At 42.1% G+C, this 63,260-nt stretch overlaps 2 protein-coding genes across 3 annotated transcripts; one reads left to right on the forward strand and one right to left on the reverse strand.

Annotated features, from left to right (window-relative positions):
* Positions 1 to 8,537: 8,537 nt before the first annotated feature.
* Positions 8,538 to 17,146, forward strand: LOC125917931 (glutamate-rich protein 6B-like). Its single transcript, XM_049623998.1, has 7 exons — positions 8,538 to 8,727; positions 9,357 to 9,482; positions 10,400 to 10,509; positions 11,568 to 11,653; positions 11,819 to 11,971; positions 13,917 to 14,142; positions 16,407 to 17,146. Exons 1-7 carry the CDS (start codon positions 8,538 to 8,540, stop codon positions 16,620 to 16,622), a joined length of 1,107 nt encoding a protein of 368 aa, XP_049479955.1. The 3' UTR covers positions 16,623 to 17,146.
* A 5,919-nt stretch (positions 17,147 to 23,065) lies between these two features.
* On the reverse strand, positions 23,066 to 54,655 carry LOC125917930 (conserved oligomeric Golgi complex subunit 3). Of its 2 annotated transcripts, XM_049623996.1 has the most exons (10): positions 52,901 to 54,655; positions 47,288 to 47,412; positions 45,453 to 45,542; positions 41,879 to 41,999; positions 38,725 to 38,813; positions 38,481 to 38,615; positions 33,406 to 33,481; positions 29,206 to 29,333; positions 27,796 to 27,894; positions 23,066 to 23,306 (listed from the first exon to the last, which is right to left on the reverse strand). In XM_049623996.1, exons 2-10 carry the CDS (start codon positions 47,348 to 47,350, stop codon positions 23,277 to 23,279), a joined length of 831 nt encoding a protein of 276 aa, XP_049479953.1. In that variant the 5' UTR covers positions 47,351 to 47,412; positions 52,901 to 54,655; the 3' UTR covers positions 23,066 to 23,276. The 2 variants fall into 2 exon arrangements, with proteins under 2 accessions (XP_049479953.1, XP_049479954.1); XM_049623997.1 differs by lacking the exon at positions 52,901 to 54,655 and having other exon boundaries at positions 47,288 to 47,648.
* Positions 54,656 to 63,260: the final 8,605 nt, after the last annotated feature.

Consider the following 63,260-nt stretch of genomic DNA (forward strand, 5'->3'; position numbering starts at 1 on the left):
AAAAAAAAAAACTCATTCCTTGCCCACCTACAGTGACTAACCGCAGTGAGCTAAACAGTATTGCCAAAAGGAGCCCAGAGCCACTACACAAAGCCCCACCCCCTGTGCCCTGCAGGTGCATCTTCACTAGGGCAAGGCCACCTGAGAATCAGTGCAACAGGCTCCTCCCCCAGAAGACCAGCACAAACCACTCACCTGCACCAAGTCCACTGACCATAGAGTGCCACAAAGCTTCAGCTCTAGGGGAAATAGGATCTAACTTCCTTTTTATTTTTTAATTTTTCAATGTTTAATTATTTAATTTTTTATTATATATATATCTTGGATCTAGCTTCTTTTAACAAGCAGACCAAAACACAGCTAGAATCTAGATTTTTTTTTTTTTTCTGGACAAAATGACAAGACGAAGGAATTCACCCCAGAAGAAAGAACAGGAAGTAGAAACCAGCCAGGGGTTTAATCGATACAGAGATAAGTAAGATGTCTGAATTAGAATTTAAAACAACAATTATAAGGATACTAGCTGGGCTTGAAAAAAAAAAAAAAAGCATAGAAGACACTAGAGAATCCCTTACTGCAGAGGTAAAAGAACTAAAATCTATCTAGTCAGGCCAAAATTAAAAATGCTATACCCAAGGTACAAGGTACAAACCTGAATAGATGCCATAACAGTGAGGATCAACAAAGCAGAGGAATTAATCAGTGAAACAGAAGATAAAATTATAGAATATAATGAAGCTGAAAAGAAGAGGGAAAGAGAGGTATTGGATCATGAAGGTAGACTTAGGGAACTTGGCAACTTCTTAAAATGTAATAACATTTGTATCATAGGAGTCTCAGAAGATGAAGAAAGAGAAAAGGAGGCAGAAGGTTTATATGAGCAAATTACAGCTGAAAACTTCTATAATCTGGGTTTATATGAGTAAATTATAGCTGAAAACTTCTGTAATCTGGGAAGAACACAGACATCAAAATCCAAGAAACATAGAGAACTCCCATTAAATTCAACAAAAACTAGGGGCGCCTGTGTGGCTCAGTCGGTTGAGCGACTGACTTCGGCTCAGGTCATGATTTCACAGTTCGTGAGTTCGAGCCCCGCATCAGGCTCTGTGCTGACAGCACGGAACCTGGAGCCTGCTTTGGATTCTGTGCCTCCCTCTCTCTCTGCCCCTAACCCACTCACATTCTGTCTCTGTCTCTCTCAAAAATAAATAAACATTAAAAAATAAATTCAACAAAAACCAGCTATCACCTAGACATATCATAGTCAAATTCACAAATTACACAGACAGGGAAAGAATCCTGAAAGCAGCAAGAGAAAAATTCTTAGCCTAAAAGTGAAGACAGATCAGATTCACAGCAGATCTGTCCACAGAAAGTTGGCAGGCCAGAAGGGAATGGCAACAAGCTGAATGGGAAAAATATGTAGCCAAGAATACATTATCCAGCAAAGCTGGAGAGAGAGAGAGAGTTTCCCAGACAAACAAAAACTAAAGAAGTTTGTGACCACTAAACCAGCCCTGCAAGAAATATTAAAGGGACTCTCTAAGTGGGGGGAAAAAGACCAAAGCAACAAAGACTACAAAGGAACAGAGAACATCACCAGAAATACTAACTTTACAGGTAACACAATGGCACTAAACTCATATCTTTCAATAATCACTCTGAATGTAAATGTACTAAATGCTCCAATTAAAAGACAAAGAGTATCAGAATGGATTTTTTTAAAATCTATATGCTGCCTATAAGGACTCATTTTAGACCTAAAGACACTTGCAGATTGAAAGTGAGTGGATGGAGAACCATCTATCATGCTAATGGACGTCAAAAGAAAGCTGGAGTAGCCATACTTATATCAGACAAACTAGATTTTAAAATAAAGACTGTAATAAGACATGAAGACGGGTATTATATCATAATTAGGGGGCCTATCCATCAAGAAGATCTAACAATTGTAAATACTTATACAGCCAATTTAGGAGCATCCAAATATATAAATCAATTAATGACAAACATAAAGAAACTCATTGATAATAATATATTAACAGTAAGGGACCCTTAACACAGTTACAACAATGGACAGATCATGTAAGCAGAAAATTAACAAGGAAACAATGGCTTTGCATGATACACTGGAGTGGATGGACTTAACAGATATATTCAGAACATTTCATCCTGAAGCAGAAGAATACACATTCTTCTCAAGTGCACATGGAACTTTCTCCAGAATAGATCATTTGCCGGGTCACAAATCAGCCCTCAACATGTACAAAAAGATTGCAATCATACCAGGCATATTTTTAGACCACAACACTATGAAACTTGAAGTCAACCACAAGAAAAAATTTAGGAAGACCACAAACACATGGAGGTTAAAGAACATCCTACTACTAAAGAGGGAATAAGTTAACCAGTAAATTAAAGAAGAAATCCAAAAAGTACATGTAAGCAAATGAAAATGAAAACCAACATTCAAAACCTTTGGGATGCAGCAAAGCAGTCCTAACAGGAAAGTATATTGCAATACAGGCCTACATCAAGAAGCAAGAGAAGTCTCAAATACACCATGTAACCTTACATCTAAATGATCTAGAAAAGGAAGAATAAATAAAGCCTAAAGCCGGCAGAAGAAGGAAAATAATAAAGATTAGAGCAGAAATAAATAATATAGAAACAAACAAACAAACAAACAAAAAACAGTAGAACTGATCAATGAAACTAAGAGCTGGTTCTCTGAAAGAATTAATAAAATTGATAAACCAGACTTCTCAAAAAGAAAAGAGAAAGGACCCAAATAGGTAAAATCACAAGTGAAAGAGGAGGATCACAATCAACACCACAAAAGTACAAACAATAAGAGAATATATGAAAAATTATATGCCAACAAACTGGGCAATCTGGAAGAAATGGACAAATTTCTATTAACATACTAACCACCAAAAATGAAACAGGAAGAAATAGAAAACTTGAGCAGACCCATAACCAGCAAAGAAATTGAATCAATAATCAAAAATTTCCAACAAACCAAAGTCCAGGGCCAAATGGCTTCCCAGGGGAATTCTACCAGATATTTAAAGAAGAGTTATTACCTATTCCTCTCAAATTGTTCCAAAAAATAGAAATGGAAGGAAAACTTCCAAACTCCTTCTATGGAGCCAGCATTACCTTGATTCCAAAGCCATACAAAGGGCCCACTAGAAGGAATTGCAGACCAATATCCCTGATGAATATGGATGCAAAAATTCTCCACAACATACGAACAAATCGAATTCAACAGTACCTTAAAAGAATTATTCACCACAATCAAGTGGGATTTATTCCTGGGCTACAGGATGGTTCAGTATTTGCAAATCAACCAATGTGATGCACCCCATTAATAAAAGAAAGGATAAGAATCATATGGTCCTTTCAATAAATGCAGAAAAAGCATTTGATAGAATATAGCATCCATTCTTGATAAAAAGTAGGTATAGATGGAACATACCTCAACATCAGCATAAAGGTCATATAGAAAGGACCTGCAGTTAATATCATCCTCAATGAGGAAAAACAGAGCTTTTCCTCTACGGTCAGGAACAAGACAGGGACGTCCGCTGTCACCATTACTATTTAACATTGTCCTGGAAGCCTTAGCCTCAGCAATCAGACAACAAAAATAAGTAAAAGGCATCCATATGGGCAAGGAAGAAGTCAAGCTTTCACTATCTGCAGATGACATGATACTCTATATAGAAAACCCAAAAGACTCCACCAAAAAAATTGCAAATATACACGAATTCAGCAAAGTCATAAGATATAAAATCAACGTACAGAAATCTGTTGCATTTCTGTACACCAATAATGAAGCAGCAGATAAAGAAATCAAGGAATTGATCCCATTTAGAATTACACCAAAACCCATAAGATACCTAAAACAATAGAACACTTATTAAAGAACTTGAAGAGGACACAAAGCAGTGGGAAAACATTCCATGCTCATGATTGGAAGAACAAACATTATTAAAATGTCTATACTACTCAAAGCCATCTACACATTTAATGCAATCTCTGTCAAAATACCACCAGCATTTTTTACAGAGCTGGAACAAACAATCCTAAAAATGTGTAATGGAACCACAAAAGACCCCGAATAGCCAAAGCAATCCTGAAAAAAAGAAGCAAAGCTGGAGGCATCACAATTCTGGACTTCAAGCTGTATTACAAGGCTGTAGTCATCAAGACAGTATGGTACTGGCACAAAAACAGATACATAGATCAGTGGAACAGAAGACCCAGAAGTGAGCCCACAACTATATGGTCAACTAATCTTCAACAAAGCAGGAAAGAATATCCAATGGAAAAAAGACAGTCTTTCAATAAATAATGCTGGAAAAACTGAACAGCTACGTGGAGAAGAATGAAACTGGACCGCTTTCTTACACTATACACAAAAATAAATTCAAAATGGAAAGACCTAAATGTGAGATAGGAAACCATCAAAATCCTAGAGGAGAACACAGACAGCAACCTCTGACATCGGCCATGGCCACTTCTTACTCAACACATCACTGGAGGCAAGGAAAACAAAAGCAAAAATCAACTATTCATCAAGTTAAAAAGCTTCAGCATAGTGAAGGAAACAACCAACAGAACTAACAGACAGTCTACAGAATGAGAGAAGATATTTTCAGATGACATATCTGACAAAAGGTTAGTATCCAAAATCCATAAATTGTTGAGTATGAGTTTTCATACTCAACACCCAAAAAAACCAAATAATCCAGTGAAAAAATGGGCAGAAGACATAAGTAGACACTTTTCCAAAGAAGACATACAGATGAGTAACAGGCACGTGAAAAGATGCTCAACATCACTCATCACCAGGGAAATACAAATCAAAACCATGAGATACCACCTCTCACCTGTCAGAATGACTAAAATTAACAACACAGAAAACAACAGATGTTGGCAAGGTTGTGGAGAAAGAGGAACCCGCTGACACTGTTGCTGGGATTGCAAACTGGTGCGTCCACTCTGGAAAACAGTATGGAGATTCCTCAAAAAGCTAAAAATAGAACTACCCTACGACCCAGCAATTGCACTACTAGGTATTTACTCAAAGGATATAAAAATACTGATTCGAAGGTATACACGCACCCCGATGTTTATAGCAGCACTATCGACAATAGCCAAACTGTGGAAAGAGCCCAAATGTCCATCGGCTGATGAATGGATAGAGATGTAGTATACATCTACGATGGAATATTACTCAGCCATCAAAAAGAATGAAATCTCGTCATTTGCAATGACGTAAACGGAGCTACAGTGTATTATGCTGAGCAAAATAAGTCAGCTGGAGAATGACAGACACCATCTGATTTCACTCATATGTGGAATTTAAGAAAAAGACGAACATATGAGAGGCAGATTTAAAAAAGAGAGTGAGAGGGAAACAAACCATAAGAGACTCTTAAAGATGGAGAACAAACTGAAGGTTGATGGAGGGAGGGGGGTGGGGGATGGGCTATATGGGTGATGGGTATTATGGAGGGCACTTGTTATGATGAGCCCTGGGTGTTGTAGGTAAGTGATGAATCACTGAATTCTAGTCCTGAAACCAATATTGCACTGTATGTTCACTAACTGGATTTAAATGAAAATTTGAAAAGAAAACGAAAGATAAGATTATACCTCATCAGACCATGTTTTCTGCAAAGATGTTCTAAAATAAAATCATTACTCTGCCAAACAAACACAAAAAGCACAAAACAAAAAGCCATCCCATGAGGACTGGGTAAGTAAACTGTGGTACATCCGTACAATGGAATATTTACTCGGTGCTAAAAAGAGATGAGCTACCAAGCCATAAAAAGACGTGGAGGAAATTGAAATTCATGTTACTAGGTCAAGGAGACTTACCTGAAAAGATATGGAGTATTCTAACTATATGACATTTTAGAAAAGACAAAACTAGAGAAACAGTATAAAGATCGGTAGTTGCCAGAAGTTTAAAAGGGGGGATGAATCGATGGAGCACAGAGGATTTTTAGGGCAGTAAAAACGACACAGTGTGATGGATACACGCCGTGATACCTTTTCCAAACCCAAAGAATGTACAACAGCAAGAGTGGACCCTAACGTACCTATGGACTCTGGGCGGTAGTGATGTGCCGATGCAGGTTTATTGACGATAACGGACAGTGCGTGCCGGGTGTAGGTAGTGGGGGAGGCTGAGCATGTGTTAGGGACAAAAGACATATGGGAATCTCTGTACTTTCTGCTCAGCTTTGCTGTGCCCTGCTCTAAAAAATAAAGCCTATTAAAAAAAAAAAAACACCTACACAGTACAGTTATAAAAATGTGTATCATAGTATATGGATACCGCACACAAGTGAAAACATCTCAAAATAGTGGAGTCCCTCAGAGTGAGCTAGCGATCAGGTCTGAAGCTCAAAAAAAGAGGCGCTGAAGGGGGCATTAGGAAGATGTGATAGACTGTATGCCTTCTGAACATATAAAGTGAGAATCTACTATGCCCAGGTCCTCTTCTAGGTGCTGGAGATAGAAGGGTGAACAAAACAAAGGTCCTGTGCCCACGGAACTTCTGTCCCAGTTGAGGAGACAGCCAATGCACAACAATCCTGGTCAGTGCTATGTCAGGTATTGTTGGGAACCACGGATGAAGTAGCCTCAGGGGCTCATGAGTTGTTGGCCTGAGCGGAGAGTTGTTCTGATAAGTATAGCGGAGAGTTGTTCTGATAAGTATAAGGCAGCTGGGGAAGTGCCCTTTGAGTCTAGGCACGCATGAAATGAGGGGCGGAGCAAAGAGTTGCAAAGGCCCTGAGGCCTTTCCTCAAGGACAGCTGTGAGCAAGTGAGGAGGATGGGAAATGGGCTCAGATGCCCTGTTCAGGTAGAGCCTGGTGAGTCAGAGTAAGACTCGAGATTTTGAGCCCCCAAGGCTGGCTCTGGGGGCTCTGGGCTCCTTTCTGGTGGGTCTCCGCCATCGTGGAGTCCTTTGTATCCTGTTGCGTGGACAGGAGTGAAGTCAAGGTCTAGGCTTACATTCTACTCACCAAACAAGTCACATGACCCCACCTAGATGCCAGAGAACTGGGAAACGCATTTCTGCCGTGTGTCCAAAGGAAAATGAAAGCAGTTTGCACTAAGAGGATAAGAAGCCGAACATCTTAAAATGATGAGGGTTGCTTCACCTTGTGGCAAAAGTAGGAGAGAACTGGAAACCGATACTGTCAACCAAGGTATGACTCTTTCAGCCTCCATGGAAGGAATGGAAAGTTCAGTCTCCCTTCATCTCTTGGGCCTGTGTGAAGAAGGAAGTCAGTGGAGCAGCCAGAACTCTTGTGGACGGAGAAATCGAAGGAAAGCCGGGCGGCTCTCCAGGTTGTACCAAGCAGTGAATGGTAAGGATGTTGGAAGCCCTCAGAAGGTTCCAGCTTCCTCACTTCCAATAGATCAGTGAAACCTTCCTTGGCTTCTTACTCCAGCTGGGCTGGCGAACCCCATGTTTCCCACAATCCCTGTCCTGTCCTGCCTCAGAGTTTTACTCCTGCAGCGTCTGTCTAAATATCCTTGCAGCCAAGGGGAAGTTTCCCACTAAGTGATCTAAGCAGAGGTCCCTTCCTAATCCACCCCACGACACGGGGCTGCCCAAAAGGCCCATGAGGAGTGGAACATTTGGCTGTTTTTTGTTTTTTTCAAATGAGCAATAAATTCCAGGTAGCTTGCTGAGTCAGGTAGCACTGCTTGGAAGTGTGTGCTCGTGTTCAGGCAGGGGCCAGCCCGGCCAGCCCAGGAGCCAGCAGCTCCACAGCAGGCAGGGAGCGCTCAGGGACAGACGGCCACAGGGACAGCTCAGGGATGGACGGCCACGGGGAGACAGCTCAGGGAGAGATGGCCACAGGGATAGCTCAAGGATGGACCAGGGAGATAGCTCAGGGACAGATGCCATAGAGGGACAGCTCAGGGACGGACAGCTGCAGGGAGACAGCTCAGAGACAGATGGTTACAGGGAGAGCTCAGGGACAGACGGCCACAGAGAGAGAGCTCAGGGACAGACAGCCGCTGTCTCACAGCACAGGGCCCTGCCCGTGAGGCAGTTTCCTCTCTAGTAGAACTGAAGGGAGGGCCTGAGATGTAGTCCCTTCTCTCCTAACTTTTACCTCCTACTCTCATACCCTGTCCCCAGGCAAATGGTGATGAGATTTAGGCTTTTAGATAAGCCACTTATTATATAATTCCCAGTGAGAGAAAATGTGACAATTTCTCCTCTGTGTCAGAGACTTTGCTTTGCCCGTGGGGTCTTCATCACTAGGAAAATGTCATTACATGACAATTGGATTTGACAGGCAGAAAGCCTCTCAAGAAAGTCTGGCTTTCAGGGGGTGTTTGAAACTAAGACCTAAACTACAAATATCCTCTCCCATGAGCAATGTCTAGAAGCTTCTTACAGGCCATCAGGAACAAACCAACCCCGGATGTCTTTACAAAGCACCTGTTTTAGGTTAGAAAAGAAAAGAACAGTGATTTGCAGACTAAATGTGGAAAGTGGCTGGGAGCTTACTGGTTGGAGGCAAGCAAGGGGCAGATTCCTGGACTCTGGCTCTCCTCTCACGGGACGAGTCATTTAGCCTCATCTTCAAGGGAGATCATGACGGTGAGTCATTTAGCCTCATCTTCAAGGGAGATCATGACGGTGCCTATCTTGCAGAGTCCTCGCACTGTGGAGGTAAAGTGTTTAGCACAGTGCTGGGTGTGGGGTTGGAGTCGGTTTGCAGATCTTTGTCACCTCACAGACTGGTTTTCACTCGGATGCCCTCAGGAGCCCTCCACCCCAGCTCCTCAGGCAACTGTATTGTTTTCTTTCATCGCCTTAGATGTGGGCATTCTGCTGTAAGCTTTCTTGAACAAACGGGCCTTCATCGTTAAAGATAATAGTTGGTGGGGCGCCTGGGTGGCTTTGTCAGTTGAGCATCCAACTCTTGGTTTCGGCTCAGGTCATGATCTCATGGTTCACAAGTTCGAGCCCCTCGTCGGGCTCTGCGCTGACAGTGCGGAGCCTGCTTGGGATTCTGTGTCTCCTCTCTCTGCCCGTCCTCAGTGTGCCCATGCTTGCATATTCTCTCCCTCCCTCCCTCTCTCTCTGTCTCTCAAAAATATATAAATAATCATGTAAAAAACAATAATGCTAATTGGAGAACCACCAATCTGAGTTCCAATTAGAGTGGGGTGGGACATTTGACCCCAAAAGCCTTCCGGCTGCAAACATCTGGGAAATGTAGATGAAATGTACAAAGCGTCAGAAACACAGAGCAGAGTGTGTAAGAAAGTCAGAGAAATAATCAACACCACAAATAGAGAAACTGAACGCCAGAAGGGTACGACGAGAGCGCAAGTGTGGGAAGCGGGAGGCAGGGGGTCGCCGGGTGCTGGGGAGGGGAGAGCGAGAGGTGGGAGAACGGCGCATCCTGATAATCCAGGAGCGTGGGTTGTAATGCCCAGATGGGAACACAAGACCAGGACATGGGTCCTTCTCAAAGAAATAGCTACATGTGAAATAGCTATGGTAATTGATGACACAACTGGGCCACTAAACAAGTCCCAGCAAACACTATCCTCTCCCATGAGCTGATACCACACAGACTATGCTCTCTTACCCCCGTGAATTTTAATAATAAATAAGTAAATATTTAATAATATGTAGTAATAATAAACAACATCTCCAAAAGCACCCCGTGCATTTGCAAATTTGAAGACATACTTGCAAATAACATAGGTGTCAAAGAAGAGATCATACTGGAAATTTGAACATGTTTAGAGTGAAACTCACGGTTAACATCTACATGCATGTGAAACAGCTAAAACAGTATTTTGCAAGAAGTGCTATAGCTTTAAAGGCGTGTATTAAGGAGGAGGAGGAAAACCAACAAGCTCAATATTCAATTCAAGGAATTAGAAAAATAAAATAGAGTAATATGGAAAACCGACAGGAGCGTATAAATGATCCTAGTAAGACTGAAAACTGATACAATGGAAAACAAAGTGATAGTAGAGGAAGCAAACCAAGAGCTGGTTCTCTGGAAAGACTAGTAAAATAGGCAAATCTTCGAGCAAGGTTTATCCAGGAAAAAAAGAGAGAGAGAAGAGAGTCGCAATAAAAAGAATGAAGACAAGGTCATAACTATAGAGGCAATAGAGGGGTTTTTTTTTTTAACACTACATGACAACAATTTTAGGACAATAAATTTGAAAATTTACCTAAAATGAACAACGTCCCGGGAAAATATAATTCACTAAAACTGACTCAAGAAGACATAAAACACCCAAGTGATGCCAATGTTATGAGTTGAACTGTATTCCCCTGAAAAGCTCTATCTAAGTCCTAACGCCTGGTGCCTCAGAATGGAACCTTACTTGGAAAATCGGTCTTTATGGAGGTAGTGAAGACGAGGTCATGCTGAAGCGGGCCCCTAATCCAGGACGTCTGCTGTTCTTTCAAGAAGGTGGCCACGTTGGGGCGCCTGGGTGGCGCAGTCGGTTAAGCGTCCGGCTTCAGCCAGGTCACGATCTCGCGGTCCGTGAGTTCGAGCCCCGCGTCGGGCTCTGGGCTGACGGCTCGGAGCCTGGAGCCTGTTTCCGATTCTGTGTCTCCCTCTCTCTCTGCCCCTCCCCCGTTCATGCTCTGTCTCTCTCTGTCCCAAAAATAAATAAAAAAAAAAAAAAAAAAAAGAAGGTGGCCACGTGAAGACACAGACACATGGCGGACATTATGGGACGCTGGAGGTGGACATTGCAGCCACGTGTAGACAAGGCAAGGAGCGACAGGGATCCCAGGTCATCACCAAACCCCAGGAGAGAGGCATGGAAGAAATTCTTCCTCGGAGCCTCCAGAAAGAACCTGCTGATACCCGGATTTCAGACTTCTGGCCTCCACAACCGTGAAAGAATGAATCTCTGGGGTTTTAAAGTACCCAGTTTGTGTTCCTTTGTTACGACAGCCTTTGGAAACAAATACAACCAATAACCACTGGAGTCATTGACATAATAGTTTAAAATCCGTGTGGGGGCGCCTGGGTGGCTCAGTCGGTTGAACGGCCGACTTCGGCTCCAGTCATGATCTCGCGGTCCGTGAGTTCGAGCCCCGCGTCGGGCTCTGTGCTGACGGCTCAGAGCCTGGAGCCTGCTTCAGATTCTGTGTCTCCCTCTCTCTGCCCCTCCCCCGTTCATGCTCTGTCTCTCTCTCTCTCTCTCTGTCAAAAATAAATAAACATTAAAAATAAGTGAAAAATAAAATAAAAATAAAATCTGTGTGTGTGCCTGTGAGTACACACACATACACACACACACACAGTGATCCATTTCAGCCTCATCACATAGACACGTAAACTGAGGCCCCGAGAGATTTCCTATTCAGAACCCCCAGCAAGATGGTGGTAGCAATGGCTGGGGTAGTGATGGGTGGGCATCCAGAGAGTAAATAGACCCCCAGCACTCTAGTGACAACACTAGACTCTGAATTGGGACAGTCAGCCCCGGTGCGCTTTTCATAAGCTCATTTTCTCTTCCCAGGTGCCTCAAGGTGATGGAAAATTAATTCTCTATCCCAGTGGGATTGTCTTCCAAATTCTCTTTCCTGATGAATCAGGCCAAATACAGTATCCACCGAAACCCAGGGACACTCATACTGACACATGTGACACCTAAGAAGTTTGTGGTTTGGGGCTGGGGCATGGGTTTTCCTGAGCCCTGCGTCCTCTGCAGGGCTCTCTGCCTTTCCTGGGGGGTCCCAAGAGGGTGCTTGTGCCTTAACTGTCTTCCAGCTATCCATCAGGAAAGCTGGCTATGCTCATCCTCAGTACAAAACAGAGAAAGTTCATATATATCATTCTAGAAGACAGTGAACAAGGTTGTGTCCGGGCCCTTATCAACAACTCTGGCCATGCCACCTTCTACGATGAAAACAAAGCAATCTGGTAAGTTTGGGTTAAGAGAGCCACACATCCCTCTCCAAGGAGAAGCAGTGTGGTTAAGGTTTGATTCCCAGGCTGCACAGCTGTCCTCCCGCACTGGGTAAGTCTCTCTCTCTCATTCGCTTGTGAATTTGTTTCTCCGACTTGCACATGTTGCAAAGGGGACGATGGGTATCGTGAGGGCAGCAAGGCAGGTCCCTGACCTCAGGGAAGGCACTCTGTCCTTCGTGCCATTGCTTCCTCGTGCGTGAAACAGCAACCACAGACTCACAGTGACCCGTTCCACGGGCTGTATCTCCTCCATGCTTCTTGAGAGTCAAACCTGGTGACAATTGCCTTAGAAAGACCCAGTGCCCCTCTGTTCCAGGTGGCTCAGAGAGGAGGGCGTGGTGAGTGCTTTGGAGTCTCATGTATTATACACAAAACCAAACTTCTAAATATCTCAGTGCAACTGAACTTAAGTTTCCAATGTTTTTTAATTGTTTTTTTTACATTTTATTTATTTTTGGGAGAGAGAGACAGAGACAGAGCACAAGCGGGGGAGGAGCAGAGAGAGAGAGGGAGACACAGAATCCCAAGCAGGCTCCAGGCTCCGAGCTGTCAGCACAGAGCCCGACGCGGGGCTCGAACTCATGAGCTGTGAGATCATGACCTGAGCCGAAGTCAGACGCTTAACCGACTGAGCCACCCAGGTGCCCCATTAAGTTCCCATTTCTGGCAATAGTGGGAAACTTCATCCCACCAAATCAAGGTAATCCAGCCACTTCAAAATCTTTCTCTACCTTTTTCGGGTAAGTACTCAGCGTTTTCAGGATTTCCCACTTCCCTTCCCTACTAAGTGGTCATGGAGTGGGAAATGCCTACCGTCTTGCATCAACTTTATACTGCTTTTCTTCTTGGTAGTCAAAACCAGACTTTTGTTTTTACTTCCAAAAATTTGTTTCACTCTCCCAGCCTTGGTTTTTAAGAATATTTTCTTACATATTCTTTAAGTTTTTTTTTTTTTTTAATTTCTGTGTGTTTGGGGGTTTTCTCCTTTCTTTTTTTTTCTTTTTCTCTTTGAGTTTTTTTTTTTTTAATTTTTTAAGTGTGTTTATTTATTTTGAGATAGAGAGGGAGGGGCAGAGAGAGAGGGAGAGACAGAATCCCCAACAGGTTCCACACCATTCATTAGTGCAGAGCCTAGATCTCATGAACTGTGAGATCATGACCTGAGCTGAGATCAAGAGTTGGACACTGAACCCACTGAGCCACCCAGATGCCTCATTTCCTAGTTGACAACTTTGTTCTCAGAGGTATCTGCCTTGCCCTGGGGGCCTTTTGTGCAGAAATCAATGCCTCAAAGGTAGAAGAAGTTACTGGATGCTAAGTAGCGGGGGCAAGAAACTCAGCCAATTCTCTCAGATCATTACCTGGTGACATTCATTAGGGCCTCTTGTCCCCAGTGACACTCGCTTTCAAGGCCAGAAGAGACCTTAGGGAAATCTAGGAACTACTTTTATTTTCTTGATGAAGAAACTTAGGCTCAGAGAATATACGTGGCTTGTTCAGGGACATACATAAAATTATGGGCAAAAAAAGTTTTAGGACATTTGACTTAGCCTCACATAAAGCATTTTTAAAAATTCGCCAATAAGGCAGGCAAGAGATAACCACATCTTCTCCGGGTCCAAAACCCAAAGGGAAGGATGATGTGCACACTGGGGAAGGGCTGACCCCCACCTTCTAGATTCACATTCTGTCCGTCTGGGGTGGGGCCTGAAGATCTGCATTCCTTAAAAGCTTCCCAGGTGATTGTGCGGGGCGGTGGGTGTGGGAGCCTCCAGGCCAGGAGGGAGGAGAAAGGGAAGGAGGCAGGGGAGGGGGGCAGGCCTGCATTCGCCACAGGAGAGGCTCTGCCCCAGCACAAGGGCCCAGCACCATGGTTACCTGATCCCTTCTGGTCTAGGTTGAGCCTGAGCCAAAACCTGGGCTACTACTTCCCCAAAGGCAAATACCAGAAGGCCTGGAACTGGTGGAATCTGAACCTGCACGTCCACGCGCCGCCCGTCCAGTCCATCTCCTTGAAAATCAACCAGTACATCAAAGTACAAATAAGGAGCCAGGACAAGATCACCTTCTGCTTCAACCACCAACAGAAGCACATCCGCTTAAACCTGGGCACCAAGTACAAGGTAAGGTCTCACCTCCCTCTGCCAGGCTGCTGCCCGCCGGTCCAGGCCACCGGCCTCTCTCTGGGCCACGTTCGGCATCTCTGCAACCGACGGAGAACCGACACGGCCACCTTCGCTGACCTGATGCTTGACCACAACAGAAGCAATCAGTCACTTCCGAGCCCTTGAGACTTGGAGCCGAGGAGCCGGACAGCCTCAAAGAGCTCAGACGAGAAAGCAAAGGTGTCAACATTCAGTAGTTCCCCTGACACGACAGCCCCGTCAGTAGGCAGGGACAGACACAAGGGGGAAACCTACGTTCCCAGTCCTGCCGTGGGTATCCTCATCTCTCCTCCCCAGACCACTCATCTTGAAACAAATGAGCACCGGGGAGTTGAGGGTGTGCCACCCAAGTCGGGCAAGAAAGTAGCCAAGATGGATTCGTGTCCTCGGGCTGCCATAGCAAATTACCACAAATCGGGTGGCTTACAACAGGAACTCACCCTCACAGCCCTGGGGACTAGAGGTCTGAAATCCAGGTATCATCAGGGCCACGCTCCCTCCGTAGGCTCTTGGGGAGAGTCCCTCCTTGCCTCTCCCAACTTCTGGTGGCCCCAGCATTCGCTGGCTTGCTACGGCATCGGTTCAACCCTCCACCCTCACAGAGCCTTCTTCTCTGGGTCCGTCTGTGTGTCCAGTCTCCCTCTCCTTTCTTTTGTAAGGACACCCGACGCTGGACTTAGGGCCCACACTAAGTCCTGGATGGCCTCATACTGAGATCCTTAATGACAGCTGCAAAAACCCTGTTTTCAAACACAGTTACCGGTCAGTCTGGGGAGGGGCCTGGAGATCTGCATTCCTTAAAAGCTTGCCAGGTGATGGTGCGGGGCGATGGGTGTAGGAGCCCCAGGTGCTGGGGATTAGGACTCAGACATAGCTTTCTGGGACCACAGTTCAACCCACTACAAATGGTGAGTGTGCACCCTGCGGTTCTGACTGTAAGAGGGCAAGAAGGTGGGTTCTCGAGACCCTTTCCCAGGCCCAGAGTGCAGGAGAGGAATAGGGTGTCCTTGTCCCCCGCCCCCACTGGGACCCACACAAGACCCTGCTCTTGCTCTGACTTCCCCTTCACCATGCACAGAAGGCTCTGTTTCCAGACCCACCAGAGAGGCGTTCGAGGTCTCTGAAAGTAGGACTGCCTGTCTGGGGAGAAAGACAGACACACATGTTTTCCGGGAGGTGAGCAGACAGAGCAGTAGGTTGATGGACAAAGCAACCGAACAGCAGACTGGGGCAAAATGAGGCCGAATGAAATCACTGGAAGGGAGCGGAGGGAATGTGGTGGGTTCGGCTCGCCCAGGACCGAGGTGTTTTCCAACTGGGAAAGGTGGACAGCCAGAAGTGGGCAGCTGGTCACCTGGCCTGGCGAGGCCTGCCATTGGGCATGCTGAATAGTCATGTCCCAACGTCCTTACCTACCCCAGATGTCCCAGAGCGGCCGACCCAGTCCCCAGCCACCCACTCAGCCCCCACCGCACGGTGCTGATGAGCTAAGGGAGCAGCTGGGTTGGCAGGGGTGGGAGGACCCGGGCCGCTGGCCTTCGGACAGTTTTACTGAGGGAGGAGGGCCACAAAAGGAAGCCAGTGCCCAGGAGGAGGGTCAGGTAAAGGCCGGTGTAGGCAGAGTCCAGGAGGCCTGGCAGCCCCAGGGGCTCTGCCAGTGGAGGGTGGGCCCCAAATGAAGCAACGCAGCACACACGTGACTCGTCAGCAGGTCTATCTGTGCCAGGCAGCTGGGGTGTCCTAGGAGGAACACGCCAGCCCGTCCACTTCCTGTGAGGCACCAGGCAGGCCTCCTACACTTCCCGTGCCCATTATTGTCTGCAAAACGGACACCACATCGTTGTAAGGCTTAAATAAGACCCTTCATGCGACATCTCCCTCCCTGCCCCACCTCGGTAGGAATCCACGGGGAGAAGCCAGACACCCCCAGGAAGGCACAGCCTTTGTAAGGCAGGCCACTTGAGGGCCCAGGAGCCGGCAACCCTTTGGTTTGGGGTCAGGCTTCGGTGTGTCCTCAGCCCACATCTCTGCGGCCAGGTGGCCACAGGCCCAGGCCAATGAGAGACGTACTGCTGGGGGCAAGGCCGGGAGCAGAGGCGTGCCCCTCGGCGAAGTTTCCAGAGAAGGCTTGGTCTTGGCCAACAGGGGGCCTGATCCTGAGGTGGAAATCACGACGCCTGGGCAGCATTTATGCTCACCCAGCCTTTTCTGAATTCCCACAGTCCATAACCCCGGAGGTGCTGAGTGAAATGAGGCAGAAAGCAATCCTGGAGGTAGAATGTGGTTCAGCGGCCCGGAAGATGCAGATCCTCCTGGGAAAAATGAGTAGGCTCCTGAATTTCCTGACCATCCCTGATTTGGAAAACTTCATAGCGGCTGCCAGTTCCTTGGCAGTAGGCAACATGAAACGGAAGGAGAAATCGTACCTCCCAGACTAGGACAGCCACCAGCTGGTGACCGGCCACCCACCCACCCCACCCCACCCCCCGCCCCCCACCAGCATCCGCTGAGCATCTCAGAAAGGTGGAGTCATCAGGAACACCAAGGAAAACCCCAAAGCCCTCTTCATGTCTTCTGAGGGTTGGTTTGTCATTTGGGACTTATCACAGCGCCTCAGTTTGGAAAACCATTTTTCAAGGGGCTAAGAGACTCTGTAGCCGGGCACAGAAAAGACTCGGCCCTGAGCCGATAGCACGAGAAGCGCGTTGTTTCAGTAGGCAATACATGTCAACACCCGTCCCGCTCGCTTCCACTGGTCACTTCCACGTGGAAGCCTACTTGGGTTGACTCAGGACACAGACGGTCTCAAAGCCAGCCTCTCCCAGCTGGCTGGATCAGGAGGCCACTCTTGGTGCAGTCCTGTGTGGTAAGGAAGGGCGGGGCTGTGTCTTGATATCTCTGCGGGGGGAGGGGCAGTTTCTAGAAAAGGGGGACTTAGGGGCCGGACAGCCCCCTACTGTGTGCCTTTCATACATCCCTGGGGTACCCCAGCTCCCCAGGATGGCCTCCACTGCAGCTTAAACCGAGACCGGATAGGAAACCCCTTCCTCCCAGCCAGCCTGGCAAGGGGCCAATGAGCCATCCCCCTGCTGCCACAGTGACACCAGAGCCCCACCTTCGCAGCCCCACTTCCCTGCTGATCTCACCCTGCCTGCCACCAACCTTCACCGAAGTCCTCATCACCCCGAACCATGACAACTGGAAGAGAGGGCTAGCAGTGGGGGCCGTGCACGGTCACTCCCACCATCCGCCATAACTTGTCGGCAAATGGTATCATCAGCTAAAACAACAGTCGCCTGGTGGCAAGGTCACGAGCCACAAATGACACCAGCACCATAGTAGCCGCCCGTGCAAGCCCGCGTCAGCGTTTGACGTGCCCTGTTGGTTTTGCACCCATGCTCAGGGCACACAGAAGCCCTTTTTCCAGCAGGCACTAGAGACCTAAGTTGGTCTGGGCAGCCGCCAAGTTCCCCCAGGCTCGTGGTGGCTGTGTCTCAGAGCCGGCCCCCATGTCCCCCACCCCCCCATCCTCCACGGGACTGGAGGCAGGCCGCCAGGGCATTGAAGGCATCCGTGCCCTGGGATCTGCCGGCCCCAGCTAGCTATGGGATCCCGGGCAAGGTCGCGGGCCCCCCTGTGACTCAGTTTCCTCATCTGTAATAGGAGGACGACCACAGAGCTCACCTCCCAGTTACACACCAGGGATGACAGGCGTCAGTGTTGGCAAAGCACCCCGCTCCGTGCTGCTCCGTGTGGGGACTCCCCATCAGCGGCCGGGCCCTCGCCCGGATCTTTATCCTTTCGCAAACCTGACAGCACTCTTCCACTAATGCAGAGCTTGGAAACAGGTGGCCTCGCAGAGGCGTTTCGTCTGGTCAGCCCCATTTTAACGTATCCCGTTGCCAACAGTTCAAAGACCAGAGATTTCACACGGAAGTATGGATTTCCGGCCCCTCCGTGCCAGTGTTACCCAAGAGTGGACACAACGGCACGGCCATCAGGGACTACCTTCCTCAGGGAACGCGAATCACCTCCCAGACCAGGAGGGAAACGAGGCGACCCGCCAGCCGACCGGCCACGCGGCAGAGCCAGATCCCCCCCCCCCCCACCATGTGCGCCAGCGCTGTCCTCGCAGAGGCCACGCGCCGGGTGCCTTCCACCTCCGACACTTACTGTCGCAGGCCTCTGGCGGCTGGAGGTCCCGGATGAAGGGCTTCCCTCCGAAGGCAGGAGGCGAGGTTGTGTTCTGGCTCCGCCCAGCTTCTAGTGGGTCCTCCTGGGCTTCTAGTGGGTCCTCGGCGCGGCTAGAGCACCTGGCGGGTGTGTGTGTGTGTGTGTGTGTGTGTGTGTCTGTCCCCTTTTTATACGAGCACCTGGGCTTCTAGTGGGTGTGTGTGTGTGTGTGTGTGTGATTCCCCTTTTTTATACGAGCAACTGGCGGGTGTGTGTGTGTGTGTGTGTGATTCACCCTTTTTTTTAATTTTATTTTATTTTTTTTTAACATTTATTTATTTTTGAGACAGAGAGAGACAGAGCATGAAAGGGGAAGGGTCAGAGAGAGAGGGAGACACAGAATCTGAAACAGGATCCAGGCTCTGAGCAGTCAGCACAGAGCCCGACGCGGGGCTCGAACTCACATACTGCGAGATCGTGACCTGAGCCGAAGTCGGACGCTTAACCGACTGAGCCACCCAGGGGCCCCTGATTCCCCTTTTTTATACGAGCACCTGAAGGGTGTGTGTGTGTGTGTGTGTGTGTGTGTGTGTGTGTATGATTCCCCTTTTTTATACGGACACCAGTCACACTGGATGAGCGGCCTGATCTACTCGGGTATGGCCTCATCTTGACTAACCACGTCTACAACAACCCTATTTCCAAATAAGGTCCCGTTTCCAGTCCTACTGGGGGGGGTAGGACTTCAACACAGGAATGTAGGGGGAGGGGGACACAATTCAACCGGCGACACACTCTCTGCCTCCCCCGCCCCGGACTCCTCCCAGACCCTCACCTTCCAGAGAGGGCAAATTCTGACTTACTATCATTTTATCTTCAGTGACTTGCGGGGGGAAAGGTACTTCCCTGGGAAATGAAAATGAACTGAGTTGGTCCGTTTATGCACACCAACCCGCTCGGTTACACACAAGGGTCTCCTCACGAATACCGTAAGGGGTGCGCGCACGCCCCAAGGCAAATGGAGCCTCGTGCGCTGCCCACAAAATTACAAATTCAGTAACTAATGAGGTCGTGCAACAGACACACACTGAGCACCCGCCACGTGCTCAGGGTCCAAAGAGAAAAGAACAGGTTGTCTGCCCCCAGGGGGATTACCTCGCAGGCAGCAGAGCAGCAAGCAAGAGCAAAACAGCGTGACCGTTCCTTTGTGGGGGAGCACAGCAAAGCAGAGTCCCCTGGGTGAGGGGGACGGGGTCACAGAATGAAGGGGGGGTGGTGGTGGGGGCACACGCTGGGGGTCCACGGGAGAGCTGACGGCCTGTACAGGGACCTGGGGAGAGTGGGCATCTGGGGCAGACCCGAATAGAGCACGTGGAGACATGGTGGGGCAGTATCTTTCCTTGGCTGTCCAACCTCCAGCCTCTACCGAAGGAAACCCCCGCTTGTGAGTGGCTCTGGGGGGCAGCCGCGCCCTGCCTCCCACTACAGAAGCTTTGTGAACAGGGTTGCATCAGTCAGGGTCCAGGCGGAACACAAGCCGCACCTGATCTGACCGATCTGAAGGGAGAAAACGTAGTTTAAAGGATTAACCAGCTGACGCTAAACGAGAACCCAAAGAGAACCCAGAAAAGCAGGAAGAGCAGATGCAAGGCCCGGGTTCCCACCCCCTCCCCGCCTCCGCTCCCCTCTCTGCAGAGGAGCCCAGCAGCGAACCAAGAACCTGGAAGGGCCCCCACCAGCACCAAGGGGGAGGCCGGCCGCCCCCGTTGGCTGGTGGGGAATTTCACCGCAGTGCCGGGAGCTGCACGCTTCCTACTTGGAGACCAAGAAAGCTCATGAAATCTCCCTAGAGAGCGAGTGCCGCCAGCCTCCCAAGCACTGCCACTGCCTCAGCTGCGTGTGGACGGAAAATAACACACCAGAAACAGGAGGCCCCTTCCCCTGGGAAGCCTAACCCTGCACCCGCTGGCAAAGGAGGAATGTTCTCAGGGTCCAGCTCCCGAGTCTAAAAGAGGGGCCAAAAAAAGGTGGATGTGGAGCTGAGAGGCAATAAATCGGTAGGAACTGGGACAGAGAGAGACTGTCGTCCCGAGCTTGCCCAAGAGGAAGCGGCAGTGACGACGCCCAGTCCAGGACCCTACCACTGCCATGGGCTGGACCAGCTCCTTCGGTTTTGAAAAAAACATGTAGATCTGTGATGTTTCCGGTTCCTGTCCCTCTGGCCTTCTAGCCTCTGGTCTGTCCGAGTCCCCCATCTCCTTCCAACAGAGCCCTTTCCTGCCCGAGTGAGACAGCGGCGTCTTCTGTGCGTGCCCTCAAGGAGCGGGCAGATCTGGAGGAAGGGTAGGGAGGAGGCGAGGCCAGCCGGACAGAGGCGCAGAAGACAGACAAGGCCATCAGAAGACAGACAAGCTAATGGAGCCACCACCAGGAACAGGCGCTCCAGGGAGGGAGCAGTAGAGTCCCTCTCTTCCGAGAAGCAACATTCTCTCACCAAATACCTCTCTGAAAACTAAGGTTGACTATTCTTTCTTGTAACCTGATAAACAGCAGAGGGGAATCTACAGATACGGGGTTGTTAAGCCAGGGGCAAAATACAGACTTTTTACTGCTACTTCAATAACACTAAATTTCAACACGACTACTTGTGCTGATGATGGTATTCAGGAAATGGGCAGTTTTGCAAACAAAAAAATTATCTTTCAACTGATGAAACATGTTAAGATGCTTCAAAAATGTCTTTCCACAATAATTATCTTACTAAAAGATCGACACAGTATAAGTAAACTGAGGAAATCTGAAGAGATTGGCGGAGTGTACCAATGTCAATATTCTGCTTGTGATAATGCGTTCTACCTTCACAAGATGTTCCCGTTGGGAGAAACTTCTCCCACTACTATTTCTCATAACTGCATGTGAATCACAAGCTACCTCACTAAAAACTTCGATCGAAAAATATTTTTAAAAAGAATCCATACACATTACAGACATGTAAGGAAAAGTAGGAAGCGAAAATCTTTATTTTTAAAAAAATTCACATTTATTAAAAACAGCGATTTCTAGCCAAATAATATAAAGCATTTTAAATTAATTATTTGAAAGTATGTACACTCTTTGTATAAGTAAACACTTGAAACTGTACAGATTTAAACAAATATTCATTTAGCAAACAAGTTGGATCACTACCACCTACTTAGCACTTTGTAAGATGTTCGAGTGTTTCAGGAATAAAAGATTCAAAACACAAGAATGAGTGCCATCAAATATTTTTATCCTTAAGTAGAACACAACTTGTTCTGTACATCAGATTAAATCAGTCACAGTAATGTACAATAATCATGCCCTCATTTCTTTGGAAAGGTTATTAAAAAATCAAATGTACATATAATACAGAAAACGGGGTATTTTACAGTTTATTTCATTAGACATGTATTTAAAATAGTAAGTGGAAGTAAATATAATCTTCCTGCATCATTCATTTCATGTCAAAGAATGAATATGGACCCTCTTCACCTCCTTCCTTCCCAAAATAGACTGCTAAGCTCTATCAAGCCACATTCGTCACCAATTTAAACAGAGGTGAAAAACAAGTGACCTGTTTAAAATGACAGACATCGGGATATGCAACCTATCCACACACTGCGAGTATGCTTGAAGGGGATGAGAAATGCCCTACGGCCCTACAGAATGAGGTCTGCTGGCTACATTCCAGAACCCTCATCAGTGTTCTACTCCTAGATAGTGTCTGAATAACTCCCAACTCCTCCTGAACCAAAAAGCAGCCTATCCAATCAGGAAACAGTTTTCAGTAGGAAAACTCAGAGATGTGCATAATTTATGTGATGATCCCCGACAGAGTACGGGAGATGTCAAGGGGTGGGCCACCTTCATCCTCCTGGTCTCGGTCAGTAGAACGTTTCCTGCTGTAGCAGGGCTAGGGGACCACCGGCCTGGGGCCCAGCACAGCCAATGAACGGATGCACGGGACACGGAGGTGTTCACTTTTCCAAGAGCTACTAAAACCGAAGGCAGTGCACAGAAAGCTGGTGACCCTGACCTTCGTGCACGAGACGCACTATTCATCAGGTTTCCTTCTCTCCCCGACGTGCCGGATTTAAGCCACCTTAATTGGTACTTCCCACTCGCAAACACAGACTATTGCACCGTGAAGATTCTCATTAAAGATACGGCACATCTCTATTGTCGGGAGGCGCCAGGCCCTGCTTTTGAACGTTTCTGCACCTAAGCAGTTCAAGGAGTACCAACACTGGGACCTTACACGGAGTCCTTGCATCTTGAAACTACCTCACATCAAACACACAGAAAAGATAACACCCCGAATTCCCCGGAAAGCAGAGTGTGTTCTCAGATGCATCCAATCTACCTCAAACTAAACTTCAAAGTGATAGGAGAAACATTACATTAAATAGAGTGTAGAAATGAGATTTCTGGAAGTAAAAAAAATAGCCTCTGTGGAATGTTCAGTGGCTCAAAGTGTTGCAGTGTTTCAGGCTTTAACAAACCTTACTCTTAGAAGCTTTCTAATTAACTGTATTTCTGTAAAGTTCTTCTTCGCGCCCCTTACTGTAACCGATTTTCATTGCACGTTGTTTGCTAAGAACCATTTCACTGCGTGCCCACCACACCTACCCCGAAAAACTCCCGTTTCTCGTGACCATTTAAAGAAGGCAGTTCTCACACGCCTAGATTAATCTTTGGCATTGTGATGTTTTTAAAAGGGAAACACCAGTCTTTCCAACACTCTGCTTATTTTTCATTCTGTAGTCAGCACTGAGCAGCGCACCTGCGTGGTTCTCGGGGACATTCCCACAGACAGTTCCTCAGTGTCCTGCAGGCTGCCAGACTTCCCAGCCCGCTCCAACAGGACAGACAGCGGCACGCACGGCCCGCCGGGCTGGTTATTTAGAAACGGACAGTAGAAGGTTCAGCTGAAAAGCAAAGTGAAAGGCTATGTTAGCTCTGCTGTAGAACATCACACTCAAAAACGTTGCTCAGATCCTCAAATCAGAATGAAAGGAAAAACAAACAAACAAGAATGAGAGAAAAAGCCTCAGATTTTTAAGAAGCCAAACGAACATGGCTGGACCCACAATGCCATTGTGATTTCTAAAGCAGCCGCGGGGCAGCGGGCTTTGTGGCAGCCTGTGAAGGGTCACCGAATCAAACTTATTTAGAATCCAATGAAAATGACAAGAAAAAAAACCCCTACATCCTAACCCTGACAAGGGATAGAAATAAATCTAATCAGTTTCACCTTTTTCTGTGCAGAGTGTATTGTGGGAAGCGCTGTGTATAAGCTGAATTTTGTGAGTGACTATTTTGAATGCATAAGAACAGGCCTGAGGAGTGAATTTCAGCTCACACGCGAACTCTGCCTGACCCCTGGAGCACCCTGCCCACCCAGTAAAGGAGGGCGTGACACGGAGCGGCCCCCAAGGACAACCAGAGAAACCGACACACCGTGGGGTGGGGCAGGGGGACTGCAGTCTGCACACGGACAATCTGTCAGCCGGGCGAGAAGACTTGCGGTTAAATGAACTCGGCAAGGAACCCTTCCACACAGGACAAACTGTTTCAGTAATCAAAATAATTGTCCCTTAATCTCTTCTATAAACTTGCACTTCCGGTGAGAGGGATGCAAAATAACCTCTGTGTTTTTCCTGCCAAAAATACAAAACCTCAATCTAATCATGACGGAACAGACGACACCAAATAAAGGGATATTAACTGGCCTGTCATGGTCAACAAAGCCAAAAAGGGGCACTTGGGTGGCTCAGTCGGTTAAGCATCTGACTGGCTCAGGTCATGATCTCATGGTTCATGAGTTCGAGCCCCACTTTGGGTGAGCTCCCCTTCTCTCTTCTCTCTGCCCTTGCTCACTTGCACCCTCTCTCACACACAAAAAAATAAATACACACACACGCACACACACACAAAGCCCAAAAGGCTGAAGAGCTGCTCCAGGTTAAAAGAAACTAAAGAGAAGTGGCACCTGAAAGCAACATCTGGGCTGGACCCCAGACCAGGAGAGATGTATCTATAAAGGACATTACTGGGACAACTGAAGAAATCTGATTATGGACTATCGATTAGATAATAGTATCAATGTTGTATTTCCTATTTTGATCACTGCGTGGGGGTAGGGTCAAAGAATTCCTTGTTCTTGGGAAATACACAACCATTTCCAAGTAAAGGAGCACAGTGTCTCCCAACTTCCTCTCAAATTGCTTAAAAGAGGGGTGGAGTGGGAGGGGAAGGGAGAAAACTAAAGATAAAGCAAATGGAGGAAAATGTAAACAACTGGGTAAAGTTCCTTATTACCAATATTACCATGAGGAATATTACCTTATTCCTTTAAGTTTGAAATTACAACAAAAAAAAAGTTACCCCCCAAAATCTGTGTGCTATATATTGGATCTTAAGAAAACGGGGCACAAACATTCCATTTACAGGGAATTTTTTTTTTTTTTAAGTAACCTCTACACCCAACATGGGGCTTGAACTCATGACTCCGAAAACCAAGAGTCAGTCGTACACTCTAGCAACTGAGCCGGCGAGGTGCCCCCCAACGGGCGACGGTAAGCCAGAGGGTTCCCTCCAGCAACAATCCAAGACTCTGGTTCCTACCTTGTGCGTAACTCAGCCAAGCTACTTAACCTTTCAGGACCACGGCTTCTTCATCAATAAAATGGGGCAAATACAGGGGAGTCAAGTGAAGATCAAATAAGATAATATATATCAAATGCTTAGAATAGTGCTTGCCAGCAGTCAGTAATATCAGCTATTATTATTATTATTTATTATTATTATTATCTAGAAAAGGTTAATGGTTCTGAAAGAGGATCCAGGCACAGAATGATGGGTCTCTCTCTATCAGTGTTTTTCAAACCGTAGGTGGCGACCTACTGGTATCTCATGAAACCAATGTAGCAGTTCATCAAGAGAACACTGAACAAAGGCAGAGCAAAGCAACTGAGTTGTCCCTAAGAGTGATTATCTACCACAGAACTTTTAAGTTACAAACATACACATACACTAACGTGTGCATCCTGCCTGCAGGAGTCTAGTGGGAGCGCAGAGTCTGCATGTTTTTGGCAAGCCCCACCTGGCTACCCCACACCCACATTCACGCCGCTGGACACAACTGGAGGAAAACCAGTCAACCATGCTGAATGGTCTCTCTTGGATCCTTAACCACGGAACTCAAATGAGCCTGCCTCCTCCCTTTTAATGATGACCCTGCTTCCCGTTTCACTCACAAACATGAAGCCATCAGATGAGAGCTTCTATGAGGTCCTATCCTGTCCACCACCTCCCACGTGTGCCCAAACACTCAGTTGTCTTTCCTTTCACGACCGAACACCCCATACCTATGAACTAACAAAGGCTCCACCCTCCAAGTTCCGTCCCCCACTTCGCCACTCAAGGGCATTTTTTCCAGCATCATTTTCTCCCTCTCTCTGGATCCTCATGAATATACAAACATGCATTTTCCCCCATCTTTAAAAGAAAAAAAAAAAAAGGAAAGATAATCCAGTAACAAATAATAATATTTATTTATAAGGTAAAGGAAGGAAAAGCTGGAGGGGACTGAAAGGAAAGCAGGATGTCTCCAATTCTACCTTATTCTAGAATTCTGACTTGGGAACCATGTAAGTAGTTTATATAATAAAAAAACAAAATTAAATCAAAGTGGTGGAAAAAACCTAACTATATATATATCAAATTAGTATGTATAATCACACAGCACATAATTACTTCAAACGACTTATAAAAGAAGTATTTTAACTAAAATCCTGGAACCATAGACTCAGCTTTTTAAAATATGACCCATCTATCCATATAAAGGAATACATAAAACCATAAAAAGAATAAAGTTCTGATACATGCTAAAACATGGAAGACTCTTAAAAACATTCTGGTAAGAGAAAGAAGCCAGTCCTAACAGGGAACATGCTGTATGATTCCATTTAATGAAATACACAGAATGGGCAAATCCATAGAGACAAAAAGTAAATTATAGAAGGTGGAGGAACAGGGAATCTGCTAATGGGTATGAGGTTTCTTTTGGGAGGGCATGAAAATGTTCTGGAATTAAATAGTGGTGATGGTTGTACAACTTAGTGAATATACTAAAAGCCAATGAACTGTCCACTTTAAAAGGGTGCATTTTATGGCATAGGAGTTCTATCTCAATTTTTAAAAGACCCCATTTCTCCTCCAGCTACAACTTTTCTCTCCCAACGTGTTAAAACCCCCTGAAAGACTCACCCACACTCACTGCCTGCAGTCCTTCCCCCAACTCTCCACCCACTCTGATTAGGTTCCCCCAGCTTCTAGTCCTCACACATATAAAACCTGTAAGCTATACCAAACTTAAAACCAGAAATCAAATACCCTCCTTAGTACCAGCCTACTCTAATACATAACACATGCTCAACAAAAACTAGCTGGCTAAACTGAATACATGAATAATAGTAAACACAGACTGAGCTCTATATTCAGTTCTTTAAACTTAGAAGTGTTTCATTCTCTCTCCCTAACATCGAATCCTTAAAATAACTTTTTTTCATTTGAAATGTGGGCCTCATTTCATGCATACTTCAAATAAAATTATTTAAAAACTTAAATAGCATTATTTGAATTTTCACAAACAGTTCATTCATGTTAAACACAGCAACTTGCAATATCAGAAAGAATTAAAAAGCAAAATTATAAAGCCATCACCAAAAAACTGAGACAGCAACTCAAAGTTTGAATTCCTGCTCATCAGAATAAAACAATGTACAATTTTTACTTTTTTGAGACAGAGAGCAAGCATGCACGGGAGGGGGGGGGGAGAGAGGGGGAGAGAGAGGGAGAGAGAGAGAGAGAGAGAGAGAGAGAGAGAGAGAGAGAGAGGGAGAATCTTAAGCAGGCTTCATACCCAGCATGGAGCCCGTCGTGGGGCTCAGTCTCCTATCCATGAGATCATGACCTGAGCCAAAATCAAGAGTCGGACACTTAACTGACTGAGCCACCCCAGGTACCCCAGTAATGTATAATTTTTTTAATTAAAATTAAAAACATAGTTACTCAAAGACATTATCTATTCAAGTAAAACAACCAAGAAGGAATAAAAGTAACAAGGATCAAAAAAAAAATTTTTTTTTTTGAAAAGGGGCACCTGGGTGGCTCAGTTGGTTGAGCATCCGACTTCGGCTCAGGTCATGATCTCACAGTTCATGAGTTCGAGCCCCGCGTCGGGCTCTGTGCTGACAGCTCAGAGCCTGGAGCTTGCTTCCGATCCTGTGTCTCCCTCTCTCCCCCACTCCGCCTGCCTCTCCCCCACTCTCACTTTGTCTCACTCTGTCTCTCAAAAATAAATAAATGTAAAAAAAAAAAAAAAGTAACAAGGATCTTCTGATGATGGATTACCTGTTCCATAGAAGGACAAGCAATGATCTGGGTATCTTCAGGGCTAAAATCTTCCTTCAGCAAAACATGGAATTTCTGGAAAACTTGCTGAATATTATTCTTAGAAAGAAGAAGAGGCAATCATATTAAATGAGTCACCGGAAACATGTGGTTGTCTTGAACACGAAGCACCAAGAATGTTAAATCTTTTTAAGTTTTCATTTAAATTCTAGTTAACATACAGTGTGATATTAGTTTCAAGTGTTCTATATAGTGAGTCAACACTTCCATAAACACATACTGCTCATCATGACAACTGTACTCGTTAATCACCATCACCTATTTCACCCGCCTGCCTCCTCTCTGCTGACTATCAGTTTGTTCTCTACAGTTATGTGTCTGTTCCTTGGTCTGCCTCTCTCTAAGAATGCTAAATCTTTTTTTTTTTTTTAATATTTATTTATTTTGAGAGAGACAGAGCATGCAAGCAGGGGAGGGACAGGGATAGAGGGAGAGAATCCCAAGCAGGCCCTGCACTGTCAGTGCAGAGCCCGATGTGGGGCTCAAACTCACAAACTGTGAGATCATGATTTGAGCTGAAATCAACAGTCATACACTTAACCCACTGAGCCACCCAGGCAACCCTCCAAGAATGCTAAATCTTAATGATATTAGCCAAACAGTGGAGGAAATGTATCTTTCATCAGATTACCAAAGACATATAATTTGTACTTAATAATTCATGCTAGCACAACCTAAGACTTATCAGAATACACTCCCTGGAAAAACTAAACTCTAGTAATTCCTGTCCCCACCCCCCCCCCCCCCCCAGTACCCCCTCCCCCCCCCCCCCCCCCCCCCCAAGTTCCCCCTCCCAAGAACAGTAAGAGCCCCCAGCAGCAATTTCTCACACAAAAGATAATAAAGTTTCCAGATACATAGAATGTACTTTAAAAATCAACCAATGCTTCGGTAAAGATGTGAGCTCAACACAGAGGTGGAAGTTATGAGCACTAAATTTGCTCTGACATTTAATCCCTGGGCGGCCACTGCAAGCCATTTATTTCCACTACTCACCAGTAAAATGAAGCATAATTCCTGAAATGGTGCTTTCTCAAGTATTGGGCTGCATTCAATGTTAGGGTCTGATGACTTTTTTTTTTTTTTTTTTTTTTTACTAATTTGTACTTTAAGGTCAAAAGTATCTTGTTGCCATAGGTAATGTAAAGAACTTAAAACAAAGGTGTGGGGAGGATATAATCAGGCAGGTGCTGGCTTGTAAGCCCTTCAAGAATCACAGTGATTATTAATCAACTTTCCTAGAATCGTATACCAACATTTTTAAATTTCACGGGAAGAAGAAAATAGTAGACACGGCAAGAACCCTTGAAGAGACTGGCCAACATTCAAATAAAATATCGCAATACTCACCCTAACAGGTTTAAACAGGATGAACTCTGTATCTTTATTGGATAGGTACAACGACATACTTCTCAAGGTCAGAGGCAGCTTCGCTTTTATTGTCTTGTAGGCACTTGCTACAAGCTCACAGACCTTTGCTGGAAAGAATGGACCTTGTTAGGATTACAAAGAAAAAGGGAAGAAACACTTCCATTTTCATTCAGAGGAATAAAGGGAGAGAAAAACGGCCAAAGAAAAGATCTCTATGTGCCCCCCAATTTTCTTTCACTCTTCCTATCTACCAAGTTTAATTACAAGCCCTATAAGCATTCACTACGTATCTGCTATATACAAAATTCTACTTCCAAAGGCTGGGGCAGCAAAAGAATTCCCCCAATACCCTTCAGGACACTTATAGGGGCTATAATAGTGTTCCTTTGGCATTCCTAGGTGACAGTTAAGATAAAATAAAAAATTATTTGCAGAGAGACACTAGGAAGAATCACTTATGAATGAGCTTACTCATTTACAGAACTGACTCACAGTAAGAGATGCTCTCTTGTCTTGTGAGATCATCCCAACAATATCCACACATATTTAATGGTAACTAAAAAACCCATCTGTTACATTCATATACTGTATTATCAGAAAGGGTACAGAATTCCAGAAGACTGTAACTGACATAATTACATAGCCCACTGTATAGTGTCTGAAAAGAAATACAAATGAAAAAGAAGAATAGTAATCTGTATGAGGTGATTTAAAAGAGGAAACTACCTAGAAAGCTGTAAAGGAAAAGAATGATTAATAATTTCAAAGATGTTCAATTTCACTCATGATTAAAGAAATGTGTATTAAAACAATGGATGGGGTGCGTGGGTGGCTGAGTCAGTTAAGCGTCCAATTCTTGATTTTGGCTCAAGTCATGATCCCATGGTTTATGGGATCAAACCACCCCCACCCACCCTATGCTAAGCATGTAGCCTGATTGGGATTCTCTCTCTCTCTCTCTCTCTCTCTCTCTCTCTCTCTCTCTCTCCCCTCCCTGGCATGCAGACACTCTCCCTCTCTTGCTCTCGCTCTCAAAAACAAACAAGCAAAAAACAATGGAGATATTTTTGGACTGGTAAAAATTACTAAGACTGTGAATATCCACATTTGGTTAAGGGTGTGCAGAAACAGGCCTTCTAGTCCACCGCCCCTGGAGTATATAAATTGGTTCAACCTCTCTAGAGGATATTAGGCAAGGTCTAGCAAAACCGAAAATACACATATACTCTATTGCTTAACACTGCCACTACTAGAAACTTACCTTACGAATAGACTTACGAAATACCAAAATACGTGTGTACAGGGACATTTTTAAAAGAACGGGTGGGGAAAAAATACTAAATACATTGCCTATTAATAGAATTATCAAACTGTGCTACAGTGATGCATTCCACACACCCATTAAATAGGATGCACAGAGCTGGATGTGGCGGTTTAGAAAGGGCTCCAAGATACAGAATAAGTTAAAAAAAAAAGGGGGGGGAGAATATAAGTATAATCTTATGTTTACAACATTTGTAAAGTCCGTATATGCTGGTACATATATAATAATTGGGGGAAAGAGACTATTTATAGTGGTTACCTTTGAGAGGACTAGCTTGGAGGTGGAAAACAGAATTACTTTTCGTTTTATATACTTCTTAATAGCTCAATTTTTATATCATATTCAACTTTTTTTTTTAATTGAGGGTGGCAGAACGGGGTAAGGAAGTATCAAGGCTCTCGAGAAGAAAGAACAAACAATCCGGGAATTGCTTATTTTTCATAGAACAGATGAACGCTCCTACAGGGCACTTAATTCCATGGGCTCTGGTCCTGTCCTAACACACTTCAAGAATCCCTAAGTCAGTTTTCAGAGCCCTTGGTAACCAGATGGTGGGTGTGAGGCCCAGTGAATAGAGCCCTCTAATTCCTATGAAGGTGTATTTCTCAGAGTAAGTTAACAAACTGGCATCCTAATTTATAACCCAATCTCCTTTGAGTCTATCGTGAAATGATCCCCAGAAACCTGATCAAGTCTGCATGAACCAGTCACCTTGGGTGTCCAGGGCCCCAGACAGGTCCCTAGATTGTTCTTGAGGCTCCCACCCCAAAAGGGCGAACATCTCTCTGCCATTTAAAAGTGGACTTCTGGTCATACAGGTGAAGGAAAAGCAACTCCGCAGCTCCACGCGGCTACACGGGACCGAGGATACGACCAGGCAAACCAGAGGGCCACCGCTGTATCTGCCAAACGTCCTCCCTCACGACGACAGGAAGTGGGTTCATGACAAAAGAGCAAGCCCCACTGCAACCTGTCCTCCTGTCAGCTTCCTTCTGTCCACTCCTATTTTACTAATGACTGTGCTAGTAATGCTTCAGAGCACGGCACGCCTGACACTGGGAGCTCCACTAAGATTCCGCTGGAGAAAATGACAGCCCTGTTTTGAGTGAGAGAGAATCCTTCCAAAGAGGAAAGAAAAATATATTAATTACGCATCAAGTCCCTGTATTGGATGTATTAAATACACCTATACCTGTCTGTTAGATTCTACCTCTTTCAAAAATAGCTCTTGCACCCCCAAGAGTTTCATTTGTATAAACGTTCAAAATAAAATCAGCTATTTCTAAATAAGTCCTGTAAGTGGCTGAAACCTTGAGCCACAGTCCCAATTAATCCAAGGGTGGTGAGAACTCCTTCCGGAACTGTGCTGACTTACGGAGTGACCAGTCTGATCCTGACTGTGAGGGGCCAGGACAGGTGGCTACCACCACAGCCAACTCCGATTAGAATGTCCAGTGTTACAGTAAAAGAATCTCATTTTCTGTCTTCTGACAGAACGTGCTATCGCACCAAGTATGATCTCTGTCCGCTGGTAACATAATGAAGATTTCAATCTCACACGTGATACAAAGGTTTCAAATAATGAAGACAGTAAAACATTCACTGTCTCCATCACAATGAGCAAAAAGCCTAAAACAGTCACAAAGTTTATCTGCAATAAAGCAAATCAAGGCAAACCTATATAACATCATCAAAGTTCATGGGACAAAGTTTTGAAATAAAATCCTGTCTTCCATTCAAACACAAGGGATAACTGTACATTTGCAAATCCTCCTGTGAGATATTCAGCTTCTCCTTCAGCGTCTTAGTTCTGTTTCAACTTCAAATTAACCTGAGGCATTAATAAGAATAACTGAAAATGTTTAGAATGGCCTCAGCTCTTTTCCCCAAAAGAAATAAATACCTGACAAACATTAACATTCTTTGGATATTGAAAACCAACTGTATTAAAGACCTAACACCACATTAGGTGCCTGTAGGCAGTCAATTTTTATGGATGCTAAACCTGAATTTGGATCTGTCTCACTCTGAGCAAAAAGCTGCCCCACCAACTCAGATACAGCCTGTCCATAATTAAAAACAGTATTTTTTTTTCCATTTTGCCCTTTTTGGTTTCAAAAAATCTCTATCATCATATGGGCCGGAGAATGGCGAAAAATACTAATCTACCAAAACGCTTCATTCCAGTTTAAACGACAACTTAAAATGCCACAAAACAAACCAAAAGTAACCCACAACGTCATGATTTTAAATGTCGGAGGGCTAATTCTAAAGACAAAAAAAAAATCAAAAAAATCCCTCTGGCACAAAAAAAATTTACATTTAGGAAAGAGTAAGACCGGAACATCTCAAACATCATCTGCCAATCAGACAATGATATCGGCTGCCAATTCCCTGCAAACACAATTTTTATAACTTTTCTCGAACACTCTAAAATGTTAACAAACAGAGGAAGTAACCTGCATAAAATGTGAAACAAAGTAATGACCCAGCACTTCTTCCTTTACTACTTGAGAACAGCAGCGCCCCCTCCGTAATCTCGGACCACCACACACAGGACTTTGATCAGAGCTCTAGCACATTGAAAAGCAGGTGTACAGAATCAAAGTGTTTCCATCTAAGCCACATTTCATTTTTAACTCGCGTGTGTGTATTTCTTAATTCTTCTTTCCTTGGAATGCTTTTTGAAATGCGGGTAGTGTTGGCCCATTAAGACCTGTCGGCTCCAAACTGCATCCCGCATCAACACAAACCACAGGAGGAGCAGGAAACCAACTCGAAGCTGTCAGAGACCATATAAATGCAAATTAATCAACATCCCAAAAAAGAAATCCCAAATAGTAAAATGTGAATACCTGGCTGGGCCCAAGGCTGCTGTGAAAGAGTATACTTGGGTCCTCCCTGACTGGCCATCGTCTTTAATGCTGAAACCTGGCAGATGAGACAAAAAGAAAAATGTCACCACTCTTGAAGGACACACAACACCATCTAAACCTATTAAAACGTAATGATAGTCAAAGGTGTAATCCTAAAAACTGCATCATAACGCATAATCCTTTCAACTAATAACACATTTTAAAAATTCTTTTGTGATTTTAAAGGCCTATGCTGTCTTGACTTTGTCCTGAACACCAATGTCCTGAGCATTTTACAGAAGGCAAAACTGAGGACCCAGGGAAATATGAACACAAAACAGGTCTTTTTTTAAGTGGATTACATTCGCATTAAATTATTATCGTATGCTGTTAGAAGAGTGTCACCCCAGCAGGACAAAATCTCCTTCACATACCTAGAAATGCTATTTTTACTTTATCACAGGCAGAGAGAATGTTATGAAGACAAACAGGACTTGATTTCAAGTAGCCTCAAAAGGCACACTCTACCAACCAGTGTTATAGGTAGACTTGGATGCCCACCTTTTACTCGTCTCCCTTTTCATTGCTCAGCCATCAGTACAGAGAAGCAAACCAAAAAAGTACATCTGGCTGCTTGGGCAAGTCTGTTCTTAAGACGGCAAATTATGGTGGGGCTAAGGCGTAGTTGGGGAAGGTGAAGGACAAAAACCGCATAAAACGTTTTTATTAATGGACTGTTAGGTGTCTGTGGTCCAGGCTCTGACCTTGGCCTCACTGTAGTCTCAGCAGAAAAATGTGAGAGCCAAGTCTTTCGAATAAAGAGGGCCACAAAAATATTTAGGCAGAAGATGGGCACAGACAGGACACAACATTAACTCCGATCCAAGCTCACACTCCTGACCACTCCAGGCCTTTGCTCATGCTGCCGGCTGTATAAAATCACCCCTTTCCTATGTCACTCAGCTCCTCTCTGTATCTAATTTTTATGGTGAGCTGCAGCTTTTAAAAACAAATCACATATAGGGTTATAGATTAGACAATGCTAAAAGAGAAACATGTTCATGTTCAGTATATATTATCCAAAGTATTTCCCAACATAAATATGTAAACATGTTCATGGGTCTACATTTATAAAAATAGGAACACGGTGCTCGGACATCTTTTTCTTCCCCCACTTAACTCTAAATTCCGGACATTTTTCTGTGTCCAACAGTTAGGTTTTAATAGTAATGGCTTCCTGTTATTCCACCGATTATTCCTGAAGTTAATCAATTTCATAATGACATAAATGCTATAGGTTTAGACTGTATTAATTATTTTTATATTAAAAAGCAACACAAGCGTGTATCCCCATCTCTGTTGTCTAGGTAATATACTTATCTTTAGGTCAAAGTGCAAAGAGCCTTTTCTTCAAAAGTCTCCCCAATTAACCCTATCTTGTCCAAAAACCCTACGAGGTGAACACAGACCCATCACTGTCCCATGATGACACTGCTATACACTTCATCATGTTTACATATTTTCTATCTTAATTTCACAATGGGTTATATAACTCCTTGAGAACAAAAATTAAATTTATAGGTCAAATTCTGTCACATGCACTACAATCAGAAAAAAATTTAAATTTATAGTGTTGCTGCAGAAATTAATAATACTTCAGAGACAATATTAAGAATAAACTCAAAAAAAACAAAACAAAACAAAAAAAAAGAATAAACTCACAACACTGCAGTAAATTGCTTGAAAGAAAAATGAATATTGCCAAATACAATATCTTTAGCATAAACTGGTCCCACCAGGGGGAAACACCTTTAGCGTAGTTATAAACTGGAAATGTACTTCCTTTAAAATGCTTTCATTAGGATTTTTGCTAAAGGAAAACCTGATCTTCACATTTGTCATATTTTATTATAACATTTCTGCAGCATTTACAGAGTCTATTACAGAAATGATCTTCTGGTCCTCATAATACCCTTAAGCAGGGAAGAGGGATACAACAGCCATATCTCTGCTTGCAGACAAGAGAAAAGCAACGCTTGGTGAAACTACCTTGCTACCATTTCACTCAGGAGGTGGCGGAAGGGGGTCTAGAGAGAGCTCAGCTTTCCTGAGTCAAAATTCTAGGCTCTCTATTATACCCATGACCAGTTCAACCCCTACTTAAAGGTTTGTTGCAAGCAATGTTCAGTACAATGGAATTCTAAAACAATAAGAAAAAGTATCATTTTTAAGTTGGACAGAAGATATCTGATCCAAATTGTTTTCATATGAACTTCTGTCTCCAACACTCAGAACAGTATTACATTCCCTTAAAGGTCACTCAAATAGTTACAGAAAAAGTTATTTTTCAAGGAGCCAAGAAATAGGGCAATAGAACATATATGTTCTTCTAGCATTTTTTTTTCTCAAGAAACTTCATTGATTGTACCAAAAAAAATCAGGGAGGATGTTTACACCAATCAGATTAAGAGTCTGTAGAAATGTTTGTCTTCTGTATATTGGGTCACTCTGCAAAACTTCAGTTTCTCAATCTGTGAAATGAAGATGTTTTACTTTCTCTAGGTGCCAGGAAGGTATTGAGAATTAATGAAAACAAAGCATCTCAACAAGCAGACCCAAGGAAGAAGCTGTCTAAACAAAAAGGCCAATTTACAGCAGATGACAGGGAACCAGAATCATACCCAAGTCTGTAGGCTCAAAAACAAGTCTTCAGACAGCCTAAGAATGTTCTCTCCACTCACACAGTTTGTTTTATTATGCAAACCCATATATATTTTAAAAACCAGTCCAAACTTAAAAACAAGCTGAGAACATTTTGTCAATGAGGCTTACACCCAAATGGTAAAATACGGAGACCTACAAGCATACATCCAAATCAGAGATGAAATACGGTTTCCTTTCTGCACCTACGGATGCTGCTTTTCTTGCAATCATTCATCAAGGTACAATCACTGGCTGCCTTATAAAATGCCAACTATAATAAAAGAGGCACAAGATTCTGCACTTGCAGATTTACCCTTAAAGAAAATCATTTTAAAGTTTTAAAATCATTTATTCTGCCTCTGCTATTCTAGTAACATTCACCAGATAAGAAGTGAAAAATGTTTGGTTCACAAATTCGAAGAAGCAATGTCTTAAATGATCACATTTATCCGTGTGAACTCGAGTGCTTCCACTGTATGCCTGTGCGTGTGTACATCTTTGTCTCTGACTCACTCCACTCCAACAGGATGGGGGAAGGGACCTGAATTTGGAATAAGATAACATAAAAGGGATGCTCAGTCCTCTGAGCTGCAGTATCTACTAAATATTCTGACTGGGGTCTGAAGAGCGGTGAGGGACCGAGGTTGACAAAAGATAATGAGGCAACAGTGAATGATGTGAGCAAGGGCAACGCTGAGACTGAGCATGGGGGATGGGACTGACTTCTCAGTGATGTCCAGAGGCAGGGCCTTTCCCTCTCCAATCCCTCCATGAGTAGTGCATTTTAAAAGAGGTATCCCCGCTATAGATGTGTAGCATGTTCATGGAGAACCATTATATGATTCAGGCTTAGAATACATGTTTTCTACATAAAACCTCTTTTTTTTTTTTTTTAAGATTTTATTTTCATGTAATCTCTACACCCAACTTGGGACTCGAACACACAACCCCAAGATCAAGAGTTGCACGCTCCACCGACTAGGCCAGCCAGACACCCCATACACCTCTAATTTAAAAAAAAAATGTTCAATGGGCACTGAGGAGGGCACCTGTTGGGATGAGCACTGGGTGTTGTATGGAAACCAATGTGACAATAAGTTACATTAAAAAAATAAAAATAAAAATAAAAAATGTTCATAGTGCCCAGAGCCTTCCAAAATGCACAATTACAGAGTTATACCAGATTTACCAAACCTATACTAACTCACTTAGACAGCCACATCAGTGAATTTATATTCTCTTGACTTCTACAAAGACTGCTTTTCCAGAAAATCCCTTTAATCCTAGATTTCATTATAATCCACTTGCTTATGTCAGAAGATTCATTCTGCTGCTCTGTTATTGCAGAATACTCACCTACAATATTTCCCATCAGTATTAACATGGATACTCTCCCAAAAATACAAACACATATAAGGGTACAATCTACACACACAAGGACAATTTCAGCAAAAACTATAATGACTTGCCTGTAAATAACAAAGTATCAATACTTGTGCCATTTTTTAAAATTCAAAACCCAGTAGGAAACATTTCTACCACCCTCCTTTTAAATTTATGTGGTGGGGGAAAAACACACATACTCCAAATACTTAACATGAATGGACTAAAATCCAGTAAACATGTACCATATGCCAATGATAAACAAAAGAGTAGCTTGACTGCTCTAACATTTCTGTATTTGCTTTTTTGGTATTTATTATTATTTTTAAAAACAAATACCTTCTGACTTTCAAACGAAAGTCACAGGCTTCAAGGAAAGTAGCGTTGATGGCCCCAGCAAAAAAATTTACTCATAGACAATTCACTTAGTTGACTCCTGGTCCTTTCAAAGATACGTCTGTCTCCCCAGTTTGGACTTAGGTAAGGAAATTTGAGATGAAAGGCTGTCATATTTTAATTCTTTTTATAATGTCCTCCAATACATGTCCAGACAGACAGCAGACGCTTAATAAATGAAAGCTAATTTCAAGGCTTTTTAAGCATTTTTATGAAGTCCTTCGTAACCGTACTCAAGTATTAAAACAAAATGAAACAACAACGACAAAAAAACCCGGTTAGGTCGAAACAGGAAAGTCAAAATAGCCATAATCTGATTTTTTCATTGCCAGCCTTAGCCAGCTGATGCATTTTGGCTAGGAGTCAATATTTGCACTCTTTCTCTTAAAAACCAAAAACTGTGTAAGCGTATCTAAAAGTCCAAACCAAAAAGCTTCCGTAATAGGAAACACGGTGATTTCCCAGACGGAATCATTAAGATTTGGGCTTACTAGTTGCTGTCTCCTGCCAGAGTTTTCACAAGAGAGTAATTCAAAAGGAAATCGAAGGGAGAATTCAAAATTACTTTAGCAAATATGCACCAAGGTCTCTACCTTTGTCATGAACTCCTCCAGCTGCTCTACAAACTGCTTGGTCTGCTGCTGAATAAACTGCTCACAGGCCGATTTCAGATGACGGTCTACATCTTTTTTAGAGTCAAGATAATGTTCTCTTATCTCAGGAGTACCCTTAAAAAGAAGATGACAATTTCCTCCTGTTTTTATGTGCCTGGAAATGACCAGACGTGTAAAGAATGCCGTTTATCTCCCGCCACCAATGAAACAGACTCCTTCTCACCTCCAACAAGAACTCTATCAAGGCGTTGTTGCTATTCAGCCTAAAAAATCTTGGGACAGTCATAGGGTTCAGGATTTTAAACGCTGCATCTGCGAAACAAAATTACTCATCCCGTGAACATGTACAGTTTTAAGAGAAAAGCCGAGTTACGGTTTCAGCGTGTTAATATACACTGGTTCTCTGTTACCACAAAGCAAGAGAAGTTTCATTTCTACCAACTCACCACCATGGATGGAGGAGCGTGAGATCAGCGGCAACCACAGCTACAGTACCCACCACACAGTTATTTTCCACAAGTCAGACTTGGGACATGACTATTGATCTCAATTAGTCATTTACAGAAAAAAAAAAAAAAAAAGAAAAGAAAAGAAAAATGATAAATGGTAATTGATACCTTAAAATTCCACTGCTTTACTTTTAGGGTAAAAAACAGGTTAAAAAAAAAAAAAAAAAAAAAAAAAAACAATTCATATACTTACCCAGCTTCATTTGTCAGGATCCTGCCTGGCACAGAAATTTATTCATTTGAAAAGCAGAGTGAATAAACTCATGTGTCAGCCAGAAAGAAAACACCAAAAGGACATATTTACCCCTCAACCTCCAGACTAACTAGAATCTACACAAAGCACTAACTGAGGTCTCATTGATGTTCAAATGCAATAAGACACAGTGTTAGTCATGAGAGGTTAGAGGTTTAAAGAGAGCAAGTATTCTTAAGTGACAGTAAGAAAAGACATTTCTTCGCTTTGCCACACGGCAGAAAGCAGAGCACGAAATGTTTCTAACCCTGGTTTTTACCAGTATACACACAGGGGTACTACTGCCCGCACCCTGATCTGACTGAAAAAGGCCTCTTTGTCACGCTCAGCACTGAGAGTAAAGCTTTGGTAAATGGCTCCTTGCTTCTGCTGTCTTTCCTACCAGATAACCTAAAAGACTGTGATAAATAGAATCAAATCAGTTTTGTAGGATTACACAGGCTTTATAATGTTTTAGGGAAAACATACTTTAAGCCAGCATTTGCTGGGGCGCCTGGGTGGCTCAGTCGGTTAAGCATCTGACTTCGGCTCAGGTCATGATCTCACGGCTCATGAGTTCGAGCCCCGCATCAGGCTCTGGGCTGACAGCTCAGAGCCTGGAGCCTGCTTCAGATTCTGTGTCTCCCTCTCTCTCTGCCCCACCCCTCACTTAACACTCTGTCTCCCTCTCTCAAAAATAAATAAACGTTAAAATAAAGAAATAAATAAATAACAGTATTTGCCAAAATCTCAGGGCATTTCATTTTCTCACACTTCACTGGGTCTATACTAGAACTAACTAAGCAGCAACAAATATGCATTAGAAATTAAGTGAAAGACTATATACTAATTTGGATTAAGTTAAAAAAAATTAAAAATTAAATAAAAAAAGAATTAGAAATTAAGTGAAAGAAAGTAGATCAGCCCTACTTTATCCCATCACTTAAAAACAGTTAAGGACCAGCAGCCCTTGGCACCCTTCAAGGTTAGAACACTATTCCCATGCCTCTCACTGAAAGGACAGAAGGGAATCAACTAGACTGGTTAGGGGATGGGAGCCTCTGATGAGAATAAGCTCTAAAAAAATTATTCATCCTATAAAAGCCAAAAGCCAGGAAACCTGGCTGCTGTTTAAAATAAAATTTAAAAAAAAAAACAAAAACAAAAACAGGGGCACCTGGGTGGCTCAGTCCGTTAAGTGTCCAACTTCAGCTCAGGCCATGATCTCACGGTTCGTGGGTTCGAGCCCCACATCAGGCTCTGTGCTGACAGCTCAGAGCCTGGAGCCTGCTTCGGATTCTGTGTCTCCCTTGCCTTCTGCCCCTCCCCTGTTCATGCTCTGTGTGCATCTCTCTCTCTCAAAAATAAATAAATATTTTTAAAAATTATAAAAATAAATAAATCACAAAGTATATAAATAACACACAGGGTTACTATTCAAATTCCAACAGAACCAAAAGGTATTTTCTGTGGTGAAAAGGAGAGAGCACTAGGAAAAGAAAGAGTAAACTGTTCTAACATGGCTCATGATGAAACCACTTTGGTTCTCAGGTGAGTTACGTCAAGCCCACTATTTTTATAAGCGCAGTCATTAGGGAACTAAAAACCGGCTGCCTGTGCAAATCCTGTATCTGGAGTTCTCCTGAACCACAGAGTACAGGAAATCATCTGAGTAACTATTTTCTCAATTCCCCCAATACTCAAGAGAGAGATTCATTATATAAACAATGGCTTAAGGCACTGGAGCTTAATTCTCTTGGAAATGGTTAAGAAAAGATAAAATTTAGATAAATTTGTATGTAGGGGAAACTAGGGATATTCTTAGTACCGTATATCTTGAACCACTTAAGATCAACATCTTAGAAAATAACTATTTTGATCTTTTAGAAATGAGCTCTGTTAATCCAGTCAGAGACAAATCATTAGGATGGATGAATCATCTTTCCCAAAATGATTCAATGTCTATTAACAATTCAAAACTCCTATCCACATAATTATTTAACAACTAGCTGATTTAATAATACCAATTAGGCTTATTTATGCATCTAAGGCTTATAAAGCACTTTAACATACATTTTCATGCTTAATGATCTCAATAACCTCGTGAAGTTATCATGACAAGTTGATTCTGCTCATTTTCCCTGGGACAGAAAAGCTAAAACCCCCACCCAAGATCACACAAGAGCCAGGAAATGATGGGCCAGGAACAGAACCCAACTCTTTCAGACTCTTAGATAAGTACTCCTCCATTTTACCCAGCTGGCTTCCTGAATTTTCATGAACTGACAAACTCTACTCAGTGTTTAAAATCACTCCAATTAGCTGACACTGTAAGTAGCTGTTACACTGATTTTTCATTTTTTCACTGGTTATGGTAATATGTAGCAGAGTCAAAGAGAAGTAACGCTATATTACAAACTGAACTGCTCGGATACAGTTCCCTTCATAAGGAAAATATAGCAAGTTAGATGTAGTTAGGATGTTGACAGCTCAGCTTAGTACGAACAAGTAACAAGCTTAGCAAGCACAGCATGCAAAAACAATTGCAGATGAACATAAAATAAACCTATAACCTTTGCTGACACATTTGGACAGGTCAAACACACCCAACTGTGCCAGCCAGGACAATAAAGTACCTCTAGTTTTCTTGAGGTCCAGGGAAATTTCCTTAATGGTGAATTCGGTATGAAATGGAGCAATCTGTTCACGAAGGATCAAAAGGTGCTTAATTAAGAAAAGTTGTCCATCAATCTGAGTCTAAATTGTAAAACAGAAAAATGGATATCATCACAGATTAAATAAAAAACATAAAACACATGTGTTATTAATCAACATTAATCTACCTAAGTTCATGGCCCTTAACCTAACCGTATGTACCCATGCTCCCTTGGTGTGCAGTGAACTCTCCCCATATTACCCATGTTAGAACTCCCTGGAAAAATCTTGCTGCAAACCCTTACTAACACGGCCATCCACTCTGTCAATCCAAGGAAGTAAATCAGACCAAAGGTTGTAAAGTCAACACATTTAGAAAAAGAAATCAAATCTACTTTAATTTGGTTCAGAAACAGAAGAGATGGAGTGACCCAACCTCAGCACGGAGTAGGAAGTAAAGTTCAAAGCATGAGCATGATTCCGACCTGAGCTTTCTGGCTTCTCATTAAGTAACAGGGCTCTCACTATTTGGTCAAAGTGGCTTCAATATCCCGAATATCAGAAATAATCACATTTACACAAAAATACAAAAGGAGCTTCCAAAGGCAGAAATGAGTTGGGGTTACCATTGTGGATTATCTTCCCACTGACAGAGCCTTGCCTGCCTACACCCTGAGAGTGGCTGCACCGGGCACTATCAACACTAGCCGAAGTATGGAAAGAGCCCAAATGTCCATCGGTGGATGAATGGATAAAGAAGATGTGGTATATATATATACAATGGGGGATTACTCGGCAATCAAGAAGAATGAAATCTTGCCATTTGCAACTACATGGATGGAACTAGAGGGTATTATGCTAAGCAAAATTTGTCAGAGAAAGACAAATACCATGACTTCACTCATATGAGGACTTTAAGATACAAAGCAGATGAACATAAGGGAAGGGAAGCAAAAATAATATAAAAACAGGGACGGGGACAAAACATAAGGAACTCTTAAATATGGAGAACAAACAGAGGGTTATTGGAGAGGTTTGGGGATGGGGGATGGGCTAAATGGGTAAGGGGCTTAGGGAATATACTCCTGAAATCATTGTTGCACTATATGCTAACTTGAATGTAAATTAAAAAATAAATAAATTTAAAAAAAAAGAGAGACAGAGAGAGCGGCCACATGGGCATCTTCCCTGTTAGGCCCTGTCCGGAACGGTCTTGATTCCAACTTTATTGCCAAAGCTCAGACCCAATCCTGAAACAGTGAAAAATGATAACTTTCATTTCAGGAAAATGTCTGTATATTAACAAAAGCAAGGCTGTGTTTGCTCGTTCTTGCTGCCTACTCAAGATAGAATTTTACTTTGAAAATATTTCTAATGATGTTACACTATACTAGGAAAAGAATAAAGTCCTTCAGTAAATAATAAAAATTTTAAAGGGGTTATTAAGCAAAGTAACTCCTCTCTGGTTTCTCTCTCTCTTCCCTCCTTCTAAATAAACCCATAATCAATATAGAAGTATGATTTATTGATGGAAACTCACTTTGCACTCTGGCACACAGAGCATTAAATAAGCAGGAAACATTCTGAATACTTGCTCTATTTTTCAAAAAACTAACAACTCCAAGGGGCAAAAATAGTACAATATAGATTGACTTTACTACAGCTGTTATCCAGTGAATGGTACCATGTTAGTAATTTACTGATACACTAGGTGCTCAATTTAAAAGTACAGAAGAACAATTTCTTGCCTTAAAAAGCCAACGCATTAAGTGATCATTTTCTTGAAAGGCAAAAGTGCAAACTCCACAATGACAATAAATTAGCTAATGCTTACCAAATAGAGGGCTTCCTCATACATACTTAAACCCCTTATAATATGTAGGAAGCAAAGCTAGATAAAATAGGACAGCCTCACAGGCCTCACAGGGTAAGGACTGAAGAATCAAAAAGCCCTTCATACTTCCCTTTAAAAAGAGAACAGTGGTATAAGACCTAAGTCGATACACTTATTTTTAAATTAGGTCATTTTTTTTCTCCCGATGATCTAAGAAACACATGCCCATGCTAGAAAATCTTGAAAATAAGAAAAGTATAGAGAAAAGAAGGGAAAATCATCCACAGTCTCCCAAAAGCTTTCAAAAGCGTTTTCACTAAAGTCCTAATGTATATCTGGTTTGTATCCTTTTTTTTTTTGCCTTAACATATCTAAGTTGAATGTTATTGCTTCATTAAAAATTTAATGGTCGTGTAACAGTCTACTATATGGAACATGCCACAATTTATTTAACCATTTACCTAATATTAGAATGTTTTTCCTGATTTCATGTATTATAGGAAATGTGAGAGCTCAGACTTAGAAACATTTTTTAAAACTTAAATCTGCCTGTCTACAACTAACTTTCCATCCTCTTTCTAGCAAACAAAAATTGTAACCTTCCATTCCACGAGTGGGAGAATGAAGTTGTCACAGAGGTACAACTTTCCTAGCAATAGAACCCCAAATTCTTTGGTGGGAAGCTGTGTGTGTGTGTGTGTGTGTGTGTGTGTGTGTGTGTGTGTGTTACCCTAATTTACCTAAAGCCTTGAAGACTCAAGCAGCCAAAAAGGTTTCCCTGAAAACACCTCCCACAGCTCCCTCCCCCTGGGTAACAGGTATTTTAACAGAGGGTTAAACAGAGCAACATTTCTGACCAGGCTGTAAAAAATTCTCAGAGGCCTTCAGCCCCAGATCCCTTCTTGATTAAAAACTAAGTCACAAAGTCATGGCAACTACTTCCAGTCATGCAACCCATGGGCCACAACTGTCTTCCAAATTGACTTAGTAGATTTCCTCTGCTCAACAATTTAAAACCATCACTGAAGGATGATTATAAATTGCTACATTCCCTTGAAAACACAGTTTTGGTCTTCCAGGGAAACAGGAATCTACTACCTTCCCAGTTTCTAAGAGTATAGTAAGAAACTTTTATCCTACAGAATGTATAACCTAAGTATCATTGTTGGTACTTGAGCAAAATTGGCACTCTTTTATACAGCGTAGTCTTTATTTAGCACTATAACAAAATACAACTGAACCTTGAACAACATGGTTTGAACTGCGCTGGTCCACTTACACACGTGCATTTTTTAGAGTACATAATGTAAATGTATTTTCTCTTGCCCATGATTTTCCTAATAACATTTTCTTTTCTCTAGCTTATTTTATTCTAGGAATACAGTACATAATACATATAACATACAAAATGTGCTAATTGACTATGTTATCAGTCACTAAGGCTTCCAGTCAACAGAAGGCTATTTATTAGTAGTTCAGTGTTCGAGGAGTCAAAAATTCTACATGTATCTTCAACTTCGTGGGGGGACCTGTGCCCCGTAACTCCTGTGCTTTTCAAGGGTCAACTGTTCTAGCTTCTCTTAAAGGGCCTCAAAATTAAATCACATTAAACAAACATATCCTACTGCCAACACGGCTTTAAATTTCTGCGCCTATAAATAAATGCTGTATTGAACAGTATTATTATAGGTAACAAGATTTCACCTAACACTTCATCAAACCTTGTTTTTGCTGATAGACTCTGATGCTCCAAGTAGTGACTGAATGCAGGCAGACAAGGCTTCCTGGGACAATCCTTGGAACACTGCCCTCTGGTGAAATAAAAGAAAAACATTACCCTGAAGTATTTCACAACACAGGAAAAAGAAAAAATGGAAGCCGAGTACAACGAACAATGAATGCTTGCTTACCCTCAATATAGCTGAATTAAGTTATATTACTGGCAATATTCCCCCTGGCATTTCCTACTCCTATTCCTATTTCTAGACCAATACATGCTTTTGTAATGTGCATCTCTCAAGACACTCATGTGACCCTCCAACATCTCCTTAGCACCTATTTCATGCTAGGCTCTGTGCTAAATGCTGGATGCACAGTGGTGGGTGGACAAGGCAGATGTGGTTCTGACCCCATGGAGCCCTGACTTCAATATGTTGGAGGCTTTTTTTTTTAACTCAATAAAACCAACTTTAAAACAAAGGCTCAGTCACCCAAGTTCTAAAAAATGTATCTCTATGCGGGGGTTGGGGGGAACATACACACCCCCTATGAACTATATTCTTAAGAAACAGTAGCATTTGGACAATTAATTGTCTGTTGTATTTAATCGCTTTTTTCTTCATATGCTACTGGAGTTGTTACACAGTTTAATTTAAAGTAAAACCACTGAATTTTAGGGATGCCTGGCTGGCTCAGTCAGAGGAACGGGCAATTCTTAATCTCGGGGTTGTGAGTTCAAGCCCCATGTTGGGTAGAGATTACTTAAATAAAACTTAAACAAAACAAAAAAACACTGAATCTTACATTTCAGCAGCAAGTTCCTAACAGTAAATAAATATAGACAAATAATCTGTCAAGATTGATAATCACCCACCACTATGCATCTACATTAATCGTATCATTAAACATTCTGGAATGTGTACAATAACTCTTACCTAAAATCAATGCAACGTTTAAGTTGGTGCTTAAGGGAAAAAAAAGTACTGCTAATTTCAGCAAACAACGAAAATTAATCCCATGATTAGAAACACATGCAACCTTAGGGGCGCCTGGGTGGCGCAGTCGGTTGGGCGTCCGACTTCAGCCAGGTCACGATCTCGCACTCCGTGAGTTCGAGCCCCGCGTCAGGCTCTGGGCTGATGGCTCAGAGCCTGGAGCCTGTTTCCGATTCTGTGTCTCCCTCTCTCTCTGCCCCTCCCCCGTTCATGCTCTGTCTCTCTCTGTCCCAAAAATAAATAAATGTTGAAAAAAAAAAAAAAAAAATTAAAAAAAAAAAAAAAAAAAAAAAAAGAAACACATGCAACCTTAATAGTACTTATCAAGGATGCTGATTTAAATGGAGTACAAAACTAAAGTAGATGCATTTAATAATAAATTTAATACTAAATGTACATTATGCCCATGTGACACTGGACATATCACTTAACCTTTCTGCATGTCTTTTTCCTTATCTATAAACTAAACTAAAACAGATGACTTAACTAGTAGTTTTAAACTTATATGTGGTCATAGGTCCCTATGAAAAGCAATAAAAGCCATAACCCTTCTCAGAAAGACACAAATATAAACATACATACACAATTTTGCCCACAATCTCAAGGTGTTCACAGACTCCCTAAAGGCCACTAGTGAATTCTAAGGTTCTAAAGAATGCACAGGTTAAGAATTCCTAACTTAGACTCATCTTAAACCTACCTCTGTACTGAAAAATCGTATGATTTGAATTTGATACCAAACAAAATACTACATCGATATCTTAAAATAAAATTAAAATTAAAAAATTTCACGTGAAACAGCAAGCAATTTACACTAAAGATACAAGAATTTACACACATACATCTATGCATCTGTACAATTTGGAGAGACACACAAGAGTTCTTCGAACTGTAGGATACCACATTCCATGAAGATCTGCTGGAGAAATTGTCGTCTGTGGTCTAGGATTGAGGGATTCTGTTGAACCTAAAAATCCAAATGGAAAAGACACATTCCATACACTACATACGTCTTACTTGCATGGCAACTGTAACCTGTTTGTTCTCTTTAGTTATCAATACCTAGGGGCATCCATTTTTTCTAGATTTTCTTCACCTTTAATCAAGAATGCCAAGGGGGGTACCTGGCTACCTCAGTCAGTAGAGCATGGAACTCCTGAATTCATAAGTTTGGGCCCCATGTTGGGGGTAGAGTTTACTTAATTAAAAAAAAAAAAAAAAACATAACAAGAAAGCAAGAAAGAAAAGAAAAAGAAATCTTAAAAAAAAAAAAAAAAATCCCACAGGAACCCCCGAATCGGTGATAGCTAAGATTTAACACAGTAAGAATACACATGAATATGTGTGTGTGTGTGTGTGTGTGTGTGTGTGTGTGTGTATACCTCATATATATGCTTAACTCAAATAGCTATGCCCAAACTGTGATCAATAATCTTTATGGAATAAATGAACAGTATATACACATTATACAAAAAGGAGGTAGACCTGTGAGTAGTCATGGGGAAGCAAGTGGGAGCCTACGGAGGTGGGGGAATGACAAGAAAACAAAGCAATGTTAAACAGGAAAATTAATCAAAGCTGGTTTGCCTGACAACCTGCCTTCCATGATCTAAGCTGTATCACTTACAGGCCTCCTCAGTCTATCCATTTCCCAAGTGAAGAGAATTATCCCCCCTCTTTCCAAGACAGGTCAGACACCAGTAAGGGTGAGGAGATGGAGGGGGGCTTGGTTGGCTTTGTAAGGAAAGCACAATCACTTCAGCTCAAGAGACCAGAGTTGAAATGAGCCACAAAAGCAGAGCTAAGATAATACTTTGGAGCAAGAGGGAAGAGTGAAATAAGGGCTGGGTATGAGAGGACATTAGGAAACTTTATTGAATGTTTTAATGCAATAATGGTTTATGGTTATGTAAGAGATGTCCTTACTTTCTGGAGAGATGACGAAATGCTCAAGAGTAAACTGGCAATGATGTCAATAATTTAAAGTCATCAGCAAAAGATTGGGGCACCTGGCTGGCTCAGTCAGAGAAGCAGGTGGCTCTTGATCTTGGGGTCATGAGTTTGAGCCCAGCACTGGGTGTACAGATTACATAACTAAACTTTAAAAAAATATAAAAAATAAAATGATTAGCAAAAGAATATATGTATATGTAATGTGATAAAATATTAAGTCTTGAATCCAGGTGGTGGGTACTGGTACGCACTGTTCATTGTATCATTCTTTCTACTTTTCTGTATATTTGAAATCTTTTCAATAATAAAAAAAATAAAAGGATAGCCAAGCAAAATATAATTCCTTTTTTTAAAAAAGAGCCAGAACTGCCTAGGCTTAGGAGGAGATCCGGAGATTACGGTATATAGATTTATGAGCAAAAACAAAGAGGAGAATATCGTAGGTCAGTGCTTTCATTTTATAATTCTGTAAGCTTAAGTTTTTGTTTTTCAAAAGCATGTAATACTTGTGTGATTTTATTTATTTATTTTTCTGGTATTTTTATTTATTTTTTTAATTTACATCCAAGTTAGTTAGCATATAGTGCAACAATGATTTCAGGAGTAGATTCCTTAAGCCCCTTACCCATTTAGCCCATCCCCCCTCCCAAAACCTCTCCAGTAACCCTCAGTTTGTTCTCCATATTTATGAGACTGTTTTGTCGCCCTTTCTGTTTTTATATTATTTTTGCTTCCCTTCCCTTATGTTCATCTGCTTTGTATCTTAAACTCCTCATATGAGTGAAGTCATATGATATTTGTCTTTCTCTGACGAATTTTGCTTAGCCTAATACCCTCTAGTTCCATCCACATAGTTGCAAATGGCAAGATTTCATTCTTTTTTGATTGCCGAGTAATACTCCATTGTATAGATGTACCATATCTTCTTTATCCATTCATCCATCAATGGACATTTGGGTGCTTTCCATACTTTGGCAATTGTTGGTAGTGCTGCTATAAACATTGGGGTGCATGTGTCCCTTCGAAACAGCATACCTGTATCCCTTGGATAAATACCTACTAGTGTAATTGCTGGGTCACAGGGTAGTTCTATTTTAATTTTTTGATGAACTTCCATACTGTTTTCCAGAGTGGCTGTACCAGCTTGCATTCCCACCAGCAGTGCAAAAGAGATCCTCTTTCTCCACATCCTCGCCAACATCTGTTGTTGCCTGAGTTGTTAATTTTAGCCATTCTGACAGGTTGAGGTGGTATCTCATTGTGGTTCTGATTTGTATTTCCTGGATGATGAGTAATGTTGAGCATTTTTTCATGTGTTGACTGGCCATCTCGATGTCTTCTTTGGCGAAGTGTCTATTCGTGTCTTTTGCCCATTTCTTCACTGGATTGTTTTTTTTGGGTTGTTGAGTTTGATAAATTCTCTATAGGTTTTGGATACTAACCCTTTATCTGACATGTCGTTTGCAAATATCTTCTCCCATTCCATCGGCTGCCTTTTAGTTTTGCTGATTGTTTCCTTTGCTGTGCAAAAGCTTTTTATTTTGATGAGGTCACAATAGTTCATTTCTGAATACTTGGGTGACTTTAAAAGCCCCTCTATGGGGTCTTACTTTAAAATATCTATATGAAGTTCCTTAAAAAGAACAAACTAGACAAATTTTATCAAAGAATATTTAGGAGATTAAGTATCTATAGTTGTGCTAAGATTAGGTCTGTAAGATCCCTCCTTCAAAATAAAGAGCCAAAACATTACCCCCAAATAAAAGTTTAGTGAAACAAATCTATGTTAAGTACTTTAAAATACCGTACTTTAAGTACTGGCTTGTTTATTTTTTCACTTTCCTGTGAAAAATAGTTAGCATTAAAACAACCGATGCAGGGAAAGTTTACTTGCCTGGCAAACCATCAAAAGGCAAGTGTCTACTAGCTGCCCCTTCTGAAGAGCAGAACAAAGCCAAGTAACAGGGCTTCTCCCTCAGCCTCCGGCAGTCTTCCTCCAGCGTCGTCTCTGAGCCCACCCTCCTCTCGCCCGCTCTACGCAGAGAATAGAGCCTGTGCTTTTGAAGACACTGATAATCAGCCTCTCCACACAACGGTCCCTCGCACTGGCCCAGACACCTAGTTCTACTACGTGAACACCATGTTGTTCAAAGTCCTCACTTTGGAGGCTTCTCATTCTCACTTCCAGCGCACTAAGAAACCAAGAACCGAGAAAAGTGATTATCCTCTTTTTTTGCTCCCCGTGCCACCTGACTCAGTCTTGCTTTTTTCATCCCAAATTCTATCACCACTCTAAGTACCATCAACAATCATACAGACAACCACATGGTTGCCCCTGACCTTCCGAATTCCAAAGACCTTCATTTCCATCCCTGCACCCCCAACCCCATAGACAGATGTTCTCAAGACTTCCTTTCAGAAGTACTTTATTCCTTTCTATAGACTTTATTACTCCAAACGATTCCACCTCTTAATTCTTAAAACCTACCATCCCACTCTGACCACAGTATCGTTGTGATGTCCTATTTCTCACCTGTTCACCCAAACTACCTGCCAACCCCTCCTCCTTTGGCTTTAATCACACCTTATCCTCTCGCTCTCTTCTGACCTCTCTGGCTATTCTTCCTCAGTTCGCCCAGAATACTCCATTTTGCTCCTTAACGTCAGCGTCTGTTAAGGTTCTCTCTCAGGTTTACTTTTCTCTCTCTCTCTCTCAGATTTCTGTTATTATCACTCTATTCTCAGCGCCGGGGTGATCCTATACAAGCCCACAGCATCAAGCACTCCACTGTCTTTATCTCCAGATCAGTCCTCCTCTTTACAGCTCTAGAGCAGTACTGTTCCAACAGAAATACAATGTGAGCGATAGATGGGACACATTAAAATGCCACATTAAAAAAAGTAAAAAAAAAAAAAAAAAAAAAACCACAAATGGAATGAGTTTTAATATAGTTAGCCCAATATATTTAAAATATCATCACTTTAACATGTAATCAAGACAGAAATTACCAGTAAGGTACTTTCCATTCTTTATTTCATATTAAGCCTGAGAAATTTGGTATGCATTTTATATGCTAACAGCATATTCAGATGAGCCACATTTCACATGCTCAATGGCAGGCGGCTACCATATTGAACAGCACAGCTCCAGGCTGATATACACATGGACCCTACCAAGTCTTCCTCAGCCCCCACATCTAGGATGTCATCAAATTCTATTGACTCAAGCTTTTAACTGTATGTCTCATCTATAAACTTCTCTCCATCCCTCATTAGTACCCTGGTTCAAATCACCTTTAACTTTCAAATGGAAAACAAAACAGTCTCCTAACTAGTCTCTACAGTTCTGCCAACAATACCTTATTTACTTTAAGGCCAGGCATGGGTAAAAGAATACAGACTCTACTGGGGGAAGGGAAAATGTACAAGACCAGGATTGGCAAGACAGAAATGTCATCTAGTTTTCCAGTAACTCTTGAAAAGGTTTTCTAGGACCAAGAGGTATACTAAGACATGGCACAGGTTCTATTTCAGAGGAGAAAATTTTAGTCTCTCTTCCTATGGGGCAAGCATGAGAAAATGGCTTTGCCAGGGAGGGAATACCCAGTCTGCTTGGCAGTCTGGCCTTAAGGTATCAACTGTTCATAGAATAACCCACAATACCTGATGATGCCCTGAACCTGGGAACATGGACGCAATTGGGATCCTTGAAAGGTTCCCACTCTCACTATCCCAATCCCACGCTGTCCTGGGCTCCATGACGAGCTGAGCTTCACTACCCCTGTTAGAGCTAGAAGGAGAGACAACAAACCAGCTCGCTGTCTACATTAAACTCATGAGAATCCAGGATGATTCTTGGACAATTCTGCTCCCTGCGATAAATGCACCATAGTCCAAGCTATCCCATACATTTCAATCAGTATTTTATCCCAGTCCCAGGCACTCAATATATTTACCAAATGCAAATCAGGTGGTACAATTATGCCAACATGCTCTACTACCAAGAAGTTCAAAGTCCGCGAGACTGACACCTATCTGGCCTGCTGTATCTGCTCCTTCCCTACAAATAACCTATACCCAAACATACCAAACCGCTTGACTCCCCCAAAAGCATCCACGGTCTTCCATTCCTGCATGCCTTCTTCCGTGCTATTCTGTCTTTAACCTTACTCCACCTGGCTTCATTCTTGCCTTTATAAACAGCAGAGCTTTCAGACACAACACCTCTCACTGAATTCACTTTCTTGCACTCAAAGCTTCGTAATTTTGATGCCCTTCATCCATGATCCAAGAGTGTCCTGTGTATACCTTTGGGCATATCACCACTGAATTACATCTGTGGCTTATCAATCTCCCCCCCCCACCCCCACCCCCGCCTGCTCAAGTGTGGGCTCCTCAAAGGCACATAAACTGTTTCTCATTTCTCATGTCTGGAACATGACAAGGCCTCGATAAAAGTTTAAGTGAATAAATAAAAGTTGGAGTTAAACATCATAACATACCAGATTTTGTTAGATTATTAGACTCTGTTTCCTCTAACTGAACATCTGAAAACGAAGCTTCCGAAGGTACCTTCTTCTGTTCATCTTTTAAACTTTGTGCAATTTGCTGTGTAAAGAAATCAGAAACAAAATTAAAGTGTAGTTTTCAGCTGTATTTTGCAACATGAACACGTTCTTTCCAAAAAGCTAAAAAAAAATCTAGTTAATAAATGAATGGACTAATGAAACTAAGGCAAAACAACCCATGGAAATTAAAAAGTTGAATTAGTATAGAGCGTCCCCATTCCCGTAAACACATACATAGCCTTCTGTGAACCACTAATCTCAGAACCATTACCAGGTATTTGCTGAAGGGTCAAATACACGAGCCTCCTATAGGAAGCTACTTTCAACTTGATGTTTAGAAACAAACTTTAAGATTGGACACATTCTGAATGTCAGAAATGCTTTATCAAGTAACTGGCCAATTCAAACAACTCATTTTCTCTCTATGAGAGAATAGGTACAGTAAGCTATTTTTCAAACAGATTATTAAAAATTAGCTTATGCACTGAGACTATTCAACCCTTCTTCACTGCCTAAAGAATAACATCAAATACACACAGGTCACTAACTACTAAGTAATGAAAACTTCACTAGTTTACATGTCCACCTTTATAAAAGTGGAAATACACAGAAATGGAGACTAACAGACACTTAGCTACTGACAAAAGGAATGGCCAGAGAACTATTTGGGAGACAGACTCCGGGCCAGTCCTCTTACTCTGCGTGCAGAAACCAGAAAGTGTAGCTAACCCCTAAATGGCACATAGATGTCACAGCAAGATCACCTTCTACCCCTACCCCTCACCAAAAGAAAAACAAAGCAAACATTTACTGCAAGTGGTGTCCTTAAACCAAAAGGTCTACACAAGAAAGCATCAGGATACTGGCCATGTGATGACTGAATAAACATACTAAATGTGTCACTAAATTACAGTGAGGGGGGCTTTAGTAAACCTCATCACCTAATGGTCTATTAGACAGATTACAAGATTACATCTGTGTGCCATTTAAGGATTAGCTACACTTTCTGGTTTCTGCACCCAGAGTAAGAGGACTGGTCCGGAGACTGTCTCCCAAATAGTTCTCTGGCCATTCTTTTTGTCAGTAGCTAAGTGTCTGTTAGGTCTCCATTTCTGTGTATTTCCACCTTTATAAAGGTGGAAATGTAAACTAGTGAAGTTTTTGTAGTTAGTGATCTATATGTTACAGACATTGGTATGTCTGTAATATAAAACTACTATAAAGAAGACAAGGAAAGGAGGGGAACAAGGGAAAGATACAATTCCACAGATTGGGCTGAGCAACAGATCTAGTTTTTGTTATATACACTTTGTGGGCTTCAAAACCAAGGTAACTTCTGTACATGGATTATTGATTGGTTCCCTGGAATTATTAGCAGTATCCAAACACCAAAAGAATTCCTACCATGAGCCTGCAGAATAAGAAAAGGTGGGCAATAAACTAACAGCCCCAATACTACATGCCCTTCCTATCATGTATCTGATCCCTGCATGGTTGATTTTACATATTATTAAAAAAAAAAAAGTACTATGCAAACAATATAACTACCCAATATATAAATTTAAGGAGAAATCAGGAGAAGGGATGAAAAGTTGAGGAGAATATTCTTAAAATAGGTTAGGGCATTAAACCAAATAGCCTGGTATATTTCAAGCCTGTTAGCTTTAAAACAAACACACTTCTTCGTATACTTCTTTGCTCTGTCAGCCGACAGGTTCCAAGAGCAAGAACCCCCGATAGCTATGAGCACACCCAGCACCTAAACTTTGTTTGCTAATTCTTTTCTCCAATAAAAGAAGCCAGGACTCCTTGGAGAAATGGCTGACTCTAGGGCTACGACAGGAAATAGGCAAGATGTGCCTGGAGCCGCGAGATAAGGAAGTGTTCAAAAAACACACAAACAAACCTATAAGCCGGGGATCTGTCAAAGGGACCCAGGAACCAAGTGAAAGAGCTCCCAATGGTCAAAGTTGGAACTATTTGAGCAAAACAGCAGTGGACTATAATCCAAAGTACAAAATAAATACCCATGAGTCCATACTGGTATCAGTAAGTGATTAAATAAATACATAAATGCATAAAAGGAAAAAGATTTCCCTTGCAGACAAATTCTAAATAATTTAAGCAAATACTCTGCATCTCAAGGAAGCAGCATAGCTTGGGGAAAAAGAGCAACTTGCCAGTGAAGAAATCTGACGATGCTTCCTCAGCTAGGTGACTAAGTTCAGTTAACAACTTGGTAAGTCATGTTGATAGCATCTACCCTAGATATGATGTTCTAAAAAAGTTACTTTGGATTTTCCTCCCCAAAACACATACCACCAGTCTAATCATGAGAAAAACATCATATTCCAACGGCAGGGGGTTAGGGGGAACCCTACAAAATACTTAACCAATTCTCCTCAAAAATGCTAAATTAAAATCATCAAAAACAAGGAAAGTCTGAGAAACTGTCATAGGCAAGAGAAGCCTAACAAAACATGAAAAACAAATGCAATATAGTGTCATAAATAGGATAATGGGATCCTGGAATCGAAAAAGACATTACATAACAACTAAGGGAATCCAAATAAACTATGGCCTTTAATTAATACCAATGTATCATTACCGGCTCATTAACTGTAGCAAATGTACCATACTAACATAAGATGTTAATTAACAGAGACAATTGGATGTTGGGTACATGGGAACTCTCTGTACTACCTTCTCAATTCTTCTGTAAATCTAAAACTGTTCTAAAAAAATAAAATCTAGAGGGCATTATGCTAAGTGAAATTAGTCAGTCAGAGAAAGACAAAAATCATATGACTTCACTCATATGAGGACTTTAAGAGACAAAACAGATGAACATAAGGGAAGGGAAGCAAAAATAATATAAAAACAGGGAGAGGGACAAAACAGAAGAGACTCATAAATATGGAGAACAAACTGAGGGTTACTGGAGGGGTTGTGGGAGGGAGGATGGGCTAAATGGGTAAGGGGCATTAAGGAATCTACTCCTGAAATCACTGCTTCACTATATGCTAACTACTTTGGACGTAAACTTTAAAAAATAGAAAATAAAGTTAAAAGAAATAAAATAAAATAAAATCAATTACAAAAGAAAAACTCAGGATATGTGTTCTCCAAGGAAAGCAGTCTAAACAGAAACAGGATAATATCTGAGCCACATTTATAACTTAACAACAGAGATTACTACTCAGGACCAAAAAGTATGGGGATAAATATCAGATATACTTAGGAAGAAATGGACTTTAAACTATTTTTCACAGACTAATAAATTTAAGTCAGTACTCCTGCTGTAAGCTAATGATAATTATGGGGCGTCTGGGTGGCTCAGTCAGTTGAGCGTCCGACTTGGGCTCAGGTCATGATCTCGCAGCTCGTGAGTTCGAGCCCCGCATCGGGCTCTATGCTGACAGCTCAGAGCCTGGAGCCTTCTTCAGATTCTGTGTCTCCCTCCCTCTCTGCCCCAACCCACTCACATTCTGTCTCTGTCTCCCAAAAAAATAAACAAAAAAAAAAATAAAAAAAAAAAAAAAAAAGCTAATGATAATTAAGGAAAGATAGTTTATGAACCTTGCAAAAATTACACTACACTTTTAAAAATACATTAGAAACATGTAATGACTGAGCAGAATTATTTCAGGGGACATTTTCAAATTTACTGGCAACAAAATTTCCTTTGGAACTTTTCAAATAAAATAATCAGGCTGCTACTGATAACTGTTTAGGGCACCTGGTGGCTCAGTCGGTTGTCTAACTCTTGATTTCAGCTCAAGCTATGATCTCACAGTTCATGGGATGGAGCCCAAGTCAGACTCTGCACTGACAGGGCAGAACCTGCTTGGGATTCTCTCCTTCCTTGCTCTCTGCCCCTCCCCGACTCACACACATGCTCTCTCTCAAGATAAACATTTAAAAAATAATAAAATAAAAGGCACTTTTATTTTAAATATTTTAGATATTCCAACGAACTAGATCATGTAATTTATTTTAATAAGTTAAAAAATAGTCATATTCTGGGGCTCCTGGGTGGCTCAGTCAGTTAAGTGTCTGACTTGGCTCAGGTCATGAACCTAACGGTTGGTGGGTGCGAGCCCCACATGGGGCTCTCTGCCGTCGGCATGGAGCCCACTTCGAATCCTCTGTCCCTGCCTCTCTCTGCCCCTTCCCCTCTTTCTGCCCCTCCTCTGCTCACACATGCTCTCTCTCAAAAATAAAAAATAAACATTAAAAAAAATAGTCACTTTCTTATAGGTAAGGGAAACTGAAAGGACAACCCCCTTCATATTAAATTTTAATACAGAAAAGCAGAAACATCAAAACTCACATTTATTAACAAGCCAATGTCTTATTTTTGAAGAATAATAAATAACCCAGATTCATAGAACAGACTGGTGGTGTGGGGGAGGGGAGGAAGGTGGTCAAAGAGCACAAACTCCCAGAACAAGATAAATAAGTCCTGGGGATCTAATACACAGTAATGGTGACTACAGTTAACAATATTGTATTGTACATTTGAAAGTTGCTAAGAGAATAGATTTTTTAAGGTCTCACTATGTACGTACACACAAAAATGTAACTATGTGAAGTGATAGATGTTAACTGATTTACTCTGATAAACATGTCACAGTATATACATACATTAAACCACTACCTTGTACACCCTAAACTTATTTTTTTTTCAATATATGAAATTTATTGTCAAATTGGTTTCCATACAACACCCAGTGCTCATCCCAAAAGGTGCCCTCCTCAATGCCCATCACCCACCCTCCCCTCCCTCCCACCCCCCATCAACCCTCAGTTTGTTCTCAGTTTTTAACAGTCTCTTATGCTTTGGCTCTCTCCCACTCTAACCTCTTTTTTTTTTTTTTTTCCTTCCCCTTCCCCATGGGTTTCTGTTACGTTTCTCAGGATCCACATAAGAGTGAAACCAGATGGTATCTGTCTTTCTCTGTATGGCTATTTCACTTAGCATCACACTCTCCAGCTCCATCCACGTTGCTACAAAGGGCCATATTTCATTCTTTCTCATTGTCAACTAGTATTCCATTATGTATATAAACCACAATTTCTTTATCCATTCATCAGTTGATGGACATTTAGGCTCTTTCCATACTTTGGCTATTATTGAGAGTGCTGCTATAAACATTGGGGTACAAGTACCCCTATGCATCAGTACTCCTGTATCCCTTGGGTCAATTCCTAGCAGTGCTATTGCTGGGTCATAGGGTAGGTCTATTTTTAATTTTTTGAGGAACCTCCACACTGTATTCCAGAGTGGCTGCACCAATTTGCATTCCCACCAACAGTGCAAGAGGGTTCCCGTTTCTCCATATCCTCTCCAGCATCTATAGTCTCCTGATTTGTTACACCCTAAACTTATACAATGTTATATGTCAATTCTATCTCAATACAGCTGGGAAGAAACTAAAATTTAAAAAATAATAATAATAATAATAATTTGGGGGCACCTGGGTGGCTCGGTCGGTTAAGAATCCAACTCTTGGGGCACCTGGGTGGCTTGTCGGTTAAGCGTCCGACTTCAGCTCAGGTCACGATCTCACGGTCCGTGGGTTCGAGCCCCGCGTTGGGCTCTGTGCTGACAGCTCAGAGCCTGGAGCCTGTTTCAGATTCTGTGTCTCCCTCTCTCTCTGACCCTCCCCTGTTCATGCTCTGTCTCTCTCTGTCTCAAAAATAAATAAACGTTAAAAAAAAAAAAAAATTTAAAAAGAATCCAACTCTTGATTTTGGCTCAGGTCATGATCTCACAGTTTGTGAGTTTGAGCCCCATGTCCGGCTCTGTGCTGTCACCGCAGAGCCCGCTTGGGATTTTCTCTCTCTGCCCCTCCCCTGCTCACACTCTCTATCTCAAAATAAATTTAAAAACTTAAAAAAATTACAAAAAAATTTTTTTAACTGATCAGTTATATATTTCATCATTGTTTATTAAATATATTAAAGACTTTTAAAAACAGTCAAATATTGTTTTTAAATACTTCAAGGTTATAAAATAACAGCCAATGTCTACTGTATGACTAGTAGGTCAAGTGCCTTCTACCCATTATCTCTACTCTCACAACAAACCTCCACAGTCAGTACTGTTAAACCTACTTCACAAATAATAACATAGTCACAGAAACTAGGTAACAGATACTGATCAAAACAGCTAGAATTTGAACCTAGATCTGTCGGACTCTACAGTTTCCCTATGCCATGCAAATGGCAACCTCACATGGGCAAAATCCGAGTCTAAAGAGATTAGCTCTCAGTTTAACATCTTCAGATCTATAGTTAGAATCAAAGGTCTAAATTTGAAAGTAATCTGATTGTGTATCTCGGTCAGATATAATCTAAGGACCAAAAGAAGTACAAAAAACCTTGAATTTAATAAGTTTCTTGTTAGTTATGGTATTAGTGGTGTAACTCAAACTATTTTTGAGTATGTGTAACTTGAAGCAAATGAGTAAATAATGGAAGGTATATAGGAAGTCACAATTTCTTTTGTGAGAGAACGGAGAAACAAATATGGAATGGGGAAAAGTGAAGAACCCTATAGAAATGGATTTGAATTGGAGGTTTCAGTATAAATTCATGATATTTAAAGTTGTATTTTTTTCTACCTCTGGCCTGTAAAAGGGGTTAGGAATAATGACATCCACTGCTAGCAATGAAAACACCTAGCACTCAGAGCCTGAGTTCTAAATACGACTGTCCTCCCGTTAAGAAAACCAAAACTTCTTAGAGAAACAGGTGACTCCAGGTCTAGGGCAAGAAATGTAAAACGTAAGTACCTGGGTCATCTTGTGCAAGAAAGCAAAGAATCTAGTTTGACCAAGATAAAAAGAAAGAAGACTGGAATTACCAGAATCACATATAAAGAGGGAGCAGTAATACTGACCTTACAGAAATAAAAAATGTAAATGTAACAACAATGAGCAACTGTATAACAACAAATTAGGTAACTTACATGAAATGGAAAAATTCCTAGAAAAATACAAACTACTAAAACTGATTCAAGAAACAGACAATCTGAACAAACCCATAATAAGTGAAAAGACTGAATAAAAAAATTACCCACAAAGAAAAGTCAAGCCCAGATTGCTTCACCACTGAATTCCACCAAACATTTAAATTAACACCAATATTCTTCACAAACTCTTCCAAAAAACAGAAGAGGGAGTACTTCCCAACTCAACTGACAAAGCCAGTATTACCTTGATTATCAAAACCAGACAACGATATCAAGAGAAGAGAGAACCACCCACCGGTATCTCTTATGAATATGGATACAAAAATCTTTACCAAAATACTAGCAAACTGAATCCAGAAACATATAAAAAGAATTACACAACACAACAAATGGGGTTTAACTCAGGAATGAATGCAAGGTTGGTTTAACTTCAAAAATTGATTAATGTAATATATCAATGGAATAAAATCACTAGATCATCCCAATACTTGCAGAAAAAGCATCTGACAAAAAGCAACACCGTTTCATGATAAAAACACTCAAGAAACTGGGAATAGATAGGGACTTCCTCGGGGCGCCTGGGTGGCTTAGTCAGTCGAGCATCAGACTCTTGATTTCAGCTCAGGTCACGATGTCAGAGTCATGGGAATGAGGCCCCCATCAGGCTTCACACTGAGTATAGGGCCTACTTAAAATTCTCTCTCTCTCCCTCTGCCCCTCCCCTGCTGGCACTTTCTCTCTCTAAAAAAAAAAAAAAAAAAAAAAAATGGGAACTTCCTCAACCTGATAAAGGGCATGTATGAATAACTCACAGGTAACATCATACTAAATGGTGAAAAGACTGGCTGCTTTCCCTGAATATCAGGAATAAGACAAGGATATATGGTCTCACCATTTCTTTTTTTTTTTTAATGCTTATTTACTTATTTTGATAGAGAGTGAACACAAGCAGAGGAGGGGCAGAAAGACAGAGAGAGAGAGAGAGAGAGAGAGAGAGAGAATCCCAAGCAGGCTCTGTGCTGCCAGCACAGAGTCTGACGCGGACTCAATCCCACAAACCATGAGATTATGACCTGAGCCAAAATCAAGAGTCAGATACTTAACTGACTGAGCCACCCAGGTGCCCCATCATCTCACCATTTCAATTCAACATTGTATCGGACATTCTAGCTAGGGCAATTAGGCAAGGGAAATACATAAAAGGCATTAAGATTGGAAAAAAAGAAGTAAAACTATCTCTATTTGCCGACGACATGATCTTAGGTACATAAATACATGTATATATTTACACACACATATAGAAAATCCTATGGAATCCACTAAAAAAACTATTAGAATAAGCTAGTCCAACAAGGTTACAGGATACAAGATCAATACATAAAAATGAAATATGTTTCTACACACGTGCAATGAACAATCAAAACATGGAATTAAGAAAACAGGTCTGGTGGGTCGTGGGTGGCTCAGTTGGTTAATCAACTCTGGATTTCAGCTCAGGTCATGATCTTATGAGTTCAAGCCCCACGTTGAGCTCTGTGCTGATAGCGTGGAGCCTGTTTGGGATCCCCTCTTTCCCTCTCTCTCTCTGCTCCTCCTCCACTTGCACGCTCTCTCTCTCCAAAAAAAGAAAATAAACATTTAAAAAAAAAATAGTTCTGGGGAGGCTGGGTGGCTCCGTTGGTTAAGCATCTGAGTCTTGATTTCGGCTCATGTCCTGATACCAGGGTCATGAGATTGAGCCCCACGTCGGCTCCACATTGAGTGTGGAGCCTGCTTAAGATTCTCTCTCTCCATCTCTCTCTGCCTCTCCCTCGCTCTCTCTCCAGAAAGAAAAAAGAAAAAAAACAATTCCATTTACATTAGCATCAAAAAGAATAAAATACTTAGGAATAAATTTAACAAAATAAGTGTAAAAGCTATACTCTGAAAACTGTAAAATATCACTGAAAGAAATTTAGAAAGACCCAAATAATTTCAAAATATCCCATGTTCATGAATTAGAAGACTTAACACTGTTAATACGGGAATGGTCCTCAAATTAATCGACAGGTACAAGGCAATGCCTAACCAAATCCCAGCTGATTTCTTTGTAGAAATTGACAAGTTGATTCTAAAACTCATATAGAAATGCAATGGACCAAAAACAGTCAAAACAATCTGAAAAGGGAAGAAAGCAAGAGAATTCATACTTCCTGATTTCAAAATTTATTACAAAATAATCAAATCAGTAGGATACATAAAAATAGACATAAAGATCAATGGAATAAAACTGAGAGTTCAGAAATAAAACAAAAAAATCTATGAGCAACGGACCTCAGTAAGGGGGCCAATAGGAAAGAAAAGCCTTTCAACACATGATGGTGGGACAACTGGACAGAATGCTGGGACAACAAATGATGCAAGGATAACACGCAAATCACAGCCGCAGTGAAATACCACTTCATACCCACCAAGATGGCTGAAATCAAAAAGTCAAATACTAACAAGAGCTGGCAAGTAAGTGAAGAAATCAGAACCCCTATGCACTGCTCGTGGGAAGGCAAACTGGTGCAGCCATTTTGGAAACAACCTAGCAATTCTTCAAATGATTAAACGTGGAATTACTATACTACTCAGCAACTCCACTCCTAGCGGTATACAGGAGAGAAATGAAACGCATGTCCACATAAAAATGTGCACACGAATGTTTGCAGCAGCATTACTTAGAACACCCAACAGGTAGAAGCAACCCACGTGTCCATCAGCGGAAGAATGGATAAATAAAATGTGGTCTATGCATACCATGGAATATTATCCAGCCATAAAAGGCATGAAGTACTAATACATAACATGGATAGCCTGTGAAAACACACTAGGTGCAAGACATCACAAAAGACCATATTATTATATAATTCTATTCATATGAAATGTCTAGAACAGAGCAATCTACAGACAGAAATTAGTGTTTGCCTCAGGCTGGGGGAGGATGGTGATGGATAAAGGGTACAGGGTTTTTTTTGAGATGATAAAAATGGTCTAAAATCGACTAGTGGTGTCGAATGCACTTATCCATGAATGTATTAAAAATGATTAAATTACAAACTCAAAATGGGTGAACTGTAAGGCTTATAAACTGTAATTCGATAAAACCGTTTAAGAAAAAAGTCCTCAAGGATTATGGAGACATGTTGAAAGGACAAAGAAGCTATTTCAAGGGGGCTCCACTAGTCAGATTTGGGACAATTCTGAGCTTTAAAAAAAATAATGACAATAGATAGTATGACTTTTTAAAAAAAAATCCGCTAGTGTACAAGGGACAGGGGTAGGAAAAAGGGA

This window comes from Panthera uncia, unplaced genomic scaffold (assembly GCF_023721935.1).
Source record: "Panthera uncia isolate 11264 unplaced genomic scaffold, Puncia_PCG_1.0 HiC_scaffold_315, whole genome shotgun sequence".
NCBI lineage: Eukaryota > Metazoa > Chordata > Mammalia > Carnivora > Felidae > Panthera > Panthera uncia.

Coding starts and splice junctions, on each gene's coding strand:
- LOC125917931 (XM_049623998.1), top strand. CDS start 8,538: ATGTGGAAAGTGGCTGGGAGCTTACTGGTTGGAGGCAAGCAAGGGGCA. Junction 9,483..10,399: donor CATCCTGATAATCCAGGAGC/GTGGGTTGTAAT, acceptor CTGGTGCCTCAG/AATGGAACCTTACTTGGAAA. Junction 11,972..13,916: donor GATGAAAACAAAGCAATCTG/GTAAGTTTGGGT, acceptor CTTCTGGTCTAG/GTTGAGCCTGAGCCAAAACC.
- LOC125917930 (XM_049623996.1), bottom strand. CDS start 47,350: ATGTGGTATCCTACAGTTCGAAGAACTCTTGTGTGTCTCTCCAAATTG. Junction 42,000..45,452: donor AGTCTATCAGCAAAAACAAG/GTTTGATGAAGT, acceptor TTTACAATTTAG/ACTCAGATTGATGGACAACT. Junction 23,307..27,795: donor CTTGTCCTTCTATGGAACAG/GTAATCCATCAT, acceptor TTTGCTTTTCAG/CTGAACCTTCTACTGTCCGT.